At 43.3% G+C, this 56,177-nt stretch overlaps 1 protein-coding gene across 1 annotated transcript; it reads left to right on the forward strand.

Moving 5' to 3' along the window:
* The first annotated feature begins 940 nt into the window (after positions 1-940).
* Positions 941-54,070, forward strand: LOC106589202 (calcineurin-like phosphoesterase domain containing 1). The gene is given in 7 exon segments (XM_014178924.1): positions 941-959; positions 1,609-1,648; positions 1,650-1,699; positions 1,702-1,819; positions 19,441-19,445; positions 53,882-53,960; positions 53,962-54,070. Coding segments are annotated over 7 exon segments (420 nt in total).
* The last annotated feature ends 2,107 nt before the right edge of the window (positions 54,071-56,177 follow it).

The raw sequence follows: 56,177 nt of genomic DNA on the forward strand, positions 1-56,177 counted from the left end.
GTTCAGGGGATCTAGGTGTTTGAGTGTGAGCTGGAAAGTGAGCTGCGTTCAGGGGATCTACGTGTTTCAGGGTGTGAGTTGGAAGCAGACATTACATTGCCATAACCTTGATCCCTCCAAATACCCTGCTATTTCCCATGCCATGATTGTGCATTTATAGTCATCAAGTAAGACATCTAATTGGTATTGTGTTTAATAAATCTGATGTTTTAAGCCAATTCCAACTCTTTTCAACTTCATTTTCATTATCTCCAGCACAATACCAGTCTACATATATGAAAATGGTATATTTATACTTTTTGTAGAAAGAATATACATTAAAAAAGTTTTACCTGATGACATCATCAAAATATACAATATTTTTAAACCAGTGATTTCCAAACTATGACATTCGTGGTGACTTGGGGAGCAAGAAAATACCCTCCCTCTGGCTAGAAACTTGTTGCAGGTTTTAAAAATCACAGTTTTCCTTACTTTTAATTCTACCATGTGAAGTCACAGAGAAGCATTTTTTAGGACCTTTCTTCTTATTGTTTTAACAACAGATCATAGAAACGTGCTGTTGTCACATTCTGTAAACACTGGTATGGTGCTGGAGATAATGAATATGAGGTCAAAATGTAGCAGAATTGCCCTTACTGTTAACCATAGAAGCAAGGAATGATCCCCATTATTTCCTAAACGAAGATACAAAGACCAAAGACAAAGCTCTTTTCTGTTGTTCCAAGTACTGTGATTCACCATCATTAATTTGCTGCTTGTTAAACATTGAAGATTCTGATGAGAAAGGAAGTCCTGCTGTGTACGGCCGTGTGTGTGTGTGTGTGTGTGTATGTGTGTGTGTGTGTGTGTGTGTGTGTGTGTGTGTGTGTGTGTGTGTGTAGTCCTATGTGTGTATACACAGCGTATAGCTTTTTGAGCTTCTAGAACAGAATGAGGGATGCAGACCAGACTAGAGAGTTTGTTTGTCCTTCCTCTTAACACATTGTACAAACAGTGGATGTGTGTTTCTGCTGGCCATTTTCATGCAACAAGGGCAATCCATTAAAAACAATGTTAGATCTGTCTTAGGTCCTCCCGACTGCTACTCACTGGCGGCGCAGCATGCCCGCCTATCTCTGTGAAAACAAATGCCCTTTTAAATTAATATTTGAGTGAGATTATTGTAGGTTATGGGCCCGTTATGTAATGTCCAGATTATTTTAAACACTTTGCCATGCACACATCAATATCCATAGTTCTGTTAGGCCTAATTATTGAACCGTTTTCTTTATTGAGAGGGGAAACACGACTATGACAATAACTGTTACATCAGTGTTGTTCTCCACTCCTGGTCCTGGACCCACAGGGTGTGTAGGCTTTTTGTTACAGACAGTAGTAATACTAAACGATTCAAGGGCTTGATGATTAATTGATTAGTAAGGGCTTGAACAAAATCCCCTGTGGGTCCTGTATTCTGTAAGAATACTGCTATTAGGACTATAACTCCGGCATTACTTTCACGAACAGAGGAGAGACTGGGTGTCAAAAAACGTATGTTGAGTCTATCTTTTATCAAATGTCTCTGGCATGACTCTCCCCTGTTCTCCTCTCCTCCTACCTTCCCAGGAGAGCAGAAGGAATGGAGAGGTCCATTCTGCTTCATCTTTTGCAGACCTCCAGCTGGGTCTGATGAAGGCCTAGCGGGAGGGGGACTGTGACGAGGAGGGGACGCGTGGGCCGAAGAGGTCCAACTGACCCAGCAGGCTGTGGAGGCCGTCAACAAGCTGTGCCCCAGGCCCAAGTTCATGGTGCTGTGTGGGGACATGGTCCATGCCAGGTAAGACAAAGTTCAAAGGAAACACACCTGAGCCTTAACAGGTGTGAACATGAGGATATTACCTGTATTCATATGGTAGACATACTGTATAGAAGAGAGCAGTCCAGTCATGCTTTGACAATGATGGGATCCTTTTTGAGTCACTGTCCCTGACATGATGCCATCGTTTGTATTCATAACGACAATTGGGAGTGGACGAGTATAGTTTTGCTACGGCACATTTCATTGCAGTTGTGTGACCATAAAAGTTTTATGTCCAGCAGCTATGCAGATGCACTGTTACTGACATTCTGATAAATCAGTTTGAAAGTCTCTGATATTATATGGGTCTATAAAGGGAATGGAATATGGCTGTTATATAATGAATCATGGAGTCCCCTTCCCCACTGAGATTGTTCTGATTAAATGTATGCACTCTTGAGAACGTTAGAGCGTTTGGAATCATTACAGAATGTTCTCTATGAGAGGCAGAAGAATGAGCCGCATCTTGATACCGGCGGACTTAGCAGTAGACTCCCTCCCACTACTGTATATGTGTGATGTTTTATAAAAAATATATGAGGGAAGCTTGCCTCTAGGAAATTTTTCCCAAATGGTAGATCTTGGAAAATTGATTAGTTTTATCTACTCAAATAGATCTGAGTCTGGCTTGGGAGAAAGCAGAGCAGAGGTTTGTTGGGCCTCAAGGAAAACTAAACTCCCATTTGTCAATGTAAGAAAAAATGCAGAAAAACCCAATCCTTCCCTGTGTGGTTTTAAAGAGGAGAACAAGTTTGAGTGGTGTTCTCTGTATGTCTGAGAGGCATTAGCGGGGAAACAGGTGCTGGTGGTGAATGTAATTAAGTGAGCGGCTATAGCTTGGTGAGTGTTTGATGTCCAGCTGACTAATTTGATAACAGGGTAAGAGGAATTGTCATGCTAGACCCACTGCAGAGATAATATTGTTGCACGCCAACGTGCTGCTTCCCAATGGAACTACTTTTGCCTGACAATTAGGGACTGTGGGGTGCTTTGCCTTCCAAGGGTGGATCTGTGGAATATTTGGCTCAGATGTGCATCTGCAGAAGTCATCAGGCTTGTCTGTCTGTCTTCTCTGGGATGTATACTATACGTGTCCAATATAGTTCTCATGAACATGATTTTATTAAGACTATAAAGAAAGGTATCATTTTTCTGTATAGTTTGTTCACATTTTGCAGAATGCACATTTAGCTAAATGACCAGGGAAAAAAATCGTACTTCTGCTTACATAAGAAATGCTGTGCATACAGATAACCCCAGAGCTACCCTCTTCCTCTCCTTTTGTCCATGCTTAGTAATAATGACCTCCAATTTGCCTTGTACTGTACGTTCTGCTGACAAACACTATAATGGATACATTTATACATTAAACACATTCCACTTCTGCACAATCCTCTGAGTGCTCGGTAAGTAACTAATATTTTCCATGACTGTACAGTTTAAGTCGGGCACGATTCCCTCTCATTCTCCTTTGTCCCTCCCTCCCTGATCAGTTGCATTTATAGGTCACTGTGATTTCACATGTCCCTACCAAATGCATAGTGATAGTCTAACCGCCCAGGGTTTGGGGACATTTTAAATGGCCTGCCGTCTCTCTTAGTTACCGTCAGGCAGCCTGAGCAGGTTGTGTGTGCCAGGTGCATTACAAGCTACGTCCGTCACACGCACAGCCGTTTCCACGGCTCCCACTGCTGGGGGGGGTGTATCGCCAGACAACACTCCCCAAATGACATTTGAAATCCCCCAAAAACTGTTTGTGTTTATTTACAAACAGAAAAAAAGTATTTTGCTGGCCAGAGGAAGTTGCCTGTCCACAAACAGTGCTGTCAGGGAAAGACAGGAAATTGGCCCCAAATGTCTCCTGGCTGGGTGTGTCTTTGAGTAAACATCTCCCTTCCCAACTTGTTTGGATACCTCACTTTATTGTGTGAAAATACATCTCTTATTTCACCATTCTTCAGTCACCACGAAGGGAGAAAGGCTACATAATTAATTAAATTCTCTACTTGTATCCTTCAACACCGTACATTATCACTGTAGTGATCAGGAAAACACATGGCCTTGAAAGACTCAGCAACTGGCAGTTTGATCATCCATCACCTTTGTTAATTACCTGTGGTGTGCCACAAGGCTCCATGCTGGGCCCAATGAAAATGCCCATCCCTGACCCCCTACTCCAGCAATCCACAGGTCTTCTTCCCTAACTAGCAGCTGTCAGAGGAAACATATCCCCTGTCACCATCCCATTCCGTGCTGCTATTATTGACAGATCTCGCTGTGATCCCAAGGTGGAAAGTAGCCTAGTGGTTAAGAGCATTGGGCCGGTAACCGAAAGGTTGCTCTTTCAAATCCCTTGAAGTGCCCTTGAGCAAGGCACTTAACCCTAATTGCTCCTGTAAATCGCTCTGGATAAGAGTGTCTGCTAAATGACTAAAATGTAATCCCATCCCAGGAGAGACTGAGGGAGAGACCCATCAAGGACTTTTCTCTCACAGAGAATAAAGAGCCGTGAAACGTTCAGAGAAGGAAGGATGATTAGATTAAAGCAACATGCTGGACTAAACACACTCCTAATGAGCACTACAAAGGACTTTAGGGGTTGGTTAGGGGACGACAGAAGAGCACATGAATGGGGGAAGGTAAGAGTGAGGTTAGTCTCTGACTCCCAGTAGTATAGAATATAATAATATGCTGTATGCCATTTAGCAGATGCATTTATCCAGTCATGTGTGCATACATTTTACGTATGGGTGGCCCCGGGAATTGAACCCACAATCCTGGTGATGCAAGCACCACGCTATACCAACTGAGCCATACAGTCCCCCTCCACCCATGCGGAAGCCTCCTAATTGTAGTTGAAGGCAGATAAAGTGGGACTCTGTGGAATTGAGCAGCAGCAGCACATCATTTGGACAGGAGAGAGAGTGGGGAAATCAGGCTCTGTGAGGAGGCGTAGTGTGCGTGTGTGTGAGCGTGTGTGTGTGTGTGTGTGTTTGTGTGTGTGTGTTTTGCTGATGGGGACGTCCAATGGGAAGAGCTTCTAATGGGCTTATGAGGGGTTTGGGGACAGCGGAGAGGAAAGGAGTGGAGGAGAGAGGAGACTATGGAGGGGGGACCCCTACAGAGAAGAGTTAGAACTAACTGTCTCTGGTACATCTGTGTCAGAATGTACTGGCTGGCTCAGTTGATTCATAGTGAAGTCAATACAGTACTTTGTAATACTGCCTGTGCCCTTGTTTTGTTATAGCTCTTGTGAATTGCCTATTATGTATTCAGTTTAATATAGTTTTAATCTTTTAGACTAATTGTGATGCATATTTTTGTACTTTTTCTCAAGGGCAAGGTTGTACGCACATGAAGTTAAGTATGCAGTCTGATAAATATGGATACATAGGCTATATACAGTATTTGGCTAGACTGATGGACTAGCAGCTGGAGAACCCTTCAATCTCCTAAATGCTTGAGCCAATGATGCGGTATACAGTACAGGACTATAGTTTTCTCAGCAGAGTCCCATGGGAATGTGTTTATCCAGACCTGTCAAAATCCTTTCTTTCTCAGATATTCTCTGAGCTCAGCTCAGCCTATTAAAGTGTGCCTTTCGCTGTCTAAATAAAATGATACCATCATTGAAGCTAGTGGCCTTAGCGTTGCAATATTTGGTATTTAGGGGTATTTATTAGGATCCGCATTAGCCGCTGCAAAAGCAGCAGCTACTCTTCTTGTGGTCCACATAGTATATCATAACTTTAATATCAGAAATCAATGGGTGGATGAAAACCAGCATCACAGCTAGACATGTGGTTCTTGGTTACAGTTGCTGTCAATGCCTTAATGGGGTTCATGAATCTCAGTTGACGTGTTGGGCAATTTCATGGTAATAATGCTGAGACTCCGATATTTCACTTTAAAATGTATTACACATTCATTTTTTTTTAGAACAGTGCAGATGCAAAGTTTGGTAACAGAATGACGGCACTAAAACAACACAAACTGTCATTCTGATACCCATCTTTGCATCTGCATTGTTCTTCAAGTAAGCCTAAATATGTTTTTGTAAAATTTGCAGTGGAAATTGAAAAAAGTAGTCATTGTGCATAGAGTTGTATGGTTTGTTTAACTTTGTAATCATTTCACATTTTAGGGTACTAGGCGGGTAACTAGCGCCCTGGGGTAACTGCCCCCCCCTCCTGTAATTCAAATTAAGACCACAAGATGTCACCAAATTATTTCCCCAACACTTTCCCTGGCTGCCACTGCTCTTGCTCAACCAAAAATGTAATCTGTGTCATCAAAACTTTTGGATATATTTCAACAAAACAATTTTGTGATTTTTTTAATATTTATACAGTTGAAGTCAGAAGTTCACATACACTTAGGTTGCAGTCCTTAAAACTCGTTTTTCCACCACTCCACAAATTTCTTGTTAACAAACTATAGTTTTGGCAAGTCGGTTAGGACATCTACTTTGTGCATGACACAAGTAATTTTTCCAACAATTGTTTACAGACAGATTATTTCACGTATCATTCACTGTATCACAATTCCAGTGGGTCAGAAGTTTACATACACTAAGTTGACTGTGCCTTTAAACAGCTTGAAAAATTCCAGAAAATGATGTCATGGGTTTAGAAGCTTCTGACAGGCTAATTGACATCATTTGAGTCAATTGGAGGTGTACCTGTGGATGTATTTCAAGGCCTACCTTCAAACTCTGTGCCTCTTTGCTTGACATCATGGGAAAACCAACAGAAATCAGCCAAGACCTCAGAAAAAAAATGGTAGACCTCCACAAGTCTGGTACATCCTTGGGAGCAATTTCCAAACTCCTGTAGGTACCACGTTCATCTATACAAACAATAGTACGCAAGTATATACACCATGGGACCACGCAGCCGTCATACCGCTCAGGAAGGAGACGCGTTCTGTCTCCTAGAGATGAACGTACTGAGGTGCGAAAAGTGCAAATCAATCCCAGAACAACAGCACAGGACCTTGTGAAGATGCTGGAGGAAACAGGTACAAAAGTATCTATATCCACAGTAAAACGAGTCCTATATCGACATAACCTGAAAGGCCGCTCAGCAAGGATGAAGCCACTGCTCCAAAATCGCCAGAAAACAGCCAGACTACTGTTTGCAACTGCACATGGGGACAAAGATTGTAATTTTGGGAGAAATGTCCTCTGTTCTTATGAAACAAAAATAGAACTGTTTGGCCATAACGACCATCGTTATGTTTGGAGGAAAAAGGGGGAGGCTTGCAAGCTGAAGCACGGGAGTGGCAGCATCATGTTGTGTGGGTGCTTTGCTGCAGGAGGGACTGGTGCACTTCACAAAATAGATGTCATCATGAGGGAAGAAAATGATGTGGATATATTGAAGCAACATCTCAAGACATCAGTCAGGAAGTTAAAGCTTGGTCGCAAATGGGTCTTCCAAATGGACAATGACCCCAAGCAAACTTCCAAAGTTGTGGCAAAATGGCTTAAGGACAACAAAGTCACGGTATTGGAGTGGCCATCACAAAGCCCTGACCTCTATCCTATAGAACATTTGTGGGCAGAACTGAAAAAGCATGTGTGAGCAAGGAGGCCTACAAACCTGACTCAGTTACACCAGCTCTGTCAAGAGGAATGGGCCAAAATTCAGCCAATTTATTGTGGGAAGCTTGCGGAAGGCTACCCAAAACATTTGACCCAAGTTAAACAATTTAAAGGCAATGCTACCAAATACTAATTGAGTGTATGTAAACTTCTGACCCACTGGGAATGTGATGAATGAAATAAAAGCTGAAATAAATACTATTATTCTGACATTTCACATTCTTAAAATAAAGGTACAGTTGAAGTCGGAAGTTTACATACACCTTAGCCAAATACATTTAAACTCAGTCTTTCACAATTCCTGACATTTAATCCTAGTAAAAATTCCCTGTTTTAGGTCAGTAAGGATCACCACTTTATTTTATTAGCGCTTTGCCTGTTTGATGGTTTGTCGGAGGGAAATAAAAGCTGAAATAAATCATTCTCTCTACTATTATTCTGACATTTCACATTCTTAAAATAAGTGGTGATCCTAGGGAATGTTTACTCAGATTAAATGTCAGGAATAGTGAAAAACTGAGTTTAAATGTATTTGGCTAAGGTGTAAGTAAACTTACGGCTTCAACTGTATATACAAGTAGGAAAGCCTTAAGATAAATAATCCACTTGTTTAGACAGAAAAATGTAGATCATTTTTGAGTAAAGTTGTAATATGTTGGATGAGTGTGTTGGGGGCAACTCGCCTCCCTCTACTAGTGGGTAACTGGCCCCTGGGGGTTAGTTACCCCTTTATGGTTATGAATGTGTTTCTACCTGTCATTTAGACATTTAGTTAGTGCTACTTTATGCTAACCTGCTATCTAGCAACCTCACTAGCAGTAAATGCTAGTTAGCATATGCTGCTAGCAGTGATAGCTAGCAACCTTACTACAAGATCGTCTGAAGTAAGATACATAAAAAGATATAACATAACTTAATAGCAGTTGTAAATGTTTCCACTAGTGACTGATAGCTTTACAGTTAATCTTACTTTATAGCCTTTTAGCTATTTTACACAAAATGTTATGTCATATAGCTTGATAACAAGCTATGTTTTTAAGAGAGGGCTTTTGAATTGGCACCTCTTCCCTCTGCAGGTTAATAATAATACTTTGAGTCAGGTGGTTTGAAAGAAACCGACTTGTCTTAAGTTACACAGTCCTGTGTGGGGTAGTTAGGGTTAGGGGCCATCTGTTAGATTAGGGGTCAGTTCCTTACAGTTCCTAAAATAATTTCCTGTTTTTATTTGCAGATGAGAACATACAAGAAGAAAACAGACCGTGGAAGCTATGGCTCTGAGGTGATACAGCATGCCCTGAAGGCAGTAGAAAATTGGCGGACCTTAAAGGAGGCTGCCAGGGTGTTCAACATTCCACCAAGAACCCTACAGCACCACAGAGGAAAGGTGAAAAACCCAGGCTTCAGCCAAATGGGTGGGGTGCCAGCCTTCTCTTCCACGTATGAAAGTGACCTTGTCAACCACATTCAACAAATGGAAAGAGCCCTACTTGGCCTAACATCATGCGACGTGAGAAGACTCGCCTTCGATCTGACAGAGAGGATGGGAATCAAGCACAGGTTCAGCAAAGGAACGGGGTATGCAGGGGTAGATTGGTGCAGTGGCTTTATGAAGCGCAACTCTCAACTATCAGTTCGAGTACTGTAAGCAACCGGTCTTGTGAGGGCCGTGGGCTTTAATGAGCTTAAGCTTGACCAGTTCTTTTAAACAGCGTCAGGGATGTTGGGCCAATGAAGATTTGGAACATGGATGAGATGGGAATACAAAGTGTCCAGAAACCATTGCCTGTGGTGGCCACCCAGGGAGCAAAACAGGTTGCACGGATGACCAGCGCAGAGAGGGGCTTCACAGTCACAGTAATTTGTGCTATCAGTGCAGCGGGGCAGTATGCACTGCCCCTCTTCATCTTCCCCCGGAAGAGGATGAAAGAACAGCTGCTGGTTGGAGCACCTCCAGGGTCCGTTGGAAGGGTGAGTGACTCAGGCTGGGTCGACAGGATCATCTTTGTCGTCTGGCTCCACCACTTCACCCATAGTGTTGGTTTAATCCCTGAGGAACCCCACATCCTCATCCCCGATGGGCATCCCCCCCATTAGACCTGGAGGCTGTTCTGATGGCAAGTCTTCCCTGTGGCTCAGTTGGTAGAGCATGGTGTTTGCAATGCCAGCATGGTGTGTGCAACGCCAGGGTTGTGGGTTCGATTCCCACGGGGGACCAGTACAAAAAAAAAAAAATGAAATGTATGTATTCACTACTGTAAGTCGCTCTGGATAAGAGCATCTGCTAAATGACAAAAATGTAAGTGTAAGAAGCCAGGGAGTGACTCACATCACTCTGCAGCCACAAGATGCAGCTGTTAGACCGTACTGTCTTCAAGGGTCTGAAGGCCTTTTACAACAGATCAGTGTATGACGACCCATCATGGGAAAACGATAGGTATATACCAAACGGCTGGCCTCTTCGCAAAGGCCTATAACAAGTTGGCCAGAGTGGAGGGCTTCCGGGCCAGTGGGCTGTGGCCTTTGGAGAAGGACATCTTCACAGAAGAAGAAGGACTTTGTGTCCGCTGAGGTTATAGAGGGGCCCATTGCCGGTAAGAAAAAGTAATCAAAATTAACGAAAAGTTGCAGAAGCAGCATGTACTTGGTAGAAAGTGTTTATTGTACTAACACCGATGTATTGTTTTTGTTGTTTATTTTCAATGCAAAGAATTCATTCAACCACAGTGCTCTACTGCCACCGCTGCCACCTCTACCGATATGGCCACCAGCTCTACCGCCGCCACCTCTACCGGCACCATCACTAGCTCTACCTCCACTGCCACCAGCTCTAACGCCAAAACCTCTACCTCCACCACATCTACCTCCGCCACAACCTCCACCCTGCAGCCTACCCGTGTCCAAATGTTGGTAAGAAAATTAAAAAGACTGTTAGAAGTGTTTATTGTACCAATACTCATGTGTTCTTGTTGTTTGTTTGTTTTTGCTTAAACCAACAACCAACAGCTGCAGCAGTTCTATTGGAGTTGTCCCTGAGGCCGAGGCTCCAGGAGTCGAGGCCGAGGAAGAGGAAGGCAGAGTCTGTGGCTGTACTGACAGCCTCACCTTACAAAAGGTTGCTGGAGGAAAAGGCTCGACAGAAACATCAACAAGAAGAGAGAAATGATGCAGGTTCTTCAAATAAAAGTTGTCTCAAAGAAGGTTGTTGCAGCACAAGCCACATCAGCCACCAAATAATGTATTTTCTGTGAGGAGCTGTTTTCAGTCACAGGTGGAGACTGGATTAGGTGTGAGCAGTGCAGGAGGTGGGCTCATGAGTTGTGCTACAATTTTACTGGAGATATATTCATTTAAAAACCTAGGTACAAATTAGAATTGTGCAATAGCAGAGCATAAGAGATGCAACATCAATGTTACACTGAATTAGTTAAGTTATGTTTTATTGTTATTAAATGTTATATTCCAATGTTTTTTAATGTTATTAGTTATATTCCATTCCAATATCATATTCCAATGAATATATGTTTTAATGAATTAAACAACTTCTGAAAACCTTTTTCTCCTGAATGTCATTTTAATGGCTGCTGGGATTTAAAATATTGCATTATTCAAATAGATATTTAGTGCAATTGTACATAATGGATTGTAAGGAAAAGGAACAACAAAGAAAGAACAAAGAAAATGAATGTGCCTGTGAGTTAAAAAGAGGCACTTTACATCAAATCTCCTCATAGTGCAGATATTAATAGTGACATGTGCAACACCATTTTCCCCCAAATTTGATTTAAATAATTAAAATATGACAACTAGACTTAGATTTGAAGTATTACTTACTTAAGAATTTCTAAATAAAACTGATTAAATAGACATTTATGTACCTTTATAGTTTATTCGCCAAAGCATGACCTTCATTCAGATACACATTTTTTTCTAAACATTGCTTTTTTTTGTGTCAGCAATTAGACACTGTTGTTAGGGGCGGCTGGTTACCCCCTAGTACCCTAATGTGAAAAATCTTAGTGTCATCTTCACTCTGCTACCGTGGTATTGACTTGTCCCAAATGCAGATTGATGAGGTATAACTGTAGCAGGACTGGAGCTACAGCTGCACGGAACTGATTTATTCATCCCGCAACTTTTCATATCACACCTGCCCTCTGGCTTTCTGTCTGACTCCCACCACTGAGGTAAAGACAGATTCAGGTTGGATATTTGACGGATATTCACCTGTAGTTTCCCTTATGTCAACCAACAGTAGTTAGGGACCGTCAACATAGTGACAAATCAAATTTTTCACATTTCAATAGTTCTTTAACCATTACTCCTAAAACTTTCCAAACTGGTTATAGCTAACCCGATGGCATAGGCACACATTGCACACACTTTTTTTTTGTCGATTTACATCTCGCACTATTTTAAGTTATTTATTTACATTTTTGAATTTCAATAGCCCCTTGGTCATGTGACCTACTGACCTCAAACAAAGTTCAGAATGTCCACTGACTACCCTTCTTGTCACGTTGGCATGAATGATTCGGGAGACAGGCGCAAAAATGTGTAATAGGGTTTTTTATTCCACCCAAATTACGGAGTGCCATGTAAAGTCACGGGGACGAAGACCAAACAAACACGTAACAGAAACACAGCGTTGAAACCCAAACAAAAGAGCGAGAAGTACCTTGAATAAATAACACACACGCACGATGATTAGCACACGGGATGAGACCCGTAATCATCTGCGCAATCCACAAGGGCACGAATATATACAAATACAATCAGTGGGAATAGGGGCCAGGTGTGCGCAATGAAAGTTCCAGAGGGATCTGTGACACTTCTATGTTGCACACCCTTTAGTTTGTCAATTTTCATCTCACATGTTTTTACATTAATTTTCAATGTTTCTAATTTCAATAGCTCCTTGGTCATGTGACCTACTGACCTCAAACAAGGGTGAGAATGTCCACTGACGACCCTTCTATATTGCACACCCTTTAGTTTGTCCATTTTCATCTCACACGGTTTTACATTAATTTTCACATTAATTTGTTTAACTTTCTAATTTCAATAGCTCCTTGGTCATGTGACCTATTGACTTCAAACAAGGTTCAGAATGTACACACATGAAGAACAAGGAACACACCTGGCAGGTCCGAGATACTGTTGTGGAGAAGTTTAAAGCCGGATTTGGATACAAAAAGATTTCCCAAGCTTTAAACATCCCAAGGAACACTGTGCAAGCGATAATATTGAAATGGAAGGAGTATCAGACCACTGCAAATCTACGAAGACCCGGCCGTCCCTCTAAACTTTCAGCTCATACAAGGAGAAGACTGATCAGAGATGCAGCCAAGAGGCCCATGATCACTCTGGATGAACTGCAGAGATCTAGAGCTGAGGTGGGAGACTCTGTCCATAGGACAACAATCAGTCGTATACTGCACAAATCTGGCCTTTATGGAAGAGTGGCAAGAAGAAAGCCATTTCTTAAAGATATCCATAAAAAGTGTCGTTTAAAGTTTGCCACTAGCCACCTGGGAGATGCTCTGGTCAGATGAAACCAAAATCGAACTTTTTGGCAACAATGCAAAACGTTATGTTTGGCGTAAAAGCAACACAGCTCATCACCCTGAACACCATCCCCACTGTCAAACATGGTGGTGGCAGCATCATGGTTTGGGCCTGCTTTTCTTCAGCAGGGGCAGGGAAGATGGTTAAAATTGATGGGAAGATGGATGGAGCCAAATACAGGACCATTCTGGAAGAAAACCTGATGGAGTCTGCAAAAGACCTGAGACTGGGACGGAGATTTGTCTTCCAACAAGACAATGATCCAAAACATAAAGCAAAATCTACAATGGAATGGTTCACAAATAAACATATCCAGGTGTTAGAATGGCCAAGTCAAAGTCCAGACCTGAATCCAATCGAGAATCTGTGGAAAGAACTGAAAACTGCTGTTCACAAACGCTCTCCATCCAACCTCACTGAGCTCGAGCTGTTTTGCAAGGAGGAATGGGCAAAAATTTCAGTCTCTCGATGTGCAAAACTGATAGAGACATACCCCAAGCGACTTACAGCTGTAATCGCAGCAAAAGGTGGCGCTACAAAGTATTAACTTAAGGGGGCTGAATAATTTTGCACGGCCAATTTTTCAGTTTTTTATTTGTTAAAAAAGTTTGAAATATCCAATAAATTTCGTTCCACTTCATAATTGTGTCCCACTTGTTGTTGATTCTTCACAAAAAATTACAGTTTTATATCTTTATGTTTGAAGCCTGAAATGTGGCAAAAGGTCGAAAAGTTCAAGGGGGCCGAATACTTTCGCAAGGCACTGTAAATACCTTGGGACCAAAATGCATAATTAGTGCTCTAACTCCCCCTTGTGGTGGTCTGGAGCAATGAAGCCGTGACGCTGGGTACCTCTAAGTCCCACGGTGCAAGCTCGCAACTTTTAAAGGAGGAACCGCTGTACCTTGTTTGAGGTCAGTAGGTCACATGACCAAGATGTTATTGTAATTAGAAGTTAAAAAAATGTCATGTAAAAATGTGTGAGATGAAAATGGACAAACTAAAGTGTGTGCAATATAGAAGTGTAGTCAGTGGACATTCTGAACCTTGTTTGAGGTCAGTAGGTCACATGACCAAGGAACTATTGAAATGAGCAAGTTTTAAAAATTAATGTAAAATTGTGTGAGATGCAAATGGACAAACTAAAGGGTGTGCAATGTGTAGGCCCACTGAGTGTACATGCTGCACCTTGTTGGAAGTCAGTAGGTCACATGACCAAGGAGCTATTGAAATTAGAAAGTTTGAAAAATTAATGTGAAAATGTGTGAGATGAAAATGGACAAACTTAAGAGTGTGCAATATAGAAGGGTAGTCAGTGGACATTCTGAACCTTATTTGAGTCCAGTAGGTCACATGACCAAGGAGCTATTGAAATTAGAACATTTACAAAAGTTTGTACTTTGTTTACACTCCCTAACTAATTCAACTAGGAATACAAAATGCTGCTCACATTTCCGCGTTTATTAGCTTTGCAAAGTGAATTAAGGTCCAAATGGTGAAAATAAGACCTGTTCAATGTTGTGGGCAATGTTTCCAACACAACATGACACTTATTTGGAGTCAGTGGCTCAAGTGATTTGAAAGCTATTGCGGTTTGAAAGCGCGAATATCCATTGAATATCCAGCCTGAAACTGTCTTTACCTGAGTACTCCCACCCGCTACCTACCACAAGAACTGGACCTGAACCCAACCGCAGTACCACAATGTTATTTTAGGCGTATGTGACACAGCTCACTTGCCAGGCATGGTCCCAGCAATTTTGCACCCTATATGCAATATACAAATGCACAAAAGTAACCTAATAGTTGAAATTACCAGAGATTCTCACGTGGCCCAATATATTAGGCTATCGGTATTACTGGGCTATATCAGCCAATAGGCTTGACGTAGTTTGAAGAGAGCAGAGTTGGAGAGACTTGCACTTTCTCTTGAGCTACGTTTAAGGAGTGTGGCGATTTTCAGACAAAGACAAATATGGGTGATCAATATTTTTTTCAAAGCAATGTAGTAAATTATAGCCTAATCATATTTAAGAAGTACATTTCCTTGGAAAAATAACTGCCAGGTGCTTATCTGCCCATGCATAGGCTAGACTACTCTATTTAATTGAGACCACACGCTAACAAGTTCTCACAGTCTCACTGCAGTTAGACATAGTTCATAAACGTTCTCCAAAAGGTCAAATTTAAAAGTGTTTCTGTTGCTCCTGCTGCTCTGTATCGTTCCATTTCTCCAAACGTCAAATTTAGAACTTAATTCAGGGTTAAGTTTAGGCACTCATTCTGAATGGTGAACACAATCATTGTTGATCCAGAGTCATCCAGCGTCATGGAATTATGCCCAACCGCCACTCCCTCCAACACCCACCTCCACAATGCCCTAGCAAAACTCAATTCTACTTGATGCAATAGCGCTCACTGCATTTCCCAACGTCCTCAATTTCGATGTCAATCTTGAACGATCTCCCTGGGTAGCCTATGCTGGCGTTGCACCTTTTCCTTTTAAATTATGATTAAAAAAAATGGATTGCACCTCAACTCACGTTGGTTGAGTGCCCTCCACTTCTTTCCATTAACAATATTTAGTTATAGACACTATAGTAAACTATAGACTCATCCTATTTAATTACATGCCCTTGGAAAGATAACTGCCACGACATTCTCCGCCCACGCATAGGCAGCCTACTCTATTTCATTTAGACCACACATATACTAGGTTTACTTGATCTTGCACGCACAACTAGGAGAGTAGAGGTAAGCTACTTAACTAGAAGCAGCGTGTGAATAATGTGATAAAGATGTGCTTTCAATAGAATAAGTAGGCCTAGGCTAACGCATTCCGATCACAAAGTTGACTGTTTCCAAATAATCTGCAGGACAACAAAAATATTTTCATCCCAAAATTGTCTGTCTGACCGCCCGTTCCCAACTGCTGCATGAAAAATGCTGACCGCGCCGCAATGATCTCTGTCAGGACCTGCAGCTGAGCAGGTTTGGGGCTGCTGATTCATGGACGTGTCATTAAGCTAATGCTTGTATGGTGTAGTGTGGTGGATCTAACAGCCGTAGCCTTGTATGGTGTAGTGTGATGGATCTAACAGTAGCCTTTTATGGTGTAGTGTGGTGGATCTAACAACAGTAGCCTTGTATGGTGTAGTGTGGTGGATCTAACAACAGTAGCCTTGTATGGTGTAGTGTGGTGGATCTAACAGCCGTAGCCTTGTATGGTGTAGTGTGGTGGATCTAACAACAGTAGCCTTGTATGGTGTAGTGTGGTGGATCTAACAGCCGTAGCCTTGTATGGTGTAGTGTGGTGGATCTAACAGCCGTAGCCTTGTATGGTGTAGTGTGGTGGATCTAACAGCCGTAGCCTTGTATGGTGTAGTGTGGTGGATCTAACAACCGTAGCCTTGTATGGTGTAGTGTGGTGGATCTAACAACAGTAGCCTTGTATGGTGTAGTGTGGTGGATCTAACAACAGTAGCCTTGTGTGGTGTAGTGTGGTGGATCTAACAACAGTAGCCTTGTATGGTGTAGTGTGGTGGATCTAACAACAGTAGCCTTGTATGGTGTAGTGTGGTGGATCTAACAACAGTAGCCTTGTATGGTGTAGTGTGGTGGATCTAACAACAGTAGCCTTGTATGGTGTAGTGTGGTGGATCTAACAACAGTAGCCTTGTATGATGTAGTGTGGTGGATCTAACAGCAGTAGCCTTGTATGGTGTAGTGTGGTGGATCTAACAACAGTAGCCTGTATGATGTAGTGTGGTGGATCTAACAGCAGTAGCCTTGTGTGGTGTAGTGTGGTGGATCTAACAACAGTAGCCTTGTATGGTGTAGTGTGGTGGCTCTAACAACAGTAGCCTTGTATGGTGTAGTGTGGTGGATCTAACAACAGTAGCCTGTATGTCTATATGTGTCTGTATGTGAGGGCTCCTTTTTTTATAATTGTAGTATTGTTTTGAAAATGTATTTTAGAGGACAGAAGCATTTATTTACTAGTTGTATTTAACATAATGACACAAATTGTTGAAAGCCTCAGACCAGACTCCCTGTATTGTCCCCGTTGTTCACAGCAGCAATCAGCAGTCAGTTGGCAGTCGTTGTACCTCATTTGATTGTTATTCTTTCTTACTTGACTGATTTTGTTGCTCTATACGATAAATGTTCCTCTCGTCTAAATCATGTTAGTGTATTGTAACTATTAGTCCAGATGGCTCTCTGATTTGGTTTAGTCTCTCCGGTCTCCACATCAGTCATCAGATAATTAGCTGCTCGTCCATTCCTTTCTGCAGGACATATGGGCTGATTGGGCTCCCTACCCCACGAGGATCCCCAAATGTTAATAAAGCCAATGCATGCAGGCATTGATACAGTACAGACACCACAGCTGCTTGAATGGGGAATACAAGCACCAGATTAAAATGACAGAAGGAGCTATCCTAATTTTCCCATTTCTTTGTGTGTGTGTGTGTGTGTGTGTGTGTGTGTGTGTGTGTGTGTGTGTGTGTGTGTGTGTGTGTGTGTGTGTGTGTGTGTGTGTGTGTGTGTGTGTGTGTGTGTGTGTGTGTGTGTGTCGGAATATAGAAAGGTTCCCTTAATTATAGCAGGGATGGTAAAAGTCACTTTGTTTTTTTATCTTTTAAATTTTTTTACTAAACTATTATTCTCTACTTCAAGCACAATTCGTATTGCCGGAAATGCTCTTGTCTTATGAAACCAACCCTATCCAAACTTCTAAGGAATTTTTATCTCCAAAAGTAGGGCAGTAAAATAATTACTTAAATGGAAAAAATAAAAACCGGAAGAAAGGAAGGAAGAAATACTTTGCTATGCATTGATGGGTTTGTTTGATTGTAAATTATAAATATAATTATTTTACTCTTTCTCCTTACTTTATTCACAGAGCAGATATATTCACTTAGTTCAATTTCTCCGTTTTTAATATGTGGATGGTAATGAATGTTGTGAACAGGCAGGGGGCCATAATATCCATCCAAACTTTAAATGGAAAAAAAACTACATTGGAAGTTAAAAATAATACCACCAATTCTCAAGCCGGATAAAAGGCAGGCTTGGGCTTTTTCTAGCCCACAGGTCGCCACTTACTGACCCCTAACAGTGAGTGTGTCCTCTCTCCCCCATGCAGGCACCACGTTCCCGGGAGGGGCAGGCGCGGGACTTGAAGGTGGCTCTGAGGGGTACAGACCCCTCCATCCCTCTGGTGTTTGTCAGTGAGAACCATGACCTGGGTAACACACCCACCCCGGAGACTGCAGCCCAGTTCTGCAATGCCTGGGGAGACGACTACTTCAGCTTCTGGGTGGGTGGCTAGAGTGAGATGAAAACATACTGTAGAAGGAGATTATATAAGGGACTGTAAGGGTTTTGTACAAACACTGGTCATTTTGACCCGGATAGAAACAATTGGCCTGTAGCATGAATGGTAGGGACAGAGTGCCACCCCTTACCTAACACTTTAATCCAATGTGAATTAGGCTACTGCTGTTTTGTTTATTTATTTTGGATCCCCAGTAGCTTTTGCAGAAGCAGCAGCTACTCTTCCTGGGGTCCACAAATAACACAAAACATGACAAGTAACAAAAAACGGATAGACAAGGACAGTCACACAAATGATGCTCTGAACAGGTAAAAAACCTAGGTGTCATTATAGATTCTGAACTCAATTTCGATTGTGCGGCTGTTTCTCTCTCAGGCTGATACAGAGAGACTCATCCATGATTTTATTACAAGCAGGCTTGACTACTGTAATGCTTTCCTGTCTGGTCTACCCAGGAAAGCCATTGGTCAACTGCAGAATATACAGAGTGCTGCAGCACAGGTACTGACCAAGACCAGACGGAGAGCACACGACACCGGTTTTAAGGTCTCTGCACTGGCTGCCTATGAGTTTTAGAATTCATTTTAAGATTCTTCTATGGGTTTTTAAATCAATCCACAATTGTGCACCCCAATACATGTCAGACATGGTTTAAAGTTATGTACCCAGTAGGTCCCTCAGGTCCTCTGGCACTGGTCTTTTAACAATCCCAAAGCCTAGGACAAAGAGGCATGGAGAGGCAGCCTTTAGTTACTATGACCCCAGCCTCTGGAATAGCCTGCCAGAGAAATTGAAGGGGCCAAAACTGTGGAAATTGAAAGAGATCTTAGTGTGCTTTTTAGTCGTTCAGTTTTTATTGTTATTCTTTAGTTTTTTTTATCCTCTTATGTTTGTTGTGTAGTAAAAATTTGATTGTTTTTTATTTGTTTTTTCCTGTGAAGCACATTGCGTTGCATTCCATGTCTGAAATGTGCTGCATACATAAAGCTTGATAACGACATTATCTAAATAACATTAACCTATACTGTAATGCCAACCCAGGTGTTCTTTGGTGTGTCGGCCTGCCCGGACCTGAGAGACGTCCAGGAGGCCTGGTTAGAGGGCCAGCTGCAGAAGGCCTCCCAGGGGTCTGGGGTCACTCCCAAACAAGCCTTTAATTTTAGTAATTTAACTTGGTTTAAACTTTATTTAGGAGAGAATCTTAACTTCCATTAAAAACATATTTTCACTTCATGCATTGATGTCTAGGAAGGCTTTCCACTAGATGTTAGAACATTGCTGTTGGGACTTGCTTACATTCAGCCACAAGATCATTACTGAGGTCGGGCACTGATCGGTATTCATCCCAAAAGTGTTCGATGGGGTAGAGGTTGTGATTCATCACTCCAGAGAATGCGTTTCCACTGCTCCAGAGTCTAATGGTGGTGAGCTTTACACCACTCCAGCCGACGCATGGTGATCTTAGGCTTGTGTGCGGCTGCTTGGCCATGAAAACCCATTTTATGAAGCTCCTGATGATCAGTTCTTGTGCTGACGTTACTTCCAAAAGCCCTTGTGCTTACAGTTTGGAACTCGGTAGTGAGTTTTGCAACCGAGGACAGACGATTTTTACACGCTGTGCTTCAGCACTGCAGTCCCGTTCTGTGAGCTTGTGTGGCCTACCACTTTGCAGCTGAGGGCAGAAATTTGATGAGCTGACTTGTTAGAAAGGTGGCATCCTATGATGGTGCCACGTTTAAAGTTGCTGAGCTCTTCAGTAAGGCCATTCTACTGGCAATGTTTGTCTTTGGAGATTGCATGGCTGTGTGCTCGAGTTTATACACCTGCCATTAATGGGTGTGGCTGAAATAGCTGAATCCACTAATTTGAAGGGGTGTTCCACATACTTTTGTATATATAGTGTACCTCATGAAGCAACAACTGCTCTCTATATCACCTCATGATCATGCATTCTTCTGTCTCTTCCATAGCAGGCGTAAAAGAAACGCAGACCGGACAAGTAGATGCTCAAAGGATTATGATCATTGTAGTTAATTACCACGTTTTATGAGCTTAACTATGTAGTATATTTCCTTGTTGGAAACTAGAACTCCCTACTACATTGCACTGTTCGGGCTGGATCTGATTAATTTCTAGAGAAACTGTGCAATGTGTGCATTGAGCTCACAGAAAAAAGAAGAAAAAATGAAATGGATTTAAAATAATTGAACTGATATTGGTCAATATTGGTCATTTAAAAAATGAAAATGAACATTTCGGTTAATCGCTCAACACTAGCAGGTAGGAAGTGGTTTCCTTCTGTTTTGTGCTTATTGAGCACAGCCCAGATTTAGCTGTGCAACACAGCCCTCACAGCAGGAAGAGATGGGATTAGTGTATCAACAGGTTTACTTCTTGATGAGTCATAGTGAGGAGGACAAAGGAGGAACACAGTACAGTAACTGGAATAATCAATGCACTCACTCGCTATTGGCAGTGATACACCAATCAGGGCCGGTTGTTATTGGATTATAGGGTTCGAGACAAGGGTAACTAACTTTTGAAGGAGAGTATCTCATCTCTTATCTGGACAGGCCAACTTCCTTCCTCACCCCTTCAGTACCACTTTACTGAACGTACTATTTTTACCCTAGTAGTTACAGGGTAATACCTATGTAAGTACTGTGTAAATACATTGCAGGTAGCTAAATAGTACTTTTTCACAACTCTTATACCTGTTTTCAGCTTACATGAATATAACCATCACATTACCATAGTATATGGTCTATAGTGGAACCAACCTTTCTATAATGTGACAAGATAATTACTGTACTTGTACACCATCAGGTCACACTACTTCCTGTAGAACACTAGTTAAAGATTCACAAAACATGATAAGACCTGGGACACAGCACCTTGCATCATACACTCCTATATCACCTCTTATATGCTCTCTCTCTCTCTCTCTCTCTCTCTTCCGTACACTTGTTCATACATGTTCTGGTGTTAATTATAAATTCAGACTACGTATAGGGCCTGTACATCTTTTTAATTATTGATGACAGCCTTCTGTTCTGTACAGTACAGCCTTCATCAGTTTGTATAATTAGTATGGTAGGAATGCAGAGATTTGATTCATGGCTGATGATGCCATTTTATTTAAAAGCAGCATGGACAGCCAGACCACATTTCTCCTCCAGTACTGTATGTTCAACCGCTGTTGTCATTTATAAGGAGTCGTTTGAGTGCTTTTTTTGCTTACATTGCTCAAATTAAAAGGGAAGATTGTAGGGATTAAATTACTTTCAACACTTCTATACAAACCATGAAGGAGGAAAAAAAACAAGGAGGCAGAGATGCAAAAATATACTTAATTTAATCCATGCTCAAAAATAATACAAAATGCTAAAGTGCAAAGTGCTAAAAAGTGCTAAAGAAAAAAACAGCATACATTTGGGCTTTAACGCCTTCATCAGTGCTATACAAACTAATTAAGAGGAGACACATACTTAAGAAGACGCACCTGTGTGTCTCGTTACCTGCACCTGTCTTAAGTATGTGTCTCCTCTTAATTAGTTTGTATAGCACTGATGAAGGCGTAAAAGCCCAAATGTATGCAGTTTTTTTTGTTTGGCACGTTGCACTTTCTCCGTTTGCATTCTTTAGAGCATGGATTACATTAAATATATTTTTGCATTTCGGCTTCCTTTTTTTTTTTGTGGATTGAGTGCGAGTACTTTTTGAACTCAGATATTTTTTCTCTCAAGCACTGGCCACCATTCATTCTAGCCTGAGTGCAAACGTTCAACACTTCTATTCAGGAACAGATTGTGTAAGATTTAAAGAATGATGTCAGGTTCTGCTGTCAAGCTCTTATAAAAATAATATCAAGAGGAAGTTATTCAACTCATCCGCACTAATGTTTGCCAAGCTGTTTAACTAGTACAGTGATATACTAGAGCCTAGGGTATGGAAGTGTTAAAGGCCCAATGCAACTGCCTTTATCTCAATATCAAATAATTTCTGGGTAACATTTAAGTTCCTTACTGTGATTGTTTTCAATTATTTATTTATTTTAATTAACAAAAATAGCTTCTTAGCAAGAGCAATGTCTTAAGCAAGAAGTTTGCTAGGAAAAAATCTTGCTTGAGTGGTCTAAGTGGGGAGAGGATAACGGAAAACGACCTGTTATTGGCAGAGAGATTTGTAACTCTTTCTTATTGGTCTATTAACTAAATTACCACCTGGTGATGTCACCAGGCAGACCAAAACTCCATCCCACCAAAACAGGTAAAAATTCCAGATGTTATTTTAAAACAGCTTTTACGCTAAAAGGGTATTATCATAATTTTTACTATTTCACAGTATTATTACAACCTTAGTGTGGAAATATATGCATCAAATAGAGGAAATCATGTTTTTGACTGCGCTGAGCCTTTAACTATCACACTCATACCACAGATTTTTATAACTAAACTAAGATAGACCACAGCTTGTCGTTTCCAATGGGAACAAATTAGTCATAGTGGGCAGAACAAGCAAGGAGGTGGGCAGAAACAAGTACGCATTGTGATATCCTATTGGTGCATTCTAGTATACATCTGCATATTTCCGTTAGGGAACGCCTACTCTGTGAAGTGTGTATGCGCAATAACTCAATTCGCCTTTGCACTCCTAAACAGCAGGGTTTTTAAAAACTTTTGCAAAAGATAAAGTCTACAAAACTTAGTTCACTCCATTCATAACAGATTTTAGTTTTGGGAACAGAAAACTGTATTGCGATCAAATGTTTAATCGATGAGAAAATTTGCAGAATGTCGGCCAAAATTCATCTTGTTCCCTCTTCTCCCATTGTCCGCCAGTAGGCTTCCTCTCACTACCGTATTTGGTAGTGAGTGGAAACGCCAACCGGATGCTTCACATTTATACATCCAGTGAAATATCTGTCTCGTTGTTCTATCTGTGCTCATACCCTTGTCCCTTTAGAGCCCTGAGATGTACAGTATAGTAATATAACACACACACACACACACACACACACACACACACACACACACACACACACACACACACACACACACACACACACACACACACACACACACACACACACACACACACACACACACACACACACACACACACACACACACACACAGCCAATGATGTGAGCCATGTTGTCTACTCTAATCTAACTCCACAATGAGATAGGGTGCAGGCCAAGCAGCAGGCTGTTAGCCAGCCTGACAGATTAGTGGAGTCTGCCACTAGCACAGTCAGTGTAGTCAGCTCAGCTATCCCCAAGAAACCGTGTCTGTGCCTCGATCTAGGTTGAGCAAAACAAAACATGGTGGCGTTCCCCATAGCAATATCTCTGGAATAAAGACCTCCTCCATTCCTATCATTATTGAAAGAGATTGTGATGTCTCACATCTCAAATAGGGTTACTTAATGTTAGATCCCTCACTTCCAAGGCAGTTATAGTCAATGAACTATTCACTGATAATAATCTTGATGTGATTGGCCTGACTGAAACATGGCACAAGCCTGATGAATTTACTGTGTTAAACTAAGCCTCTCCTCCTGGTTACACTAGTGACCATATCCCCTCGCATCCCGCAAAGGCGGAGGTGTTGCTAACATTTATGACAGCAAATTTCAATTTACAATAAAAAAGACTGTCTTTTGAGCTTCTAGTCATGAAATCTATGCAGCCTACTCAATCACTTTTTATTGCTACTGTTTACAGGTCTCCTGGGCCATATACAGTCCTGGCCAAAAGTTTGGAGAATGACACAAAAATTAATTTTCACAAAGTCTGCTGCCTCAGTTTGTATGATGGCAATTTGCATATACTCCAGAATGTTATGATCAGATGAATTGCAATTAATTGCAAAGTCCCTCTTTGCCATGCAAATGAACTGAATCCCCAAAAAACATTTCCACTGCATTTCAGCCCTGCCACAAAAGGACCAGCTGACATCATGTCAGTGATTCTCTCGTAAACACAGATGTGAGTGTTGACGAGGACAAGGCTGGAGATCACTCTGTCATGCTGATTGAATTTGAATAACAGACTGGAAGCTTCAAAAGGAGGGTGGTGCTTGGAATCATTGTTCTTCCTTCCTCAACCATGGTTACCTGCAAGGAAACACGTGCCGTCATCATTGCTTTGCACAAAAAAGGGCTTCACAGGCAAGGATATTGCTGCCAGTGAGATTGCACCTAAATCAACCATTTATCGGATCATCAAGAACTTCAAGGAGAGTGGTTCAATTGTTGTGAAGAAGGCTTCAGGGCGCCCAAGAAAGTCCATCAAGCGCCAGGACCGTCTCCTAAAGTTGTTTCAGCTTCGGGATCGGGGCACCACCAATACAGAGCTTGCTCAGGAATGGCAGCAGGCAGGTGGGAGTGCATCTGCACGCACAGTGAGGCAAAGACTTTTGGAGGATGGCCTGTTGTGAAGAAGGGCAGCAAAGAAGCCACTTCTCTCCAGGAAAAACATCAGGGACAGACTTATATTCTACAAAAGGTACAGGGATTGGACTGCTGAGGACTGGGGTAAAGTCATTTTCTCTGATGAATCCCCTTTCCGATTGTTTGGGGCATCCGGAAAAAAGCTTGTCTGGAGAAGACAAGGTGAGCTCTACCATCAGTCCTGTGTCATGCCAACAGTAAAGCATCCTGAGACCATTCATGTGTGGGGTTGCTTCTCAGCCAAGGGAGTGGGCTCACTCACAATTTTGCCTAAGAACACAGCCATGACTAAAGAATGGTACCAACACATCCTCCGAGAGAAACTTCTCCCAACCATCCAGGAACAGTTTGGTGATGAACAATGCCTTTTCCAGCATGATGGAACACCTTGCCATAAGGCAAAAGTGATAACTAAGTGGCTCGGGGAACAAAACATTGATATTTTGGGTCCATGGCCAGGAAACTCCCCAGACCTTAATCCTTGTGGTCAATCCTCAAGAGGAGGGTGGACAAACAAAAACCCACAAATTCTGACAAACTCCAGGCATTGATTTTGCAAGAATGGGCTGCCATCAGTAAGGATGTGGCCCAGAAGTCAATTGACAGCATGCCAGGGCGGATTGCAGAGGTCTTGAAAAAGAAGGGTCAACACTGCAAATGTTGACTCTTTGCATCAACTTCATGTAATTGTCAATAAAAGCCTTTGACACTTATGAAATGCTTGTAATTATACTTCAGTATTCCAAAGTAACATCTGACAAAAATATCTAAAGACACTGAAGCAGCAAACTTTGTGTAAATTAGTATTTGTGTCATTCTCAAAACTTTTGGCCATGACTGTACAGCCTTCCATCAATGACTTCCCAGGAATTCCTATCGGACCTTGTAGTCATGGCAGATAATATTCACATTTTTGGTGACTTTAATATTCACATGGAAAAGTCCACAGACCCACTCCAAAAGGCTTTTGGAGCCATCATCGACTCAGTGGGTTTTGTCCAACATGTCTCCAGACCTACTCATTGCCACTGTCATACCCTGGATCTAGTTCTGTCCTGTGAAATAAATATTGTGGATCTAAATATTTTTCCTCATAATCCTGGACTATCAGACCACCATCTTATTACATTTTCAATTGCAACAAATAATCTGCTCAGAGCCCAACCAAGGATCATCAAATGCCGTGCTATAAATTCTCGGACGACCCAAAGATTCCTAGATGCCCTTCCAGACTCCTTTCACCTACCCAAGGATGTCAGAGTACAAAAATCGGTTAACCACCTAACTGAGGATCTAAATTTAATGTTGCATAATACCCCAGATGCAGTCACACCCCTAAAAACAAAAAAACATTTGTCACAATAAATGTTCTCCCTGGTATACAGAAAATACCCGAGCCCTGAAGCAAGCTTCCTGAAATTAAAACGGAAATGGCGCTCCAACAAAGTGGAAGTTTTCCGACTAGCTTGGAAAGGCAGTGCCGTGCAATATCGAAGAGTGCTCACTGCTGCTCGATCATCCTATTTTTCAAACCTAATTGAGGAGAATAAGAACAATCCCCCAAAAAATGTGCATACTGTCACAAAGCTAACTAAAAAACAACATTCAACAAGAGAAGATAGCTTTCACTTCAGCAGTGATAAATTCATGAACTTCTTAAATGAAAAGATCATGATCATAAGAAAGCAAATTACGGACAACTCTTTGAATCTGCGTATTTCTCCAAAGCTCAGTTGTCCTGAGTCTGCACAGAACTGCCAGGACCTAGGATCAATGGAGGCTCTCAAGTTTTTAAATCCTGTATCTCTTGACACATTCATGAAAATAGCCATGGCTTCTAAACCATCAAGCTGCATACTGGACCCTATTCCAACTAAACCAATGAAAGAGCTATTTCCTGTGCTTGGCCCTCCTATGTTGAACATAATAAACGTCTCTCTATCCACTGGATGTGTACCAAACTCACTAAAAGTGGCAGTAATAAAGCCTCTCTTGACAAAGCCAAATCGTAACCCGGAAAATGTAAAAAACTATCGGCCTATATCAAATCTCCCATTCCACTCAAATGTTTTAGAAAAAGCTATTGCGCAGCCTTCCTGGAGACAAATAATGTATATGAAATGCTTCAGTCCGGTTTTAGACCCCATCATAGCACTGAGACTGCACTCGTGAAGGTGGTAAATTACCTTTTAATGGTGTCAGACCAAGGCTCTGCATCTGTTCTCATGCTCCTAGACCTTAGTGCAGCTTTTAACACCATCAACCTACATTCTTTTGGAGAGATTAGAACCCAAAATTGGTCTACACGGACAAGTTCTTGCCTGGTTTAGATCTTATCTGTTGGAAAGATGTTTTTTCTTCTTACAAATCAATTGTACGTTTCTGCGTTCCTCAAGGTTCTGTTTGAGGACCAGTATTGTTTTCACTATATATTCTACCTCTTGGTGATGTCATTCGGAAACAGAATGTCAACTTTCATTACTATGTGGATGACACACAGCTGTACATTTCAATGAAACATGGTGAAGCCCCAAAATTGCTTACCCTGGAAGCCTGTGTTTCAGACATAAGGAAGTGGATGGCGGCATATTTTTACATTTTAAACTCGAACAAAACAGACATGATAGTTCTAGGTCCCAAAAAACAAAGGGAGCTGCTGTTGGATCTGACAATTAATCTTCATGGTTTTACAGTCATCTCAAATAAAACTGTGAAGGACCTTGGCATTACTCTGGACCCTGATCTCTCTTTTTACAAACATATCAAGAATATGTCAAGGACAGCGGGGTTTTTTTCATCTTCGTAACATTGCAAAAATCGGAAACTTTTTCTCGAAAAATCATACAGAAAAGCTAATCCATATTTTTTTCACTTCTAGGTTAGGCTACCCGGATAAAGCACTAAATAAACTTCAGTTAGTGCTAAACACAGCTGTTAGAATCCTGACTAGAACTACGAAATTTGACCATATTACTCCAGGGCTAGCCTCTCTACATTGGCTTCCTGTTAAGGCTAGGACTGATTTCAATGTTTTACTGCTAACCTACAAAGCATGACATGGGCATGCTCCTCCCTATCTCTCTGTTTTAATCCTGCCGTACGTACCTACAAATACGCTACGGTCACATGACGCAGGCCTCCTTATTGTCCCTAAAATTTCTAAGCAAACAGCTGGAGGCAGGGCTTCCTGCTTCCAGGATCGACGAACCGTCATTGCTGTCTCTGCCTGGCTGGCTCCCCTCTCTCCACTGGGATTCTCTGCCTCTGACCCTATTACGGGTGCTGAGTCACTGGTTTACTAGTGTTCTTCCATGCCGTCCCTAGGGGGGGTGCGTCACTTGAGTGGGTTGAGTCACAGCTATGATATTCCTGTCCGGTTTTGCACCCCCTCGGGCTCGTATGGTGGAGGAGGTCTTCATGGGCTATACTCAGCCTTTTTTCAGCTTAGTAAGTTGGTGGTCTGTTGATATCCCTCTTGTGCTGTTGGGGCTGTGCTTTGGCAAAGTGGGTGGGGTTATATCCTGCCTGGTTGTCCCTGTCTGGGGGTTTCGCCAGACGGGGCCACAGTGTCTCCGGACCCGCCCCTGTCTCATTCTCCAGTATCTATGCTGCAATAGTCTATGTGCCGGGGGGATAAGGTCAGCTAGTTATATCTGGTGTAATTCTTCTGTCTTATCTGGTGTCCTGTGTGAATTTAAGTATGCTCCCTCTGATTTTCTCTCCCTCCCTCCCCTCCCCGAGGACCTGAGCCCTAGGATCATGCCTCAGGACTACCTGGCCTGATGACTCCTGGCTGTCCCCAGTCCACCTGGTCGTGCTGCTGCTCCAGTTTCAACTGTTCTGCCTGCGGCTAGGGAACCCTGACCTGTTCACTGGACGTGCTACCTTGTCCCGGACCTGCTGTTTTGACTCTCTCTACTGCACCTGCTGTCTTGACCAACTGACATTTACTCCTGAGGTGCTGACCTGTTGCACCCTCTACAACCACTGATTATTATTTTACCCTACTGGTCATCTATGAACTGTAAGGACAGACTCTTGAAGACGAGAAGCAGGTACAGGGAGCAGGCTGACAGTACCCTCCCCCTCTAGGGGCGCCACCCGGCGTCCCACCTGGGCGAGCCTGACGGGCCAGACGAGCCAGCTGAGGCATGGAAGCCCGACGAGTCGGCTGAGGCATGACGTGGAATGGGAGCCTGATGAGCCTGCTGAGGCGTTGGAGCCCGACGAGCTGGCTGAGGCATGACGTTTGATGGGAGCCTGCCGAGCCAACCGAGGCAAGGAAACCTCTCGAGCCAGCTAAGGCGTGGAAGCCCGCTGAGGCACCCCTAGTTCCTCCGGACCCGACATCACCAACAAAAACAAAAACCAAAAAAACTCCCTGATGCTTCAAATTGTGGCGTCAGCATTCTGTAAGGACAGCAGCTTGGAGACGAGAAGCAAGTACAGGGAGTGAACTTTTAATTAATAAACAGACATGAAACAGGACAGCGTCTGGACATGAAAAACATAATGACATTAATGCTGACATGGGGAACAAACTGAGAAGCAGACAGATATAGAGGGGCAATCAACAAAGTAATGGAGTCCAGGCGAGTCCAATATTGCGCAGATGCGCGTAATGATGGTGACAGGTGTGCGTAATGATGGGCTGGCTGGCGCCCTCGAGCGCCAGAGAGGGGGAGCGGGAGCAGGCGTGACATGAACATCTTGAAGAACAATACTGGCTTTAAATGGCCATGTCCTCTTGTAATCTCCATCCGGCACAGCCAGAAAAGGACTGGCCACCCCTCAGAGCCTGGTTACTCTCTAGGATTCTTCCTAGGTTCCTGCCTTTCTAGGGAGTTTTTCCTAGCCACCGTGCTTCTACATCTGCATTGCTTGCTGTTTGGGGTTTAGGCTGGGTTTCTGTATAAGCACTTTGTGATATCTGCTGATGTACAAAGGGCTTTATAAATACATTTTATGGATTGATTGATTGATGTACAATGCTACTATATTGTCTACTGTACATATTGTCTATTCAAAGGCGCCTGTCTGTTCTAGCCTGTAGGAATTGAGCTGTGATCAGCCTCCTCTCTCTGTGAGTTAGACTGTCTGTTCTGGCCTGCAGGCATAGAGCTGTGATCAGCCTCCTCTCTCTGTGTGTTAGCCTGTCTGTTCTGGCCTGCAGGCATAGAGCTGGGATCAGCCTCCTCTCTCTGTGTGTTAGCCTGTCTGTTCTGGCCTGCAGGCATAGAGCTGGGATCAGCCTCCTCTCTCTGTGTGTTAGCCTGTCTGTTCTGGCCTGCAGGCATAGAGCTGGGATCAGCCTCCTCTCTCTGTGTGTTAGCCTGTCTGTTCTGGCCTGCAGGCATAGAGCTGTGATCGGCCTCCTCTCTGTGTGTAAGCAGGAGGTGCTGCTATTCCAATCGTTCCTAATCATCAGGTTGAGATACGGGTTAGGATCTCTAAGCTATTGTTTACACAGTGCTTTGTTTGTTCTGCTCTGGGTGCATTATACAGCAGTAGGCAGGCAGGCTGCAGTGTATTTTGGTACTAAGACTCCAAAGGAAATATTGCATTTTTACAGACAATTTGTTCCTGTTATTGGGAAATTAGCTAAGTACATATGAACCGTTTTTCACTGATGTGGGCGTCTGGTAAAAATATTGTCACGTCCTGACCATAGTATGTTGTTATTTTCTATGGTGGAGTAGGTCAGGGCGTGACAGGGGGTGTTTGTCTATGTTTTGTATTTCTATGTTCAGTTTCTAGTTTTGTATTTCTATGTTGGTGTTGTTTGGTATGATCTCCAATTAGAAGCAGCTGGTCGTCGTTGTCTCTAATTGGAGGTCATATTTAAGCTGACGTTTGTCCCACCTGTTTTTGTGGATGATTATATTTTGTGAGTAGTGTTTGTTTCTCCTCTGCTTCACGGTTTGTTGTTTTGTCCTTCAGTTTATTTTGTATTGCATAAAGTTTCACAGTCTAATAAATATGTGGAACGAAACACACGCTGCATTTTGGTCCGATCCTTTAGACAACCGTGACAAATATCCTGATCAACTGACCAAGCTTAAACATTTTTCTGCTTGGAAAAACAGCTAATTATTTAAAAGTAACTAAATGAAGCACAATTTCAAATTAAGTATTATGTTCCATATGTTTGGAAAAACTGCAGAGGGTAAGAGGGTGTTTTCCCACTCGTATTGTTCATGGTAAATAGTCTTATTTCCTAGATGGCAGCTCTGCTTCTAGCTCCTAAGCAACTTTGCAGTATTTTGTTTTTGTGTGTGTTATTTCTTCCATTATTAGCCCAGACATTTTTTTGTGTTATTACATACAGCCGGAAATAACTTTTGGATATCAGAGCGGCGGTAAGTCACTAGCATTATGGCCAGGAATACGACTTCCCGAATTGGATCCTTTGTTCGTACCCCCCCCCAAGAGTAACTGAACTTATTCCAGAGGCTGCACCAAAACACTGGCGGCGGAGAAGAGGTATTCGGAGTGGACTTCTAGTCCGACTCAGGAGGCGTGCACAACATCCACCACTTCCGAGTATATTACTCGATAATGTTCAGTCTCTGGATAATAAAGTACACGAGCTCAGTGAGAGGATCTCTTTCCAGAGAGACATCAGGGATTGTAACATATTCTGTTTCACTGAAACATGGCTCTCTCGGGATATACTGTCCCCATCCTTACAGCCAACTGGGTTCTCAGTACTTCACGCAGACAGGAATAAAGTACTCTCTGGGAAGAAGAAAGGCGGAGGTGTATGTTTCACAATTAACTACTCATGGTGTGATTCTGATAATATACAGAAACTCAAGTCCTTTTGTTGACCCGACCTAGAATACCTCACAATCAAATGCCGACCATGTTACCTCTCAAGATAATTATCTTCGATTATAGTCACAGCGTGTATATTCCCCCTCAAGCCGATACCATGACGGCCGTCAAAGAACTACACTGGACTTTATGCAAACTGGAAACCACATGTCCTGAGGCCGCATTTATTGTAGCTGGGGATTTGAATAAAGCAAATTTGAGGAAAACACTACCGAAGTTAGACTGCAGTACTGACATTGACTGTAGTACTCGCTCTGGAAAAACATTGGAACACTGCTACTCAACTTTTTAAAACGCCTACAAGCCCTCCCCAGCCCTCCCTTCGGCAAATCTGATCATGACTCCATTTTGCTCCTCCCTTCCTATAGGCAGAAACTCAAACAGAAAGTACCAGTGCTAAGGTCTATTCAATGCTGGACTGACCAATCGGAATCCATGCTTCAAGATTGTTTTGATCACACGGACTGGGATATGTTCCGTCTAGCCTCTGAGAATAACATTGACGAATACACGGATACGGTGACTGAGTTCATCAGGAAGTGTATAGGAGACGTTGTATCTACTGTGACTATTAAAACCTACCCAAATCAGAAACTGGGGATAGATGGCAGCCTTCGCGCAAAACTGAAAGCGCAAACCAACGCATTTAACCTTGGCAAGGTGACTGGGAATATGGCCGAATACAAACAGTGTAGTTATTCCCCCCGTAAGGCGTTCAAACAGGCAAAATGTCAGTACAGAGACAAAGTGGAGTCGCAATTCAACAGCTCAGACACGAGACGTATGTGGCAGGGTCTACAGACAATCACGGACTACAAAGGGAAAACCAGCCACGTCACAGACACTGATGTCTTGATCCGAAAAAGCTAAACACTTTCTTCGGCCGCTTTGAGGATAACACAGTGCCACCGACACGGCCCGCTATCAAGGACTGTGGCCTCTCCTTTTCCGTGGCCAACGTGAGTAAGACATTTTAAGCATGTTAACCCTCGCAAGGCTGCCAGCCCAGACGGCATCCCTAGTCGCGTCCTCAGAGCATGCGCAGACCAGCTGGCTGCTGTCCCCACTTGCTTCAAGATGTCCACCATTGTTCCTGTACCCAAGAAAGCAAAGGTAACTGAACTAAATGACTTTCCCCGTAGCACTCACTTCTGTCATCATGAAGTGCTTTGAGAGGCTAGTTAAGGATCCTATCACCTCTACCTTACCTGACACCCTAGACCCACTTCAATTTGCTTACCGTCCCAATAGATCCACAGACGATGCAATCGCCATCGCACTGCACACTGCCCTATCCCATCTGGACAAAAGCAATACCTATGTAAGATTGCTGTTCATTTACTATAACTCAGCATTCAACACCATAGTACGCTCCAAGCTCATCATTAAGCTCAGGGCCCTGGGTCTGAACACCACTCTGGGCAAATGGGTCCTGGACTTCCTGATGGGCCGCCCCCATGTGGTGATGGTAGGAAACAACACCTCCACTCTGCTGATCCTCAACTCAGCCCCCTTCTGTACTCCCTGTTCACCCATGACTGCGTGGCCACGCACGCTTCCAACTCAATTATCAAGTTTGCTTGAGCTTAAATCTCAAGGACATCAGACTGTTAAATAGCCATCACTAGCTGGCTTCCACCCGGTTACGCAACCCTGCACCTTAGGCGCTGCTGCCCTATATAGATAGATATGGAATCACTGGCCTCTTTAATAATGGAACACTAGTCACTTTAATAATGTTTACATACTGCTTTGCTCATCTCATGTATATACTGTATTCTATCCTACTGTATTTTAGTCAATGCCACTCCGAAATTGCTCGATCTAATATTTATATATTTCTTAATTCTATTCTATTACTTTTAGATTTGTGTGTATTGTTGTGAATTGTTAGATACTACTGCACTGTTGGAGCTAGGAACACAAGCATTTTGCTAAACCCGCAATAACTGCTAAATATGTGTACTGTATGTGACCAATAAAATTTGATTTGAGTATAACATATACATACTATTCAGTATAACACATACATACTATTCAGGATAACACATACATACTGTTCAGTATAACACATACATACTGTTCAGTATAACACGTACATACTGTTCAGTATAACACGTACATACTGTTCAGTATAACACGTACATACTGTTCAGTATAACACGTACATACTGTTCAGTATAACACGTACATACTGTTCAGTGTATCACATACAAACGGTTCAGTATATCACATACTGTAACGGTTGTCGTCAGAAATAGAGGACCAAAACGCAGCAGGAATGTGGATGCTCATCTTGATATTTATTTTAAATAAAGCGAACACCAAAAATAACAAAATGAAGGACGCACGAACAACAAAACAGTCTTGTCATGCTCACACAGGCAAAACAAGAAACAATCTCCCACAACACCAAACCAAACAATTACCCATATATAGGACTCTCAATCAGAGGCAACGAGAAAGCACCTGCCTCCAATTGAGAGTCCAACCCCCCATCAACCTAAACATAGACATACAAACGACCAGAGACCACATAGAAATACAAACATAGAACATTACCCAAAAACCCGGAAATAATAAATCAAACGCCCTACTAAATAAACCACCACCCCGAACCACATAAAACAAATACCCTCTGCCACGTCCTGACCAAACTACAATAACAAATAACCCTTATACTGGTCAGGACGTGACAGTACCCCCCCCCTAAAGGTGCACACCCCAGATGCACCTCATAAATACAAAATTTAAAAAAAACAACAACAAAAAATAAAAACCTAAACTAACGGGAGGGAAGGGAGAGTGGCTGCCGTCACCGACGGCACTTGTGCTACACCCCCCTTCCCCAACCCACCTATACAGGAGGTGGTTCTGGCTCCGGCCTACTGTCCTCCAGAATGCAGACAGACTTGATTAGTTTCGGGCCGTAGGCAGACTCCCCTTGTTCCGGATCGTAGGCAGACCTCTTTCTTTCCACACTGTAGGCAGACTCATTAAATACATAGTTAATCATTTTTAGTTCCGGATCGTCAACTGACTTACTTAGTTCCGGGTTGCTGATAGACTCCTTTGGTTCCGGGTCATAGGCAGACTCACCCGGTTCTGGGTCGCTGATGGACTCCCTTGGTTCCGGGTCACAGGCAGACCCCTTCGGTTCCGGGTCGCAGGCCGACCCCCTCGGTTCCGGGTCGCAGGCAGACCCCCTCGGTTCCGGGTCGCAGGCAGACCCCCTCGGTTCCGGGTCGCAGGCAGACTCCCTCGGTTCCGGGTCGCAGGCAGACCCTCTTGGTTCCGGATCGCAGGCAGACTCCCTTGGTTCCGGATCGCAGGCAGTCTCCCTCGGTTCCGGACTAGACACTGTTGCCGGATACTCTGGACTGCACACTGTTGCCGGATACTCTGGACTGCACACCGTTGCCGGATACTCTGGACTGCACACTGTTGCCGGATACTCTGGACTGCACACTGTTGCCGGATACTCTGGACTGTACACTGTTGCCGGATACTCTGGACTGCACACTGTTGCCGGATACTCTGGACTGCACACTGTTGCCGGATACTCTGGACTGCACACTATTGCCGAATTCTCGAGGCTGGGCTGACGCACTGGAAGCCTGATACGTGGTGCTGGTACTGGAGGTATCAGCCTGGGAACACGCACCTCAGGGCTAGTGCGGGGAGCAGGAACAGGACGAGTCGGACAGGGCTGACGCACTGGACCGTAGAGGCGTACTGGCGGTCTCGAGCACAGAACTGGCATCGCTCTTACTGGCTGGATGCCCACTTCCCCCTGGCGCTGGTATTGTGCGTACCGGCCTAAAAATACTTGGCCTCGCCACAGTACCCATTACCCCGAAGCACGGGACCTGTCCATTCACTGGTTGCCCAGAAAAGGTACGGGGATTTGGCCTGGGGCTCACTCCTCGCCCAGCCAAACTACCCATGTGCCCCCCCCAAAAAAATTATTGGGGCTGCCTCTCGGGCTTAAACGCCAGTCGTGTTCCCCGGTAGCGTTCCCGGTCCTCACTAGACTTCCTCCATGGGCCCTCTCCAGCCAGTATCTGCTCCCACGTACATTTCTCCCGCCAGTCCATATTGAATTCCCCTTGCTCCTTACTACGCTGCTTGGTCCACTTGTGGTGGGAGATTCTGTAACGGTTGTCGTCGGGAATAGAGGACCAAAACACAGCAGGAATGTGGATGCTCATCTTGATATTTATTTTAAATAAAGCGAACACCAAAAATAACAAAATGAAGGACGCACGAACAACAAAACAGTCTTGTCATGCTCACACAGGCAAAACAAGAAACAATCTCCCACAACACCAAACCAAACAATTACCCATATATAGGACTCTCAATCAGAGGCAACGAGAAAGCACCTGCCTCCAATTGAGAGTCCAACCCCCCATCAACCTAAACATAGACATACAAACGACCAGAGACCACATAGAAATACAAACATAGAACATTACCCCAAAACCCGGAAATAATAAATCAAACGCCCTACTAAATAAACCACCACCCCGAACCACATAAAACAAATACCCTCTGCCACGTCCTGACCAAACTACAATAACAAATAACCCTTATACTGGTCAGGACGTGACACATACATACTGTTCAGTATATCACATACATAGTGTTCAGTATAACACATACATACTGTTCAGTATATCACATACATACTGTTCAGTTGTTCACATACATTCTGTATCACGTTTCAGGTTAGACCCAGATGCAGACTGTGTCGAAGTAACAAAAGTGTATTACTAATACAGGGGCAGGAAAAACAACAGGTCAAGGGCAGGCAGAGGTTGGTAATCCAGATAGGGTTCAAAAGGTCCAGAACGGCAGGCAGTCTCAGGGTCAGAGCAGGCAGAGGTCAATAATCCAGTGTGGTGTGGCAAGGTACAGAACGGAAGGCAGGCTCAGGGTCAGGGCAGGCAGAAAGGTCACACCCGGAAAAAACTAGAAAACAGGAACTAGGACAGACAGGGTCAAGGGGAAAATCGCTGGTAGGTTTCACGAAACAAAACAAACTGGCAACAGACAAACAGAGAACACAGGTATAAATACACTGGGGATAATGGGGAAGATTGGCAACACCTGGAGACAAGCACAAAGACTGGTGCAATCGATCAGGGTGTGACATACTGTCCAGTATAACACATGCATACTGTTGAGTATAACACATACATACTGTTTAGTATATCACACACATTCTGTTCAGTATAACACATACATACTGTTCAGTATAACACATACTGTTTAGTATATCACATACATACTGTTCAGTATAACACATACTGTTTAGTATATCACATACATACTGTTCAGTATAACACATACATACTGTTCAGTTTAACACATACATACTATTCAGTATATGAAATCAAATCAAATGTTATTTGTCACATGCGCCAAATACATGTGCAGACCTTACAGTGAAATGCTTACTTACATACCCTTAACCAACAATGCAGTTTTAATAAAAATAAGTGTAAAGTAAAAAATAGATAAGTAAATAAAAAAATTATAAAAAAAGGTACAAATAATTAAAGAGCAGCAGTAAAATAACAATAGCAAGGCTATATACAGAGGGTACCGGTACAGAGTCAATGCGCGGGGGCACCGGTTAGTCAAGGTAATCACAGTATATGTACATGTAGGTGGAGTTAAAGTGACTATGTATGCATAGATAATAAACAGAGAGTATTTTATTTAATTTTTGTATTTATTTTTTATTTAACCTTTCTTTAACTAGGCAAGTCAGTTAAGAACATATTCTTATTTACAATGACGGCCTACCAAAAGGCAAATGGCAAAAGGCCTCCTGCGGGGACAGGGGCCTGGGATAAAACATTTTTTTTTTTAAATACAATATAAATATAGGACAAAACACACATCACAACAAGAGAGACACAACACAACATAAAGAGAGACCTAAGACAACAACATAACAGAAAAACATGACAACACAGCATGATAGCAACACAACATAACAACAACATCATAGCAACACAGCATGGTATCAGCACAAAAACATGTTACAAGCATTATTGGGCAAAGTCAACAGCACAAAGGTCAAGAAGCTAGAGACAACAATACATCATACAAAGCAGCCACAACTGTCAGTAAGAGTGTCCATGACTGAGTCTTCGAATTAAGAGATTGAGATAAAACTGTCCAGTTTGAGTGTTTATAGCAGGTCGTTCCAGTCGCTAGCTGCAGTGAACTGAAAAGAAGAGCGACCCAGGGATGTGTGTGCTTTGGGGACCTTTAACAGAATGTGACTGGCAGAACGGGTGTTGTATGTGGAGAATGAGGGCTGCAGTAGATATCTCAGATAGGGGGGAGTGAGGCCAAAGAGGGTTTTATAAATAATCATCAACCAGTGGGTCTTGTGCCGGGTATAGCAGCAGCGTAAAATAGGGGGGGGGGCGGGGACAATGCAAATAGTCTGGGTAGTCCTTGATTAGCTGTTTAGGAGTCTTATGGCTTGGGGTAGAAGCTGTTAAGAAGCCTTTTGGACCTAGACTTGGCGCTCCGGTACCGCTTGCCGTGCGGTAGCAGAGAGAAGAGTCTATGACTAGGGTGGCTGGAGTCTGTGACAATTTTTAGGGCCTTCCTTTGACACCACCTGGTATAGAGGTCCTGGATGGCAGGCAGCTTAGCCCCAGTGATGTACCGGGCCGTACGCACTACCCTCTGTTGTGCCTTGCTTTCGGAGGCCGAGCAGTTGCCATAACAGGCAGTGATGCAACCAGTTAGGATGCTCTCGATGGTGCAGCTGTAGAACTTTTTTAGAATCTGAGGACCCATGCCAAATCTTTTCATTCTCCTGAGGGGGAATAGGCTTTGTCGTGCCCTCTTCACAACTGTTTTGGTGTGTTTGGACCATAACAGTTTGTTGGCGATGTGGACACCAAGGAACTTGAAGCTCTCAACATGCTCCACTACAGCCCCGTCGATGAGAAAGGGGGCATGTTCGGTCCTCCTTTTCCTGTAGTCCACAATCATCTCCTTTGCTTTGATCACGTTGAGGGAGAGGTTGTTGTCCTGGCACCACACTGCCAGGTCTCTGACCTCCTCTCTACATGCTGTCTCACTGTTGTCAGTAATCAATTCTAACACTGTTGTGTCATCTGCAAATGTAATGATGATGTTGGAGTCGTGCCTGGCCATGCAGTCATGAGTGAACAGGGAGTACAGGAGGGGACTTAGCATGCACCCCTGAGGGGCCCCCGTGTTGAGGATCAGCGTGAAGGATGTGTTGTTACCTACCCTTACCACCTGGGGGGGGCCCATCAGGAATTCCAGGATTCAGTTGCAGAGAGAGGTGTTTAGTCCCAGGGTCTTTAGCTTAGTGATGAGCTTTGAGGGCACTATGGGTTTGAACGCTGCGCTGTAGTCAATCAAAAGCATTCTCACATAGGTGTTCCTTTTGTCCAGGTGGGAAAGGGCAGTGTGGAGTGCAATAGAGATTGCATCATCTGTGGATCTGTTGGGGCGGTATGCAAATTGGAGTGGGTCTAGGGTTTCTGGTATAATGGTGTTGATGTGAGCCATGACCAGCCCTTCAAAGCACTTCATGGCTACAGACGTGAGTGCTACGGGTCGGTAGTCATTTAGGCAGGTTACCTTAGTATACTGCTCCTAACCCAGTTTCTGTTCAGCTGTAATAACAATTGTGGTTCTCAATCCCCTTTGAAATGGTATTAGTGCCGAATTTGAATGGAAAGGTCTCTATCATTCAAATAAACAATTATTTTCTAAAAAGTAGGGTTCAGGTCGTTAAAGTCTCATAAGTATATTTTGGTTAATTTCCCTTTAGTATAGTTAGAGCCCCCCCACCCCTTCTCTCCACATGCAGAGTAATAATAAAGATGCCCCCAGCAGTCTCGGTAGGATCTCTAGCTCCCATCACAGATTCATGCTACCGTCGTTAGCATTCAGCCCTGTTGTATTCTTTAAAACACATTGGAATTCCCAACATAGCTAACGGCGCTAGAGTTGCATATACAGTAACTACTTAGCGGAGATAGATAAGCCTGTTATAAGTATATTACCCTGCTCTCTCCTCCTTTCCTTTCCTCTCCTATCCACCCTACCCTGCCACGGGTTCCCAGGCTGAGCTACGCTGCGTCCTTAATGACACCCTATTCCCTACATAGTGCACTACTATGGGCCCTGGTCAAAAGTAGTGAACTATATAGGGAATAGGGTGTCATTTGGGACGCAATCCTAGTCTCTATCTAACAGCAGGGGAACCTTTTCTCTTAACTAAGGTAACATTTATCATCCCCAGGGATTTGATTAGAGGCAGGAGATAAGACTTTAACCCCGTTGTTTTAAGCCTGAGAGGGTGAGGGATGGAGTTAGCAGGTGTATAGCCGTGGGAACAGAGATGGAGGTTGGTGATAATGTAATGTATGGTGTAGCACCAAGTTGTGTTTCAGAGGACGGGAACCAAAATGAAGCTGTTAAATGTCCAGTGTCCTCTGGGGAATTTGTCACTTGTTGCACGCCCATAGACTCTCACTGTTTAATTTAGGTGATGGAGGTTTCGTTGTGTTTACGGACCGGGAAAGATGAGGGTTCTCTCTCTACTGTATTGTGTCAGACTCTGAAGTAATTTCTATTGTAGATGCATGAGCATTGTTGTTCCTCACGCTCTCAGAATGGGAGACATTTAAAGGGATACTGCAAGATTTTACTTACCCAGAGTCAGATGAACTCGTGGATCCCATTTTTGTCTATGTGTGCTGTATGAAGGAAGTTAGTGGTAGTTTCACGAGCCAATGCTAACTAGCATTAGCGCAGTGACTTGAAGTCTACAGGTACTGTAGCATTGCTCGCAGTATCCCTTTAACTATGTATAATATGATGTAAGGTTTTAGTTGAATCCATGTTTCCTTTGTGTTGTCAAGCATGATGTGAATTGACATACTATGACCATGATGAGTTGTGTGTTTACCCATTGGGCCCATAATACCTGGCAATCTGCCCTCCCCAAATCATTGCATTGAATGTTTCAGCAGACTTGTAGCCCTCCATAACTGCAGCTCCTGTGGGTGATAAAATGTATTGACAATTTTGATACCTTCTGGAATCAAAGCTTGTTTTATCAGGAGGATGGGATGCACCCAAATCATTTGGATTTCTGTATCCTTTCACACCATTATAAGGCTGCATTGAGACAATTACTTATCAATGACCCCAGCCCAGCTCAGTTAATCCATACCGTTGTCTCGCTGAGTTGCCATAATGCTTCAGCAAATGTACATTATCCCAGGGGCGTTGGAAAACACAATGTAAGTAACCTAATTTAAGTCCCTCTAACTGCCCTGAATGCCTCTGCTGATCCCACAGCTATTTTATGCAGTTGTCATGTGCCTATGAACCAGAGTTATACTGTTAGCATTGAGGCAGTGTGCCCTAGTAGGAAGTCCACTGTGTGCAGTTCACCCTGCACTAACATAAATAACATGAGCATGTCTACTTCTGCTAAGCTTCCCAGTAAAGCAATGAAAACAATCAAGCATCCCAGAAAAGTGCTAAAAATAGCCCATGTTAACATATGTAGCCTAAAAAACAAGGTTCATGAAGTCAATAACTTACTAGTAACAGATGACATTCATATTCTGATTATCTCAGAAACTCGCTTAGATAATACCTTTGATGATACTGTGGGAGCAATACATGGTTCTAACATTTACAGAAAAGACAGCAATTCCAGTGGGAGCAGTGTTTGGTCTATATTAAGAACCACATTCCTGTAAAGCTTAGAGAGGATCTCATGTTAAACACTGTTGAAGTAATATGGCTACAGGTTCATCTGCCCCACCTAAATCCCATTATTGCGGGAAGCTGCTATAGACCACCAAGTGCTAACAGTCAGTAACTGTATAATATGTGTGAAATGCTTGATAATGTATGTGATATCGACAGACGCATATTTTCTGGGTGATGTCAATATTGACTGGCTTTCATCAAGCTGCCCACTCAAGAAAAAGCTTCAAACTGTAACCAGTGCCTGCAACCTGGTTCAGGTTATCCGTCAACCTACCAGGGTAGTTACAAACAACACAGGAAGGAAATCATCAACCTGTACTGATCACATCTTTACTAATGCTGCAGAAATTAGCTTTAAAGCAGTATCCAGATCCATCAGATGTAGTGATCACAATATAGTAGCCATATCTAGGAAAACCAAAGTTCCAAAGGATGGGCTTAATATAGTGTATAAGAGGTCATACAAGAAGTGATTCTTATGTTGATGATGTAAATAATATTTTCTGGTCAGTGGTGTGTAATGAGGGGCAGCCAGATGCTGCACTTATGAAATCGCTTATTCCAGTTACTAATAATCATGCACCCATTAAGAAAATGACTGTAAAAACTGTTTAATCCCCTTGGATTGATGAGGAATTTAAAAAATGGTATGGTTGAGATGGATGAGGCAAAAGGTATGGCAAATAAGTCTGGCAGCACAACCGATTGGCAAACGTACGACAAATTGAGAAAACATGTGACTAAACTGAATAAAAAGAAGAAGAAACTACGCTATGAAACAAAGATAAATGATACAAAGAATGATAGTAAAAAGCTTTGGATCACCTTAAATTATATTTTGGGCAAAAAGGCAAACTCAGCTTCATCATTCATTGAACCAGATGGCTCATTCATCACAAAACCCACTGATATTGTCACGCCCTGATCTGTTTCACCTGTCTTTGTGATTGTCTCCACCCACCTCCAGGTGTCACCCATTTTCCCCATTAGTCCCTGGGTATTTATTCCGGTGTTCCCTGTTTGTTTGTTGCCAGTTTGTCTTGTCTTGTTCAAGTCAACCGGTGTGTTTTCCCATGCACCTGCTTTTTCTTATCTCTCTTTCGCTAGTCCTCCAGGTTTTGACCCTTGCCTGCCTTGACTCTGAACCCGCCTGCCTGACGATACGGCCTGCCCTGACCTCGAGCCTGCCTGCAACACTGTACCTCCTGGGCTCTGACCTTGTTTATGATATTTTGCCTGTCCACGACCATTCTCTTGCCTGCCCCTTGGATTATAATAAATATCAGACTCGAACCATCTGCCTCCCGTGTCTGCATCTGGGTCTCGCCCTGTGCCCTTATAGATATTGCCAACTACTTTAATGTTTTTTTCATTGGCAAGGTTTGCACAACTAGGCATGACATGCCAGCAACAAATTCTTACACTACACATCCAAGTATATCTGACCAATTTATGAAGGACAAGTATTGTAATTTTGAATTCCGTAAAGTGAGTGTGGAAGAGGTGAAAAAATGATTGTTGTGCATCAACAATGACAAGCCACCGGAGTCTGACAACTTGGACGGAAAATTACTGGGGATAATAGCGGACGATATTGCCACTCCTATTTTCCATATGTTCAATTTAAGCTTACTAGAAATTGAGTCCCCTCAGGCCTGGAGGGAAGCAAAAGTAATTCCGCTACTGTCACGACTTCCGCCGAAGTCGGTCCCTCTCCTTGTTCGGGCGGCATTCGGCGGTCGACGTCACCGGCCTTCTAGCCATCACCGATCCACTTTTCATTTTCCATTTCTTTTGTCTTTGTTTTGCACACCTGGTTTCAATTGCCCAATTACTTGTTCATTATTTAACCCTCTGTTCCCCCATGGTTTTTTGTGAGTGATTGTTTGTATGTATATGGTCCGTTATTGTGGGCTAGTTTATTGTGTTGTATTTATTGATTCCTTGAGTAAATTACGTCCCTTACTAATTTCTGCTGTCCTGCGCTTGACACCTCCACACCAACTACACACAGGCCGATTACAGCTACCTAAGAATAGTAAAGCCCACCTTTACTGGCTCAAATAGCCGACCAATCTGCCTGTTACCAACCCTTAGTAAACATTTGGAAAAAATGGTGCTTGACCAGATACGATGCTATTTTACAATAAATAAATTGACAACAGACTTTCAGCAGGCTTAAAGTGAAGGACATTAAACAAGCACAGCACTTACACAAGTGACTGATTGGCTGAGATAAATTGATGACTAAACAATTGTGGGGGCTCTTTTGTTAGATTTCGGTGTGGATTTTGGCATTATCGATCATAGTCTGCTGCTGGAAAAACCTATTTGTTATGGCTTTACAACCCCTGCTATATTGTGGATAAGAGTTACGTGTCTAACAGAACACAGGTTGTTCTTTAATGGAAGCCTCTCAAACATAATCTAGGTAGAATCAGGAATTCCCCAAGGGTAGCTGTCTAGGCCCCTTACTTTTCTCAATCTTTACTAACAGCATGCCACTTTGAGTAAAGCCAGTGTGTCTATGTATGCGGATGACTCAACAATATACACGCCAGCTAATATAGCGGCTGAAATGACTGCAACACTTAAAGAGCTGCAGTTAGTTTCAGAATGGGTGGCAAGGAATAAGTTAGTCCTAAATATTTCTAAAACTAAAAGCATTGTATTTGGGGCAAATCTTTCACTAAACCCTAAACCTCAACTAAATCTTGTAATGACTAATGTGGAAATTGAGCAAGTTGAGGTGACTAAACTACTTGGAGTAACCCTGGATTGTAAACTGTCATGGTCAAAACATATTGATACAACAGTAGCTAAGATGGGGAGAAGTCTGTCCATAATAAAGCGCTACTCTGCCTTCTTAACAACACTATCAACAAGGCAGGTCCTACAGGCCCTAGTTTTGTTGCACCTGGATTACTGTTCAGTCAAGTGGTCAGGTGCCACAAAGAGGGACTTAGGAAAATTGCCATTGGCTCAGAACAGGGCAGCACAGCTGGGCCTTGCATGTAAACAGAGAGCTAACACTGATAATATGCATGTAAATCTTTCATGGCTCAAAGTGGAGGAGAGATTGACTTCATCACTACTTATATTTGTGAGAGGTATTGACATGTTGAATGCACCAAGCTGTCTGTTTGAACTACTCGCACACAGCTCGGACACCTATGCATACCCCACAAGACATGCCACCAGAGCTCTCTTCACAGTCCCCAAGTCCAGAACAGACTATGGGAGGCGCACAGTACTACACAGATCCACGACTACATGGAACTCTATTCTACATCAAGTAACTGATGCAAGCTGTAGAATCAGATTTAAAAACAGATAAAAATACACCTTACGGAACAGTGGGGACTGTGAAGAGACACAAACACAGGCAGAGACACACACACACACACACACACACACACACACACCACTGTACACACACGTACACATGGATTTTGTGTTGTAGATATGTGGTAGTGGAGTAGTGACCTGAGGGCACTCACTTAATGTGTTGTGAAATATGTTGTGAATGTATTGTAATGTTTTTAAAATTGTATAAACTGACTTAATTTTGCTGGATCCCAGGAAGATTAACAGCTAATGGGGATCCATAATAAATAAATAAATGATGGATGTTTCACATTTACCAGACACTCTTATCTAGAACAACTTATAGTAACAAGTGCATACATTATTCATACTTGTTTTTCTCTGTACTGGTCCCCCATGGGAATTGAACCCACAACCCTGTCGTTGTAAGCACCATGCTCTACCAACTGAGCCACACAGTAGTTCCCCCTCAGATATTAACTGGTTTTTAATTTCTCCCTGGCCTTTCATTGACGTTACTGAGAGTGGAGAGCTGGAGAATGTACATATCTGGTTTCCCAGGCAGGTGGAAATGTATACTGTGTTTCTCTAACACTGCATTGATGTTACTGATAGAGAGTAGAAATCAGAAATCACCTAGGAATCTCTGGATAAAAGGCAAGGACGGAAAACAGCTGGACTGCAGCCTTCAAGGACTGAAGCTATGCACCTCTGATCTAGACACCACAGTAACACACAGTACAGTAGTAGTTACAGTAGCAGTGTGTGTGGGGTGAGGACATTGGAAAGGGATCCTGAGACAGAGTCTGTGTCCCAAATGGCACTCCATTCCCTATATATTGCACTACTCTTCATCATGAAAAGGACTGGTTAAAAGTAGTCCTCTGTATAGGGTGCCATTTGGGACACAGTAAGAGAGTGATATGTTGGATGAGTGATTTATCTCTCAGCCCCAGGCTATAGATGAGAATCCCCACACTAGCTACTTCATTTTGTACCTCCCTCTGTCATGCAATGTATCTACAGCTAGACACGCTTTCATTAATAATTATTCAATACTCTAATGACACCTGCGCTCTACCGCACACACACAGGGTGCGAATGCACGCGCATTCACACACGTGTGCACACACACACTCTGCACACGTCTTACAGATGTGTCAGTGACATCTCTGTTGGGGGTGAACCGTGTGAGAGCGGGAGTTACAGGGTCCTTACTTGGAGAGTATAGAGATGGAGGTAAGAGATTTGCCCTTGAAGAAATCACTGATCTGAACAGGTTGGATCACTTATTTATCCAATCCTTTTAATTGAAGTGGTCCTGAGCTGGTCCCGAGCTCCCGCTGCGTGGTCCCGAGTGGTCCCGAGCTCCCGCTGGGTGGTCCTGAGCTGGTCCCGAGCTCCCGCTGCGTGGTCCCGAGTGGTCCCGAGCTCCCGCTGCGTGGTCCTGAGCTGGTCCCGAGCTCCCGCTGCGTGGTCCCGAGTGGTCCCGAGCTCCCGCTGCGTGGTCCTGAGCTGGTCCCGAGCTCCCGCTGCGTGGTCCCAAGTGGTCCCGAGCTCCCGCTGCGTGGTCCCGAGTGGTCCTGAGCTCCCGCTGCGTGGTCCCGAGTGGTCCCGAGCTCCCGCTGCATGGTCCCGAGTGGTCCCGAGCTCCCGCTGCGTGGTCCTGAGCTGGTCCCGAGCTCCCGCTGCGTGGTCCCGAGTGGTCCCGAGTGGTCCCGAGCTCCCGCTGCGTGGTCCTGAGCTGGTCCCGAGCTCCCGCTGCGTGGTCCCGAGTGGTCCTGAGCTCCCGCTGCATGGTCCCGAGTGATCCCGAGCTCCCGCTGCGTGGTCCTGAGCTGGTCCCGAGCTCCCGCTGCGTGGTCCCGAGTGGTCCCGAGCTCCCGCTGTGCCGCTCGGGGGGTCTAAGGCACTGCATCTCAGTACTAGAGACGTCACTATAGACCCTTGGTTCGATTCCTGGCTGTATCACAACCGTCCGTGATTGGGAGTCCCATAGGGTGGCGCACAATTGGCCCAGCGTCGTCCGGGTTTGGCCGGGGTAGGCCGTCATTGTAAATAAGAATTTGTTCTTAACTGACTTGCCTAGGTAAATAAAGGTTAAATCAAATAAATTAATCAAATATAAAGAGGTCAGGAAAAACTCCTAAGTGAATATATATAGCTCTTGAGTTTCCCTGTCTGGTGTTGAGTGGGACTGTCTGACTGGGACATTAGAGCCAGTGACTAATAACACTTGTGAGTGCAGACCGACAGACTGAGTGTGAAAATGTTTATCAAGTAATTATTTTTCTCTTAAGATTCCCAGCAGGCCTGACTCTAGCTGGAGATATGAATGAGCAAGGAACACTGGCTGTTGATCAGTGATCACCTCCAATTAATCCTGATTCTTCACCATGCTATCAAGAAGAGCAGAGCAGAGTAGGCTGAATGCTCCTCCTTAACATTGACAGATATATTAAAAGTGACATGGATTGTTTTATGCACAATAATTCATTCTAATAATTTTTGTTTCTGAGCTCTTTACATGATAGTGTAAGCTGATGTACTCAAATTAATTTAGGATAATTCTATTGTAACATGAATAGATTTTTATTTTAGGGTACATAGAGTTTTCTTAACTCCAGTGTTCCAGACTATGATAGGATGGTTGTCAAATCAAATCAAATCAAATGTATTTATATAGCCCTTCTTACATCAGCTGATATCTCAAAGTGCTATACAGAAACCCAGCCTAAAACCCCAAACAGCAAGCAATGCAGGTGTAGAAGCACGGTGGCTAGGAAAACCTCACTAGAAAGGCCAAAACCTAGGAAGAAACCTAGAGAGGAACCAGGCTATGAGGGGTGGCCAGTCCTCTTCTGGCTGTGCCGGGTGGAGATTATAACAGCACATGGCCTAGATGTTCAAATGTTCATAAATGACCAGCATGGTCAAATAATAATAATCATAGTAGTTGTCGAGGGTGCAACAAGTCAGTAACACAAGAGTAAGTGTCAGTTGGCTTTTCATAGCCGATCTTTGAGAGTATCTCTATCGCTCCTGCTGTCTCTAGAGAGTTGAAAACAGCAGGTCTGGGACAGGTAGCACGTTCGGTGAATAGGTCAGGGTTCCAGCAGGTCTGGGACAGCAGGTCTGGGACAGGTAGCACGTCCGGTGAACAGGTCAGGGTTCCATAGCTGCAGGCAGAACAGTTGGAACTGGAGCAGCAGCACGGCCAGGTGAACTGGGGACAGCAAGGAGTCATCAAGCCAGGTAGTCCTGAGGCATGGTCCTAGGGCTCAGGTCCTCCGAGAGAGAGAAAGAAAGAAAGAAAGAGAGAAAGAGAGAGCATTAGAGAGAGCATATTTAAATTCACACAGGACACCGGAAAAGACAAGAGAAATACTCCAGATGTGACAGACTGACCCTAGCCCCCCGACACATAAACTACTGCAGCATAAATACTGGAGGCTGAGACAGGAGGGGTCAGGAGACACTGTGGCCCCATCCGATGAAACCCCCGGACAGGGCCAAACAGGTAGGATATAACCCCACCCACTTTGCCAAAGCACAGCCCCCACACCACTAGAGGGATATCTCCAACCACCAACATACCATCCCGGGACAAGGCCGAGTATAGCCCACAAAGATCTCCGCCACGGCACAGCCCAAGGGGGGGGGGGGCGCCAACCCGGACAGGAAGACCACGTCAGTGACTCAACCCACTCAAGTGACGCACCCCTCCCAGGGACGGCATGGAAGAACACCAGTAAGCCAGTGACTCAGCCCCCGTAATAGGGGTAGAGGCAGAGAATCCCTGTGGAAAGAGGGGAAACCGGCCAGGCAGAGACAGCAAGGGCGGTTCGTTGCTCCAGCCTTTCCGTTCACCTTCACACCCCTGGGCCAGACTACACTTAATCATAGGACCTACTGAAGAGATGAGTCTTCAGTAAAGACTTAAAGGTTGAGACTGAGTCTGCGTCTCTCACATGGGTAGGCAAACTATTCCATAAAAATTTAGCTTTATAGGAGAAAGCCCTGCCTCCAGCTGTTTGCTTAGAAATTCTAGGAACAATTAGGAGGCCCGCGTCTTGTGACCGTAGCGTACGTGTAGGTATGTACGGCAGGACCAAATCGGAAAGATAGGTAGGAGCAAGCCCATGTAATGCTTTGTAGGTTAGCAGTAAAACCTTGAAATCAGCCCTTGCCTTAACAGGAAGCCAGTGTAGGGAGGCTAGCACTACAGTAATATGATCCAATTTTTTGGTTCTAGTCAGGATTCTAGCAGCCGTATTTAGCACTAACTGAAGTTTATTTAGTGCTTTATCTGGTTAGCCGGAAAGTAGAGCATTTGCAGTAGTCCAACCTAGAAGTAACAAAGGCATGGATTAATTTTTCTGCGTCATTTTTGGACTGAAAGTTTCAGATTTTTGCAATGTTACGTAGATGGAAAAAAGCTGTCCTTGAAACAGTCTTGATATGTTCTTCAAAAGAGAGATCAGGGTCCAGAGTAACACCGAGGTCCTTCACAGTTTTATTTGAGACAACTGTACAACCATCCAGATTAATTGTCAGATTCAACAGAAGATCTCTTTGTTTCTTGGGACCTAGAACTAGCATCTCTGTTTTGTCCGAGTTTAAAAGTAGAAAGTTTGCAGCCATCCACTTCCTTATGTCTAAGACACAGCCTTCTAGCGAGGGCAATTTTGGGGCTTCACCATGTTTTATTGAAATGTACAGCTGTGTGTCATCCGCATAGCAGTGAAATTTAACATTATGTTTTCGAATGACATCCCCAAGAGGTAAAATATATAGTGAAAACAATAGTGGTCCTAAAACAGAACCTTGAGGAACACCGAAATTTACAGTTGATTTGTCAGAGGACAAACCATTCACAGAGACAAACTGATATCTTTCTGACAGATAAGACCTAAACCAGGCCAGAACTTGTCCATGTAGACCAATTTGGGTTTCCAATCTCTCCAAAAGAATGTGGTGATCGATGGTATCAAAAGCAGCACTAAGATCTAGGAGCCCGAGGACAGACGCAGAGCCTCGGTCTGACGTCATTAAAAGGTCATTTACCACCTTCACAAGTGCAGTCTCAGTGCTATGATGGGGTCTAAAACCAGACTGAAGTGTTTCGTATTCATTGTTTGTCTTCAGGAAGGCAGTGAGTTGCGCAACAGCTTTTTCTAAAATTTTTGAGAGGAATGGAAGATTCGATATAGGACGATAGTTTTTTAAAATTTCTGGGTCAAGATTTGGCTTTTTCAAGAGAGGCTTTATTACTGCCACTTTTAGTGAGTTTGGTACACATCCGGTGGATAGAGAGCCGTTTATTATGTTCAACATAGGAGGGCCAAGCACAGAAAGCAGCTCTTTCAGTAGTTTAGTTGGAATAGGGTCCCAATAAGGTTTAGAGGCCATGATTATTTTCATCATTGTGTCAAGAGATTTGGTACTAAAACACTTTAGTGTCTCCCTTGATCCTAGGTCTTGGCAGGGTTGTGCAGGTACTGTCTTTCCAAGCTAGTCAGAAGACTTCCAGTTTGGTGTGGCGCCATTTCCGTTCCAATTTTCTGGAAGCTTGCTTCAGAGCTCGTGTATTTTCTGTATACCAGGGAGCTAGTTTCTTAAGACAAATGTTTTTAGTTTTTAGGGGTGCAACTGCATCTAGGGTATTGTGAAAGGTTAAATTGAGTTCCTCGGTTAGGTGGTTAACTGATTTTTGTCCTCTAACGTCCTTGGGTAGGCAGAGGGAGTCTGGAAGGGCATCAAGGAATCTTTGGGTTGTCTGAGAATTTATAGCATGACTTTTAATGCTTCTTGGTTGGGGTCTGAGCAGATTATTTGTTGCGATTGCGAACGTAATAAAATGGGGGTCCGATAGTCCAGGATTATGAGGAAAAACATTAAGATCCACAACATTTATTCCATGGGACAAAACTAGGTCTAGAGTATGACTGTGGCAGTGAGTAGGTCCAGAGACATGTTGGACAAAACCCACTGAGTCGATGATGGCTCTGAAAGCCTTTTTGAGTGGGTCTGTGGACTTTTCCATGTGAATATTAAAGTCACCAAAAATTAGAATATTATCTGCGATGACTACAAGGTCCGATAGGAATTCAGGGAACTCAGTGAGGAACGCTGCATATGGCCCAGGAGGCCTGCAAACAGTAGCTATAAAAAGTGATTGAGTAGGCTGCATAGATTTCATGACTAGAAGCTCAAAAGATGAAAACGTCGTTGTTTTTTTTTTTGTTGGTAAATTTAAATTTGCTATCGTAAATGTTAGCAACACCTCCGCCTTTGCGGGATGCACGGGGGATATGGTCACTAGTGTAACCAGGGGGTGAGGCCTCATTTAACACAGTAAATGTATCAGGCTTAAGCCATGTTTCAGTCAGGCCAATCACATCAAGATTATGATCAGTGATTAGTTCATTGACTATAACTGCCTTTGAAGTGAGGGATCTAACATTAAGTAGTCCTATTTTGAGATGTGAGGTATCACAATCTCTTTCAATAATGGCAGGGATGGAGGAGGTCTTTATACTAGTGAGAATGCTAAGGCGAACACCGCCATCTTTAATTTTGCCCAACCTAGGTCGAGGCACAGACACGGTCTCAATGGGGATAGCTGAGCTGACTACACTGACTGTGCTAGTGGCAGACTCCACTAAGCTGGCAGGTGTAAGGTTTGTGACAGCCAAACCCTCAGATTGTGAGACCCTTCAAGCATTCGGCAGGTTAGGCACAGTTCCTGTCCTGCTGTGCCAACTGAAGATAGAAAACATACTAATAGAGCTCTTACGACTCCCTCTTCTCAACAACAATGAATTACAAATAATGTTTACAATACATTTCTATCTGAACATTCTGAACTGGTTCTGTCTCACTCAAGGTAGGACATCACAATGGGAAACATCTTTCATGCAAAGAAAGAGAGAGGGAGAAAGAGAGAGAGAGATGTAGAAAGAGAGAGATGTATAGCTGATTCAGACTGGGCTGGCTGGTTGCCTGCTGTCATTAGTAGCTTACTGCACTGCCTTTCTCTTTCCTAGCTTTCTCTCTCTCTCTATCTCCCCATCTCTTCCCTCTCTCTCTCTCTCACTATCTCTCCCTCCCTCCTTCCTACCTCTTCATCTTTCTCCCTCCCTCCCTCCCTCCCTCTCTCTCCTTTATAGCTCTCTCTTCCTCCCTCTCGCTCCCTCCTTCCTTGCTCTCTCTCTCTCACTCCCTCTTTCTCCTTCCTAGCTCTCTCTCCCTCCTTTCTAGCTCTCTCTCTCTCTGTCCCTCTTCCCTCTCTTACTGATGTGTTCAATTATGACAGTCTTCTGGATTCAGCTCTACTGAGATGGTCCTCAGAGGAAACTATACTGGTTTAAAAAGTACATCGATGTTTTTCTTCTTTCGTCTAGCTGATTCACGTATTATTCCTCCTGATAATAACTTTTTTTTATTTCTCTGATGCTTACGTCATGTTGCTGTCGTTTGCATTTTCTTAATCTATTAGGGGTGCAGAAAGGTTGAGAAATGCATACATGTAATTACAGTATGATTCACCCTAGTGATTAAAATCTAGATCAAACGTTACCCTCTGTTGTTTTCGGTTTCTCTCTGTTAAGGTTTGGAAGGCTTGTCTAATTGTAGTTCTTTTGGACTGTTAGAGGACTGCAGTATTAGCAGTGTACACACACACACACACACACACACACACACACACACACACACACACACACACACACACACACACACACACAGACACCTTAGCTGGCAGACCCTCTGTGGTTGAGTGGGAGCTGCCGTAGTATCCTAAATGACTGTGCCGTGGGGTACCACAGGAAAACAGAGGGGTGCATTGGCATAACTATATGCTAGAACCATAGCCTCTGGGTTTTGATTGCAAATGAACTTAGCCTGCAAAAATAAGATGTTAATCATCATCTATGTTCGATTAATTATTCAATGGTGCAGTGTGTGCACCCACTGTTTGGCTATTTATATAATTTATATTTTTATTCTCTGTGATACTCCCCAGGGTGTTTTTTGTGATATGCACTATTCAGGACAAATGTCTGTAGAATCTGAATGTTGCTGACCAGAAAAAAGTCTGTTCTTGGAAAGCAACTCTGGGGTTTTCTGTTTATTTTAGTGTTACGGATCGATTTCCAGGACATGAGTGATGTCTTCATTTGTACTGTAGACCGGAATTGAGGTTCTTTGTTGCCAGCTTTTGCCCGTTTTCATTATATCCTTCGCATTTGTTGTGTTTATGGTGTATTTCTTCAGAGGAATGGCAGCAAGCGAGAAGAAGTCTAGCTACTGCTCTACTGTTAGAAATGGAACATCTTACTTCCTCTGTCTGCCAAAACCTGGATTGAACTCACAGTAGAGCACGCACACACATACACGCCCACACCTCTACAAAAAGGGAAGAACTCATTTACGCTTCTTATTCAGACTCGGGCTTGCTTGGCCAACCAGTGTGAGTGTGCAATCAGTTCACTGCCTTCTATTTTGCTGCAGAAACAGATTGCTGCAGAAACACCGCTTCAGGGGAAGCGATAGCAATCATTTCAATAATGACGATGACGACTGTGATGGAAAATAAATTGAAAAGAAAAACTTAGCCCCGAGTAAAAGTTTCTACATTTTCCAAAAATATTCTAAAAATGAGTTCACTTTCTCTCTGTTTGCTCGCTCTCTTTCTTTCTCTCGCTCTCTCAGACTCCCCTCTCCCTCCCTCTCTACTTTCTCAGGCGTTCGTTTTCAGTCTATCTGACAGATATGGCATAGCCAATGATCTCATTATGCAATTATATTGAGCTAATATTAATATATTGCTATTATATGCAGAGTAGATACCCTTATCAGGGACAATTTGCATATGTTACATTTAGCTCTGCATATGCATGTAGACAGGATGCAGACTGGAGCTGTAGGGAGGATCAGAACAGGCTTTTCTCCAACGACACCAACAGAGACAGACACCCGCCAGACACCATGTCGCCTAAGGTTAATCAATGCTAATAAATGATTCATTGATATTGTCAATGATAACCCTTCTTCTCCTCACATTCTCTCTCTCTCTCTCTCTCTCTCTCTGTGTTGTGCTGTGTAGGAGTGAAAGCGGTATTCTCAGGCCACTACCAACGGAACGCGGGGGGCCTGGACATGCTGGTGAGCTCCGCTATAGGCTGCCAGGGTGGTGGTAGTGACCGCCGACCAGATCGTCCATCGCTACCACAGCCTGGAGCAGCTCAGTGGGCGGGGCATGGACAAGGACCTCAGGAAACCACTGCAGGTCTGAGCCAATCAGAGGAGAGGACACGCTCCGGACCATAAAACACCAGGGCCCGATTCATAAAGCATCTCAGAGTAGGAGTGCTGATCTAGGATCAGGTCCCCCTTTTAATTCCTTATGATTTCAAAATCAAAACTGATCCTAGAACAGCACTGTGACTCTGACTGTGAATACAGGCTGAGGACCAGAACTCCAGAAAGTGGAGATAAAGTTTGACAAGTCTTAAGACCTGTAGCATATTGTGAATAAGCACTGGCCCATTAAAAATATCTCGGCACATTATAATTATTAGAATATGGCAAATATTAGTCAATTACTCCATTCTATCCATGCTGGCTTTCGCGGCTACCTGAGACATGAAACTTGAGGTGGGAGGGGGCATAGAGGCTGTTTCCAATTTATTAATGCGCAATTTGCTTAAACGGGTAATGAAACACTTCAACCACTACATTTTTATTAGACACTGTCGTTTTTTTTGGAGGGGGGGTGACATCATTAAGTTTAATCGACTCAAGGTAGTTAAATGGAAACGCACCCTAGCAAATGTCGTAGCTATTTTAAATGCAATACTACTCGGTATTGTACAAGGTCATCAGTCGCAGAATGGATTTACCTTTACTCCAGAGAGAAAAAACTGTTCTACTGTTTAGCATATTCATGCTTCATGTCCAAATCATTCTAAAGTATCTAAAAATAGTGTTGTCACGATACAAACATTTTACTAACAAAACGACATAGGCCAAGTATCGCAATACCGAGTAGTATTGCATTGAAAATAACTACGACATTTGCTAGGGTGCGTTTCCATTTAACTACCTTGTGTCGATTAAACTTAATGATGTCCCCCCCCCCCCCCCACCCCCCAAAAAACTACAGTGTCTAATAAAAATGTAGTGGTTGAAGTGTTTCATTACCCGTTTAAGCAAATTGCGCATTAATAAATTGGAAACATCCTCTATGCCCCCTCCCACCTCAAGTTGCATGTCTCAGGTAGCCGCGAAAGCCAGCATGGATAGAATGGAATAATTGACTAATATTTGCCATATTCTAATAATTATAATGTGCCAAGATATTTTCAGGGTCTGTGCAATGGTGAAACTTGCCAGCCAACCAGAAAAGGAAGGCGAAGCAATTCAAGCATTCTTGAAAGTCAGGACAATCCTTGTCCGGCAAAGAAAACACTATTTTATAGTGAAAAGTTGTAGGCATTTAGAATGAATTATGGAGTGGATCTTTATTGTGACCAGTGACATCACGTGCCCCGCGCAGTCCTACCTTCAAAATGATTCGTCAATTTCCATCATCATTTGTCGCAATAAAGAAAGTTTGACACAAGAAAAATCCACCCTTGTCAAACGCTAAACAAATTTTGTAGATCTTTAGAAAATATATCCTATATCTGCCGTTTCCATTACACATGTACAATGATTTTGTTTTGCGACATTGTTTTCATAGAATAAAACTGGGTCAATGGAAACCTGCCTAGTGACGTTCACACTTGTAACGAATTCCCCTGGTACTGCGCTCATTCCGTGCACAAGCTCCGGAGGTTTATATCATCCGCCTATAGGCGTCACTGAACTATTTCATTACGCACGCCTGGTTCCCATTCCCTCTGATTAGTAATTGCATATATGTGCCCTCTGTTCACCATTGTTTTGTCGGTTATTGCTCCCATGTCCGTGGGTCTTGTGAGTACCTGTGCTTTGTTGTTTTGGCTTTCGTGCAGCGTGTATTGTGTACTCATTATTACGGGTCTCGCCCCATGTATTGTTATTACGGGTCTCGCCCCGTGTATTGTTATTACGGGTCTCGCCCCGTGTATTGTTATTACGGGTCTCGCCCCGTGTATTGTTATTACGGGTCTCGCCCCGTGTATTTATTAGCAGTTTTGTTTGGGTTACATCCCTGTGTTTTTGTATACGGGTTTTGTTTTGGGCTTCGGCCCGGTGCCTTTCATGGCATGTTGTATTTTTGCATGGAGTATTAAAACTCCCTATTACGTATTCCTGCGCCTGTCTCAAATCATTTATATAATTTGACAACACTTCAACTCGAAACAAGCCGTTATTGAATTTAACTTCACACTATTCGCTATAATAGAATACTGCAT

Source organism: Salmo salar, chromosome ssa28 (genome assembly GCF_905237065.1).
Source record: "Salmo salar chromosome ssa28, Ssal_v3.1, whole genome shotgun sequence".
NCBI lineage: Eukaryota > Metazoa > Chordata > Actinopteri > Salmoniformes > Salmonidae > Salmo > Salmo salar.